At 41.7% G+C, this 72,089-nt stretch overlaps 1 protein-coding gene across 1 annotated transcript; it reads right to left on the reverse strand.

Annotated features, from left to right (window-relative positions):
- Positions 1–1,394: 1,394 nt before the first annotated feature.
- On the reverse strand, positions 1,395–31,124 carry LOC141982258 (carbonic anhydrase 3-like). The gene is made up of 7 exons (XM_074944156.1): positions 30,989–31,124; positions 30,215–30,412; positions 16,283–16,401; positions 13,810–13,902; positions 9,345–9,410; positions 8,433–8,588; positions 1,395–2,583 (listed from the first exon to the last, which is right to left on the reverse strand). The coding sequence occupies exons 1-7, from the start codon at positions 31,029–31,031 to the stop codon at positions 2,464–2,466; spliced, it is 795 nt and encodes a 264-aa protein (XP_074800257.1). The 5' UTR covers positions 31,032–31,124; the 3' UTR covers positions 1,395–2,463.
- Positions 31,125–72,089: the final 40,965 nt, after the last annotated feature.

The raw sequence follows: 72,089 nt of genomic DNA on the forward strand, positions 1-72,089 counted from the left end.
GATCCTTTCTTCACAATATCATGAATTAAATAAAGACAGATTCATGTTATTCCCATGAGACTTTCTTGGCTCATGCTGGCTTGTTCCACCCTAACATTGTTGAATGTTTCCTTGTTATATTGAATTGCACAACTACACAGATGCATAATAGTGCATCTAAATAGATGCTAACAAAGTGAAAATATATCCTGCACTGTTCTATTACCCCTGCAGGTATGGGGTATGAGGTCAGAAAAAGGCATTTTGCATTAGCACTAATAATGGAAGTTCCGGTCCTATTGGTTCCAAGAGACGTAATTAGCACAGACCAACCAGCTTTTCTTCAGGCTCATTGGAATCTATTATCTGACTTGACTTCCACCTCACAGACTACTGAATATCATTCTATGTCCTCAGGACTTCCACTTCACAGGACTACTGAATATCATTCTAAGTCCTCAGGGCAATGTAGCTGCTAATTTCATTCTTAAACTTTCAGGTTATTGTGCTGCAAAGTACAGAGGTGAAGTAATGGATAAGAGGAAATTTCAAAGTGACCCAACTGTACTATGTGTTTCCTTGCAGGAAACTAGAGTTCATGTACATTATTAGAAATGAACCAAATCAGTTCAGAAAAGTTCAGGCAGAATACTTCTTAATATATGAGTTAGGTAGGATCAAGGATAGTACACGTCCAAACGAGAAGTAAATGTTATTAGGAATGAGGATTTTCTTGGAAGCAGAGGCCCCCAAATGATATCAGTGTGGGGCAAGTACCAATTGGTGATCCCCTGATGAAGTACCACATCTTTGAGATGCTATCGGGAGTCATAAAGATACATGTCTGTATCTTCCAGTTCAAGCAAATAGCTAAATGGGTTGGGTACTACAGTCTTCATCCATTTCTAAGTTATACAGAAATGTTGTGAGGGGTTGTACCAGGCTTTTGCTACCCTCTGCTGGAAGCCATGCCCAAAGGAGAAAGTATCCTTTTGGGGAAAATAATGGCAGAGAAGTTAGATCTCCAGGAACTTCTGAGGGAGGCCATCCAGCATCAGCCATGGAGGGAATCAGTGAGAACTGATCCTCCATCAGCTGGAAGGACTGGGAGCAGACAAAAGCCAATCAGGCCTGATGGCACTGTAAACTGGCTTGGCTACTTCATCCAAGAGGCAATTCTGTCTGAAGCTGGAGGAATTATCTTTCCTATCTTAACTCCAAAAGCCAGCTTGTTCAGCCAAAGCCTATTTTTGTTTACTTTGTGGAATGTAAAGCCCAGATGGCCACCTTGAGTTGAATATCAGTTTGACTGATGTAAAGTTACAGAGAGTTTGCTTGTGAGTTGCTCCAGTGGCTCACGTGAACCCATAACAAATGTATTACGGAAGACATTGCCAAGTCTTCCTGTTAAACTTGTGTCTGTTATTTTTCCTGTCACCCAACATTAGAAATAAAACCAAAACCAGGATCTCTTATTTAAGAGTATTTATTAGTGTTGGTTGTCCTAAGACAGAAGTGGTGCTGTTACTTCAACTGCAGTCATGCAGTCCTGTTTCATTGCTTTTGCTACCATAAGATGAGTCCAACAGCAAAGGAGGAGAACATAGCCATCAATTGCTTTTAGATATTCAATTAAGTTCTAGTCTCAGATACTTGCACACAAATGTCAGTGACATCAGGCTCAAATGCATATGTGCATGAGGACAAAATTTGGCCTTGAGACATATAAGTAAAATGTTATAGTATTAAAAATGGAAGTGAAATAACACTTAGGATGCTAAAGGGCTTTCTACAGAATCTATCCAGTTTCGTCCATCAAGAAGGCCCACAAATTCTCTACTCTTAGTTTGATCTAACACCTGGATTTCAATTTTCAAAATAAAACTGTACAATGTTAACCTTTCAGTTTGTTAAAATCTTAACTTGCTTTAATTATCTATGGGAATTTAGTGAGTCTTTGTACTCTCAACAGTTCTATATGAATACAAAGGCCAAAACTCTGCCCTCAGTTACACACAGGAGTTCCCACTGGATTATATTAGTACAACTGATAATAGAATTTGACCATATTGCCCATTTTAAATTCAGATGACATTGTTTCTTAGTTGGAAACTTCTATGGTCTTGAAAAAGGTGAGCACTAAAGAACATAAGGATAGTGGGAAAATGCCTTTTCTAGCCATTGGTAATTATACCGTTTTTCTCCCTTAGAAATATCCATAAAAGTACTACCGCTAAAGCTAACACAGTTGTTATTGAGATCCAAACACAGATTCCACATTTTCACGTTAAGGTTAGAGTTTGCCTCACGTAATTTTTGACCTCTCAAAATTAGATTAATTGATCCACGACATTTCATTATTCAGCATTTCAGAATCAGAAACAGATCTGCCTCCAGAGGAAGAGCAGTAGAGAGCACAAAGCTAACTAGGCTTTGAGATGTAGGAATTTCCTCACTCGAAGACACCCAATTTTAGTACAGATTTTATTGGAAAGAGGCTTTCACCACCCTTCCTTTCACAGGCTGAGGAGGACGCCAGTTATCCACCATGGGGCGAGCAGGTTCTGTCTCAGCATTGATGGAAAGGCTACGGAGCTTTGCCATCTGCAAGAAAGCAAAATTAAAATGTCAACATGGAATCCACTTAGGGGTAAATTCAGGGCGTAAGGCCTAGACCAACAAGCTGGGCCAACCGCTGGGTGTTGGGAGGAATCTCCCTACAAAGTCACAGGAGCCACTGCATGGAGACTACTGCAGCCTAATGGCTGGAATAGCCTCTGGGGATCCTTACACAGTCAGTCTCTATAGCAGAGGATCCTCTGAGCGTGCCTGGCCTCTTTATGCCCCATCTCCACACATCCTCGCACTGAGGAGCTCTGTGGTGCGCAACGGATAGGCAGCCCTTGTGTGCCCCTTGTGCTGTAGAACTGCAATGGAAATTACCCTTCATGATCAGGAAGGCAGAGTAAGAGTATAAAGGATGACAGAAATCATGGTCACAGCTTGCCTGCAGAGTATTTAGTTAATATTTTCAAAAGGCAGTGAAAAGTTCATCAGCTGGATTTTTAATCTGAAACATAATAACAAATGCATCATGGACCTCATGGCTCACTGTATCCTGTGTTCAGAATGTAAGGCTGTCTTTTAAGCTGGCAAAAAAGCAAGAGTGGTTTAACAAGGTTTTGTTCCAATGAAGGAATGTAATTCTATTTTAGAGAACAGAGGCATGTGTTTTGCATTCTATGAGAAATCTGCCCAGCCCAGCCTGTGCCACTTCCCACAGTTCCCATTGGCCAGGAACAGTGAACTGCGGCCACTGAGTACCTGCGGACGCTCAGGTAAACAAAGTGTCTCGTGGCTTGCCAGGGGCTTACCCTGCACTAGCCGCGAACCAAGTTTGGGAACCATTTAATGGGATAAAATAGCCTGGGGACCCATTGCCTAGATACTACAGCAAAACTATATAAATATCGACTGTAGATATATGGACAGACAGACAGATACAGTGGATAAATCCAGTTCCACGTCTGTATTCTCCAGCTCAGTCTTGCCCCCAGGCTCAACGTGATGGGGTGCAGGGAGCACTGGTTTGCAGAGTACTATGACATGCAAGGGGTGTGGACCACCTATGCAGGGGCCCCAAATCCTATCCCCTCCCTTTCAGCACAAGAACTGCACCATTTTGTCCTAGCAATAGAGCTCTCAGCGGTTGCGAGGGATGTGTCAGGATTTGGTCCCTTGTGAGAAGCCCTTAGGGCTGGATTTTCCAACAAATCCTTTGCTTCAATAACAAGCTGAGGCACAGGCTATATTCTGCTGTGGTATAGTAGGAAGACCCGGTACTAGTGGCAGCAATATTGTTAAGCAGGATGCTGCCTCCTGCAATGCTTTGGATGGGTTAGGAGCAGGACCTTCAGTTTGTTTCTTTTCTGCTGAAAAAATTAAAAATCCAGGGTTAACCTCTCTTTCTGTGATGCCACAAGCTGCATTTTCCAAGTGCTCTTCAGGACTTGATAACGTTCTCTTGCTCTGCAGCCAGAGGGCCCTACTTTCAAAGGAACTCGCTCCTGCTGTACCTCCCCTGCCACATTGGAGTGCACCAATGGGTGTTTGGATGTGCATTTTCTGTAAAGTTCCATGCATGCCAAGAGTGTTGTAGAAATAATATAATAACAAAGAGTGGACTGGGTAATGGCTCACAGCCTAATGCGTATGGAGTGAGCACATCTTTCCAGGTGCACCAGTTGCACACTGGACAATTCGGCCCTCAGTGTCCCAGCCATACAGAAGGAGAACAATCTTGGCCACTCTGTCAAAGGGATTAGCACTTACAACATTACTGTCAGCAAGTCTGAATGTTAGCAGGCTTCTAGGATTAGAGATCTTTAAGGGTCTGATCCTGTGAACTTCTCTCAGGTGATGTCACTTATACTGTCAGCTCTTTGGGGCAGGGATTTTCATTTTGTTCAGTGTTTGTACTGCGCCCAGCACAGTGGGGCCTTGGTCCATGACTGGGGCTTCTTGGCATTACTACAAATATTACTACTAATAATTCCGTCTGTAAAACAGCATAACCCCAAATAAGCAACAAAGCATGGCTACAAGTACTAATTATCCACTTTTTGAAATGATCAGACTCTCTGGATGAACCGATCAAGGTGCTCCCTTGCAGGTTACACACAGGCCCTGCTGGCTAGTGGGAGAACAATTAATGCCATGCCTAAAACCTGCTACTGGCACTATTTAGAAAGAAGAGCGTTGTCTGAATACAGCAGTGATCAGAAACACATCAGATGGAGTTGATCAATGATTCAGCACATAGTTGTTGCATTCTAAATGAATTTCACACTAAGATCGACCCTTAAAGTGGGGGAAGAAGAGAAAGTTGATATTTTTATTGCTGATGCAACACTGAGCTGTTCACTAATAGCTATGCCTTCATCGGAGTTCTAAATAAATGTAATGTAAATACCTGAGTCAGTAATGAGGCTCTAACCACACTTGTGTAGTTGAGCCAGGAAAGCTGACCAGAGCCAATTTGCATTTTGCATGCAAGGAGAAGCTTTCAAATATCTAATACCTTTATATTTTGGTATAAATAGGGAAAAATAGGGAAGTGACCTCCAGATCAGCTCTGTATTTGAATGAGCTATGAAAATGCAGCGATGAGCTATGTTAATATAGTCATGCAGGAGCTTGTGTTAGCTTTAACCTTTGGGACTAAGGTTCAAGTCAGCCCCTCAGTTCTCGCAATCTCACTGTACTCCGCTTAGTCCATTTTTCATATAATAAGCAGCCACAAAAGTATCAGGTCAGAATTTGGAAATCAAATTGTTGTGTGATATGCTAATGCCAACCAGAATCTATATGCAGTGTCAAAGATGCCGGCACTGGCTTATTTGTACCATATTAAAAAAGCACCTTGAGATTCTAGGATGAGAAGTTATACGTATGTAAATACATATGTATAATCTAATACGTACCTGTGTAACATGTCACTCACTGACTCCTTGAATTTTCATTTTCCTATTTAGCTAGAGTCTTGAAATTTGGAACACTCATACATTGTGGACTGCTGAGTATAGGAACAATCCTAGATTAGAAAACTGATCTTTAAACGTGAGATCACCAAAATGATCACTGGTCAATTTTATCAGATTTCTACCATTTAAGTGCTGGGGCAGGGGATGGAAATGTACAAATATATTTATTTCTCCTCAAAGACCATCATCTTGGGTATGAAGCTTTCAGCTCAGAGAAATGAAGGTCACCCAAAGTTACCACTTCTATCTACTAAAATTTAGCCAAGAACATTTCCAGAAATGTACTTTTTACATAGAAATTAATGCAAGTTTTGCAATCACCTTTGTTACACACTGCCACCTAGAATGTGTGGGGCAGGTCACTGTTCTTTTGAAATTAGTATTTCAAATAAAATGGATTTTAGGGAAGAATCTTTTGAAATATTAAATAAAAACTAAATTAAAAGAACATTATGGCTGTAAAATGAATCCCCAAGAAATGCCAAACGTAAGGTCGCATTATGATACAGTTTTCAATTAGATGATCATAGGAACCCCTGCTTCATTCAGTGCATACTGCATGAGACATTGGTTGACTATTTATTATTAGTCTCGCTCATCGTGCCTCATTCATTGCACTCCACAGTAATTTTTTTTTTTTACTCAGTCTTCATTCAAGTATAATTGGTGATTTTGCTCAAATTTTCAAAAGGAAAAAAAAATCAATGCGAATAGACATCAGACCTGGGAAATTTTCTGCCTGAAAGATGGAAGTTAGAGGGAGTTATAGAGGTGGGCATTTCATGGAGATATTTTGAAATTTGGTTTAGTTCAAATTTGGAATGAAAACCAAAAATTTAAAAATTCTCTGAGAAAGGGAATGGAGCACAGGCTCTGGGGCTGTCCCTTTGGGATGCTGCCCAGGGGCCACAGATCCTGAGGTGATCTATTTGTTGGGCTGTCCCAGAGCAGGGGACCCTGGGCTTTCAAGGAGCTGTGGGCTGCAAGCCAGGTCTCCCATTATTCCAGGCTCTCAGTTCCCAGTAAGGCCCTCTAGGCAGGCTACTGAGGACCTGGGCTCTCCAGCAGGTAGCCAGGCAGGCTGCCAAAAAGCCAGGCAGGCAATCTGGCTGAAAACCAAGCAGGGTTTGAAACCTGTGAGGCAGGCAGGATTCCATGAGAACCCTGCCTGGGTTCTGTCAAAACTTCATCAAAATCAAACCGTCTCTGCCATTTGTTTAGATTTCAACAAAATGGCAAATTCCAATAAAAAGTTTCATTGCATTTTTTCCAACCAGCTCTAACTGAAAAACCCCTTAGAATTTAAATGGTTTAAACATACATAACTATAACTTTTGTTACATGCATCAAATGTTCCGCTGATTTATCACACCGCAGAAGTATCTAGGTTAGTGGCTTAAATTTTGATAAGCTTGGTGTATGAGCAGCGCAGGTTTTGGTTTTGCAAGGACAGAAGAATCCCATGCACTGCTACAGACTAGGGACCCAGTGGCTAGGCAGCAGTTCCGCAGAAAAGGACCTAGGGGTTACAGTGGACGAGAAGCTGGATATGAGTCAACAGTGTGCCCTTTTTGCCAAGAAGGCTAACGGCATTTTGGGCTGTATAAGTAGGAGCATTGCCAGCAGATCGAGGGATGTGATCATTCCCCTCTATTTGGCATTGGTGAGGCCTCATCTGGAGTACTGTGTCCAGTTTTGGGCCCCACACTACAAGAAGGATGTGGAAAAACTGGAAAGAGTCCAGCGGAGGGTAACAAAAATGATTAGGGGGCTGGACACATGATTTATGAGGAGAGGCTGAGAGGACTGGGATATTTTAGTCTGCAGAAGAGAAGAATGAGGGGGGGAGGGATTTGATAACTGCTTTCAACTACGTGAAAGGGGGTTCCAAAGAGGATGGATCTAGACTGTTCTCAGTGGTAGCAGATGACAGAACAAGGAGTAATGGTCTCAAGTTGCAGTCTGGGAGCTTTAGGTTGGATATTAGGAAAAACTATTTCACTAGGAGGGTGGTGAAGCACTGGAATGCGTTACCTAGGGAGGTGGTGGAATCGCCTTCGTTAGAGGTTTTTAAGGTCAGGCTTGACAAAGCCCTGGCTGGGATGATTTAGTTGGGGATTGGTCCTGCTTTGAGCAGGGGGTTGGACTAGATGACCTCCTGAGTCCCTTCCAACCCTGATATTCTATTCTATGATTCAAAGTTCCTATGTGAAGTAATGTGTGTGTGTCACATCCAGCTCCATCTACTACACTCATGGGTTAAAGTAAGGAGAGAGCAGACAGAGAGGAAAGGGAGAGCTACCACTCCTCCTTGGCCAATGTGGTGAGAACTCCCTTGTACCCTGCCTACAATCAGATCACCTCCACATAGCCCCAAACTCTCACATTCACTTCCTAGTCACCCACTGCCTCCCTGTGAGCACTCCCATCCCCCAGCCTGATTTATGAAACTCCATGGTGTCTGGTGACCTGAACCCTCCCACTGACATGGTGTAGGAAGCCAAAAGGAGGAACAAACAATTTTCCAAATGAGGAAGATAGCTAGGGATTTCAGTCTCTGCTGCCACCTGCTGGCACTAGAATTATATAGAGACTGGGATGTGGGGCTCGTGGGTTGGGTGGCTATATGTGGTGGCAGGCCCAGGGAAACCTGGAGTCCTATGCAGCAATTTTCAGAGTCCCAATGGTGTTCCTAATGAAGCCAACTGAGTAGTTTCTAATAGAAGGGCCCAATCCTGAAATTCAGCTTTCACTCTGTTTTAACTCAGTCTTTATTCATGCAATTTCCCACTGATTCCAGTGGGAGTTTTTCTTATTGAAAGAGTAAGGTCAGGATGATGTGTAAATAAATAATCTCAAATTGTGAAAGAACGATGACAATAGGGAGGTTAATGTCCAGCTGAAGTTTACCTGGTCTGGGCTGACTTCAATAGGCTCCCTCAGAAGAATCCAGGTAATGCACTCTTCACAAGGAGGTGTAGTGAAGGAGCCATGGTAGGTCCAATAGTCCCGAGATTTAGGGAAAAGAATTGATGGATCAAAGTTTGGAAAAGGAGCTTCTTTCCCCTTAAATAAACAAAACAGAAATCTCTTTAATAACACTAATGGAGACACCGAGCTTGCTTAAAAAGAGAGTCGAGTTTCCATGGAAGAATTAATGAAATGTCCAATATCATGTAAGAGGCTGACCTCCTCCTTTCAAACATTTGCCCTGTAACTTACTTTTCTAGAAATGACCTCTAGTCCAAGGCTGAGATTTCCCAAAGAAATAAAATAAGATGCACTTTATCAAAGAGTCCACTGATGTACTTAAGTATTGTAACTTCTCAGAAACTCTTGTCACCATAATGTACTGTTACCTAACAATTGTGACTAACAAGGAGTCTGGTGGCACCTTAAAGATTAACAGATTTATTTGGGCATAAGCTTTCTGATACTGTAATTCTTATGCAAACTAAGATCCCTTCTGTGGGAGTTCTGTCTATATAAGCCCTTAGGTAATTAATTAATTTGAAAAACAGTTTAGGATAGGATTTGCAATGATATTTGTGCTATCAGTGAGGGCTGCCTGGCAACTGTGTATTTAGGGGCTGATGGAAAGCCCATTGAAGTCAATGGGGGACCTTAGAGAAGTGAGAGGAGGAATTATATTTCTCCTTAAAGAAGAGAAGATATTCTGGGCCATAGTCACCAGAATGCTCTGGCTGCTATGTGTTGCTGGAATAATGCAAAGCAGCCAGAGCAGACTAGCAAATCTGGCCTTCTGGTTCTTGCTACTGAAGCTACCCAGTTAACTTAATAAAATAAAAACTATTTTGTTACCTTTGTCTTAATATTATCTATTTCTTCAAGAATTCTCTTCATCTCTGGTTTGGGAGTTTTTCCAACCTGTAATGCAGAAAGCATAAACTGAACAGTAGATATGCCAGCTGAATTTGTTTTCCTTCATATCTCACGACTGCATGAAAAATGCTACTTGACCCATCCCTCTGCCAATTAACATTCTCTGACCATTTTGTACTGAAAAACAACAAAACGTTACTCCTGATGGAGGGAAAAAACACCCAGAATAATATAAGAATAAATTGCTTGATTTTTCATTACCGTAGTGTTTGCTAAAACTACCTACAAAGCTCAGTCATGCTCCAGTTGAAGTGGCTAGTATAATTCCCACTGATTTGAGTGGGGACAGGGTGGGATGCAAAAGAAGAAATTCTGATGATTAGAACTAAATTAGTTTCACATCTCACACAATTTTTACTTATAACAAAGAGAAAATGTATAGTTTCTTTAGCATATATATATATACAAGTTGGTGGTAATTTTCCTACCAAATGCATGCTTTAGCCCTTATGCAGTAGCCTGACTTTAGTAAAGAATAAAACTACATGCTAAACTGAGTACGCAGGGAAAATAGAAGTGGAAAGCTGATATCTTTGCAAAGGATCTGATCTCACGTAAAGAAGTGTAAAGAAATACTACATTATGCCTTCTGATACTTCAGAAGAGGATAGCAGCACAGTCTAACACTAAAGAAGCTTCTCATCTCTGGAAGAATGGGTTATAACATGGTTCATGTCACCAGTGATGTAAATTTGCCCTTCTTAAACTACCTCCTCTTGGGCCTTGTTCTGCAGGCTTCACATAAACCAAACATCCATTGAAGTATAGCATCAGAGAAGACACCATGACTCACTCTACTATCACTAGAACTGAATGAAATATCTTCAGTGAATTGCTAAATAGTTTTGACTGAACTGAAAAACTCAAAATGTTTTGATAGCACCAAAATGAAATACTGAAAAGTGTCTCAGCCTTCTAATATGTGAGCATTGCTGATGGTCGGACTCAAAGCGCATTTCCAGAGACGTGTGGAGAACTGCACGCTGTACTACTACTACCTCTGCTAATAACCAATGCTCATTCTCCTCATGGACACTACAAGCCAAAGGAGAAAGAAAAATCATGACAGATGTAAAATATCTGAGGAATTTTCACTACTCAACTACTATTCAACCCACTAGTTATTTCTAAACTGCAATGTAAGCCCAGTGTTAGCAGAATTCTAGTTAGCAGACCCTGGGATTGTTAACATAGGTCTTGAGCATCTACACTCATTTGTAACCCCAGGACAGGAATTGTTGAACTCTGGGTCCCAACCTGGAGCTCCAGTGTCTACACTGCATTATGTGGATACGAGTCCAACGACACATATTCCAGACTTCCCAGCGCCTTCCCAAAATGTGGCCACTCTGGTCCTTTGTTTGTGGTGCAGTGTGGGAAAACTTGACTGTCCCGAGGACAAAGTCAGCCAGCCATTGGGATTGTGGAATACTTCTGGCAGACTCCCAGAGCACAAGTCCAGTGGGGCTGCATCTACACTGAAAAACAATAGGGCTTGAACTTGGGTCCCACCTTGAATCAGGCTCAGACCCTCCATCCAGGGATCCTGGGTCTGAGCCCTAGGTTGGCACAATTTGCGTGTAGGGGGATTAGGATTCAGCATGAGTTCAGACCCTGGTTTTATACTGCAGTGTAGACATACCAACTGAGTTTTGCCTGCTGAAAGACAGACTTCAGTAAGGACTTTGAGCTTGTGTCTATTAGTATTAGAGAAGTGCCTAAACCAAAATGCTGGATCTAATTCCAGAATTTGAAGATAGTTTGAATCTGGACCAAATCCAACCTTCATGGTGGGATCCCATTTCTGCATTGGGCTGAACTAGTGTTGTGCCAATATTTAAAAAGGATAAACAGGACAACCCAGGTGATGATAGGCCTGTTAGCCTGGCATTGATCCCGAGCAAAATAATGGAACAGCTGATATGGAACTTGATTAATAAAGACTTAAGGAAATTAATATAATTAAGACCATCAACATGGGTTCATGGAAAATAGATCCTGTCAAACTAACTTGATATCTTTTTTGATAATATTACAAGTTTGGCTGGTAAAAGTAATGGAGTTGATGTAACATACTTAGACTTCTGCAAGGCATTGAACTTGGTTCCCCATGGGAATTTGATTAAGATACTAAAATGATACAAAATCAGCATAGCGTATAATAAATGTATTAAAAGCTGGCTAACTGACAGGTCTCAAAATAAAAAGGAGTACTTGTGGCACCTTAGAGACTAACAAATTTATCAGAGCATAAGCTTTCGTGAGCTACAGCTCACTTCATCGGATGCATACAGTGGAAAGTCTCTAAGGTGCCACAAGTACTCTTTTTCTTTTTAACACAGCTGCTACTCTGAAACAGGTCTCAAAATATAACTGTAAACAGAAAATCATCATCAAACAGAAAAGAAGTACTAGTGGCACCTTAGAGACTAACCAATTTATCTGAGCATAAGCTTTCGTGAGCTACAGCTCACTTCATCGGATACATTCAGTGGAAAATACAATGAGGAGATTTATATACACACAGAACATGAAAAAATAGGTGTTATCATACACACTGTAAGGAAAGTGATCACTTAAGATGAGCTATTACCAGCAGGAGAGCGGGGGAGAGAAAACCTTTTGTAGTGATAATCAAGGTGGGCCATTTCCAGCAGTTAACAGGAACGTCCAAGGAGCAGTGGCGGGGGTGGGGGGGGGAAGCATGGGGAAATAGTTTTACTTTGTGTAATGACACATCCATTCCCAGGCTAACACGGCTGCTACTCTGAAACCTATCATCAAACAGGTGTATTTCTAGTGGGGTCCTGCAGGGATTCGTTCTTGGCCCCACACTATTTAAAATTTGTATCAATGACCTGGAAGAAAACATAAAATCATCACTGATAAAATTTAGAGTTTGCACAAACACAGGAAGAGTGGAAAATAAAGAAGAGGACAGGTCACTGATAAAGAGTAATCTGGATCGCTTGCTAAATTGGGCACAAGCAAACAATATCCAAATGTAAAGTCATACATCTAGAAACAAAGAATGTAGGCCATGTTTACAGACCTCTGTCCTGAGAAATATTTGTGGGGCATGGCTGATAATCAGCTAAACAAGAGGGTGACTCTCTGACCAAAAGGGCTAATGCAATCCTTTAATGCATAAACAGAGCGATCTCATGTAGTCAAAGGGAGGTTATATTACCTCTGTATTTAGCACTCGTGAGACTACTGCTAGAATACTGTGTCTGGTATTCACAATTCAAGAAGGTTGTCGATGAATTGAAGAGGGTTCAGAGAAAAGCCACAAGAATGATTAAAGGATTGGAAAACTTGCTTTATAGTGGTAGATCCAAGGAGCTCAATCTATTTAGTTTAACAAACAGAAAATGAAGGGGTGACTTGATTATAGACTACAAGTATCTACATGGGGAACAAATATTTGAGAATGGGATCCTCAGTCTAGCAGACAAAGGCACAACAAGTTTGAATGGTTGGAAGTTGAAGCTAGAGAAAATCAGACTACAAATAATAAGGCATACATTTTTAACAGTGAGGGTGATTAACCATTGAAACAATTTAGCAAAGGTTGTGGCAAATTCTTCATCACAGGCAATTTTAAAATCACGATTAGATTTTTTCCCTAAAATATATGTTCTAGTTCAAACAGGAATTATTTCAGGGAAGTTCTCTGGCCTATGTTACAAAGGAGGCGAGACTACATAATCACAGTGGTCCCTTCTAGGCTTAGAATCTATGACTAAAACTTTGGACCTGAACAGTGAGAAAGTTTTTCTCATGATCCCTATATAAACTTAATGAGAAATCATTGTGTATATTGCTGAGGTAGGATGAAAAGCTCTGTTGATGGGGGTGGCTGTGGGACAGGCTGCCATGAACAGTGGAAGAAGTGACCCTGGTTTCTGTCAGGGTAAGATTAAGGCAGATTCTTTGAGAGAGATCTCTGTCATGGAAATCATTCAGTGAGTAACACTGCACAGCTGATTGCTACTGAGCAGATACCTGCCATTGATACTGCACCCAGAGAGGAGGAGAAAATGCAACCTGGGTTCCCTCACTCCCCATCAAAACATAGTCTCAGTGTTGTGGATGTAGCAACAGGTACAGACTGCAGATAAAATGACTCCTATTCAGGTACATGTATGACACACACTACTGAATGTTAGGGATGGTGCTAAAAGTCTGTTTTATGGGTGTGAGTGCAATAAATTTCTATGGATCCAGGCCCATCCTAATCCCAATGTATGCATCATTCTGAATATTATTCTCTAATGAGATATATGGCTGAGAAGTAAGTACAACAGGAACTTTTTTCCCTGCAATTAGCAGAAGAATACAGGTATGCAACAGTATAAAGAATGAACACTTCCAAACTTACTTTCAGAAAAATGCCCACAACAGCCACGCCATCAGGTTGTTTCAAAGCTCCAGCAAAATTACTATATTTCGGATTCCAGTGTACCATATGAAGCTTGAACCAAAGAAATGTAAATGTTACAAATACTGTTATGCAATAAAATGCCATCACAGGCCAGGTCCTGCATTCCTTGTACATCCTGCTGAAAGAGTTTTGAATGCACAGGGAATGCAGAACTTGGCCTCCAAATGAAAATATGTATAAATATGTCCTATTGCTTCTACGGCTCTTCCACATGCTTGTGTTTTTTGCAACAACTGCTTGTCAATTACTTTGGTTTTAAATGAAGCATAAAAATACAAAACTTGCTTGAAATTAATCAAATAACGTAATAGAGGAGATGCTTACAAATGCATGTAACATGCACACATGCAATGCAGAAGTTATCCATTGATGTGTTTAATCTCAATTGTATTTTCAGGTTAAAGAAATTCTTTTAAAAAATTGAAATGTATTTGTGCTTTATAAACCATGGTTCTGCTGTTCTTGCTCTACTCTCCATCCCACTCCCCTGACCCGGTAGTGAATGGACCAGGTGACCCTGTAGTTCTTTCTCATCTCTACTGTCTACAATACTAAATGTTAAGGACATTTTTCATAATGTTTTATTTATTCTTCCAGAGGACTGCTATCTATTTATTTAGCTTCTAATAACATGGCTATCACCATGGTATCTGAATATATGCAGAATCTGGACATATCTTCATATAATACGAATGTGGTATAACTTCATTCACAATGAGATTATCCAGCAGTTTCATTAAATTTAGCTAATGTACACTCATATTTTAAAAAATAGCACTCTTCCTGAATGCGGCATATAATATATTGCTCTTTATTTACTCCTCTGTTGTTACGCGCATCGTTGTTTAGGATAAAAGCAACATGGCCCACAGCCTCCACTTGTATTCTAGCAAAGCATTATTCACTCCATATATTGTTTCTCCTCTGTATAAAGGCCTAGGGGTTAAATCTTAGTCCCGCAAACAAAGGCAAAGTAAAAAGACTTTTCTTGATGGAACTAAAAAGAGAGGTTTGGGGGACAGAATGCTCCCACTCAATCCACTAGTAGAAACTGGGATACCCATGGAGCTGGACCATGGTAGATGCTACTAGGCAAAGGGAGGAAAGAGGAAAATCACCCACAGCCCCCACACAAAGTTTTGGGCCAGGGCATCTCTGATATGCATCTTGTCTGCCACCATTTCTTCTGGATGGGAGTTGGTGCAAAGCCATGGTATATCTCTGTACAGTAGGTACATGTGACATGTACGGGCTTGCAGAGTTGGGAGGAACACTAGCAGGCTGCTGCACGGCTCCTGATAGAGAGAAAACATGGTGTTTCCATGGTAGTTTGAATTTACATTTCCTCCCATGTAGGATGTGGAAAGAAGGCAGAATTTGTTATTAATTTATTGCTATCAGAGCTTAAGCCCACACCGAATACACACTGGGTCAAACTCAGCCATTAACTACAGAGAGTTTGGCCCATAGTAGTTTGTGCGTTTACATCAAAAAAGCAGCAAATATTTATTTAAAACAATTCTTGACAATACACTGATAGATTTTTAAAAACAGATATTTAAAATCTAGAGCAGTGTTTCCCAAACTTGGGATGCTGCTTGTTCAGCGAAAGCCCCTGGCGAGCCAGGCTGGTTTGTTTACCTGCCACGTCCGCAGGTTCGGCCGATCGCGGCTCCCACTGGCTGCGGTTCACCGCTGCAGGCCAATGGGGGCTGTGGGAAGCGGCATGGGCTGAGGGACGTACCGGCCGGCGTCGCTTCCCGCAGCCCCCATTGGCCTGCAGTGGCAAACCGCAGCCAGTGGGAGCTGCGATCGGCCAAACCTTCGGACGCGGCAGGTAGACAAACTGGCCCGGCCCGCCAAGGGCTTTCCCTGAACAAGCGCTGTCCCAACTTTGGGAAACACTGCTCTAAAGGATATTCTCAAACACAACAGTTTTAAACTAATTGAAATGTCCTTGTTATAACCTTTTTCCCCCCATTGGTAATGCATGTGAAAAAAATAAATCCTGGGACTTTATTTTTATAAATAATTAATTATATACCAAAAACTCCTAATGACCAATAAAACCAGCAAAAATTATATTATAATAAGTTTGAGAAAAAATAAAATACTGCAACCAAAGTTGTGTTTGCTGCAAAAAGATCTCACTGAAAATGGTGAATTTAAGGTTGTGGCATATTTACAAAAATTTACAGTTTTCGAAGGGGGCAGGCAGGGGAGTTGTATTTTTGTTATGAAAAGCTGTGTTCGTTGGCAGAAATGATTCACCCCAGGTCACATTTTTGAATAGTCACAGCAATAACATAGTTCATACAAAATCAATAAATATAAATAAATACTTGAAAAGGAAAGCGGTTAGTGTTGCCCAATTGCCCAGTACGCTAGTATATAGAAAAACTGGTCCCACCTCTGCTGCACATTTCACTCCATCTACAATGTGCTCAGAGCCATGGTCATCAGAAGAACCCCAATGAAAGTGAAACTGCCGCAGCCTGTAGGGTCCTGGGAGTGGTCCACCTCGCAGCACTGCAATTGACAATCCACATTAACATTAGGTACAGACCTTTTCAAAGAAGCTTTGATTCAAAGTATAAGCGTATACAATTACCACAGAGGAGTCCAACATTTTGAAGGTGTTGAGCACCTACAGCAATTCCAGCTGATTTCAGTGGGAGTTGAGGGCACTCAGCACCTTGCATGATTAGGCCTGTATCTACCTATCACTGGGCTATATAGCACTATTTGATTTCAGAGCTATAGAAATTACCATGAATCAGGGTAAAACCACAGAATGGGATGCCAGTTGTAGAACACATCCCATTCCCCTCACGGCAGAATGTAGGACAGTTTGGGGAGGATGGGTGCTCAGGATGGCTCACCATTCGCCAGTGAATGTCCTGTTATGGAATTCACAATTTTATGCTGAGGATTTAATGGGAATCTCTGTGAAACTGGCCTAGAGGGGCCACGCAGTACTGCTACTGGCCTAGAGGTGCCATGCAGTACTACACCTACCCTACTAGTGCCATAAAGTGCTACAAGCCCTGCCTATGATCCAGTACTGTCATTGCTTTTTAAACTATGTTGCAAGCAATGTTTGCAGTGTAGTCTGTTATCTCTAGGGAAAGGTCTATTTCCTGAAGAAAGAGCAGAAGAAAAAGGTAAAAACAGATGAGCTAAAAAGTGGTTACTGAGCATTCAGACAAACCTTATCCTCTGAAAAAGTTCAGTATGTGTAATACCCGTGGCAACGTTGCCACCAGCGGGGCCATAATAATGAGTCATTATTCCAAGCAATAGGAAGGTTTTACATTGTAGACCACCAAGAACAAGGTAAGTGTATTTTATGATAGCATCATGAATTACACACTTTCTGACTATTAGCTTAGGACTGATCCTTGCAGGCTCTGAGCATCCTCAATAGCCATTGACTTTCATGGAAGTTAAAGGTGCTCAAACAGCTTCAGCAAGGGATCCACACATCATGGGATTGGGTCCGTATGGTAAAGGCATACCAGGTAAAGACAATTACATTCCTGGATCTGAAAAGACCAGGAATAAGTCCATGCCCAGCTCTTTTCTGAAATGTCCTAGAAAGAAAGTATCTGAAGGATACAGAAGGAGGCCATCTTCCTTTCACGTGGTCTCTCAGACATGTAATACTGTAGGCAGTTTGTCAGTGGGATCAGTAGCAGCTGTCAAGGTTATCAATTCTCCACTAAAACAGATTTATAAAACCAGTAATCCTGTTTGAAGGTCAATGGGGTACAACCTTGATTTTTTAAGGGCAGGTACTCCACCTCCACCAGTGTATCCTGCCCCGCCAGTATCAACCCCCTATCTCTGCACGTTTCTGTATAAAATGGTGTCCTCCATGTGGCGTGACTTTGCATATACAATGCATGTGAGGTCAAAAGTGTGGGAACACTGTTCACACACTTTTCTGCCCCGCTACCTTACGTTGTTTTCACTTGTGAGTGATCACCAGTCATTGGTAATCCTTTCACCAGGTGAGGCTGTAAAACCTGATGCCAAAAAACTCCTTGCTTCTCTCAACTGTAAATAGGGCTTAACTTGAGCATAACTGATTTTGAACCAGAAAGACTATACTCTCAATGAGGGGAAAGGCTTTTTCTTTTATGTTTGTTTAGAAATATGGTACAAACACACAAAAGCACATAATGAGGGTATAAACAGACTCTTTATTTATAGACGGTCTCTGATGTAAATACCTCTCTTCCATATTCTAATTAGGTAAAAATTGATGAAATCTATAAGACATACCTTTCTCAAACACTTGGTCCAAATTCCAAGGGCTAAAAAATAAAGATGAAGTCCACAGAGGAGATTTGGTTCAAAAGTAATAAAAAATCATCTTTATTTTGTTTCAGCTTATGGACTGGAACAAAATTCTTTGAAACTGTCCTCTTCTTGAAGAGGGAGAAATGAAAGGGGTAAGGTTTACTTTCACTCAGAAAGGATGAGAGGATTAAGTACAATGCATGTGACCAAAGGTTGGGAAAGAAGCATATACACATCTCTCTTGATATAGTATTTGGGGATGTGGGGGAAATGATATGCTACTATTCCCCTCAAACAGAATTTCCTGTTGTTAAAATCAAAGGCAACTTGTTTTTATACATATGGAATAATGCCACATTATTTCAATTTTCTAGTACTTGAGATTCAAAACTGCCAAGCTGAATATGTTCACATATGAAGGTCTCCAGTAATATTTTATAAAGGTTCTGTCATCAAACCAGTGAGCTATGGACAATTCTCTGGAGATGTCACATCCCGACTGCTGCTGATGTTCCTCTCTGTGAGTGGGCCCAAAAGGAGACACAGCGAAGTCTGTGGTTTTCTTGACTAGCTTTGATTGCATTAGACCAAACTGGCTTTCAGGGTCCTGCAACTGTAACAAAAAAGGATGTCTACTCAATCCCTTCTATCCAGAGACTTTCCAATGTACTTCTTTAAGCGGGAGGGGACAGAGACTTCTGAATTCTATCATCCATGATCAGATGAAGCAGAACAGGAGAACAAGCCTTCTGGGTCATAGTTCTCCAAGACTGAAGAAATTCACAGCCTTTGAGATATTGCTTCTTCAAAGGTGCCTTCATTTTTAGGAAATGCAATTCTACCCCTCCGATGGACAAATACAACAGTAGGAGATATGGCAGTTTTGCAGATGAGTTTCTGATATTCCATTAGAATTTGTCCACAGAGGCTAAGCGATTTAGTAAAACATTTGCATCCCCACAATATTTATATTTAAGCTGCATTGATTTGGCTTGGGAGGTCAGCATTCCGAATTCTCTGGTCCTACTTACTTCAGGGAAAACAGAGGCAACAGTACATATTTTGGCAGTGCTAGTAAAGGTCCCTTCTGACTATATCTAGTTAATAAGACAATATCACAAGGGTGTTTTTACCTTCTGTGTTTGATTTTGCCCACAAAACAAAATCCCTATTTTAGGTTATGTCGGTTGCACTTTTCCCACCTGAAAGCAAGAATGTGATGGCATGCACCTGAAATCCTCCGGAATGCAATGATTCCCTGGCAGCAGGTATCTGATCATGGAGAATCCTTAACTTTTTGGAGTACTGGAATGTGGGGGAAACAGGTGGAGAAGTTCTGTGCCTGTCCAAGGAATGGAGAATGCATGCTTCCTGTATTTTTGCATTGGAATCTTCAGAATCTCAAAGTTTTGTGTCTCCCATAGATGAGGAATGTTTCAGGGTCCAATGGTGCTTCCTTCCAAAGACAGGATTTACCACCACATTCTCTGACCCTGGAATATGTTGAGCAGTTAAAGTTTCCAGATTTTATTTCCAGATTTTATGGATGGTGGTCATCCATGCTGATCCAATTTCTACTATTTCTGAGTAATAGACCAGTCATAATATCTCCAATATTACTTTCCAACAAATTCCTGTTACATCCCCTCATATTTCGCATGCTGATTTTGATTGCTGCTACATACTGAGCAGAGGTTTTCATTGCGCTGTCCACAATGATGCCCAGGTTTTAATTTAGAACTCAATAATGTAAATCAATCGACTCATAGACTTTAAAGTCAGAAAGGACCATCATGATCATCTAGTCATATTGCACTTTCCAAGTAAATTTCAACTGCCATCATGCTCTATATTCTTCTAGCTTTATTAGGTCCCTCTGAGGTTTCTCACAGTCTTCTCTAGTCTCTGCTAATTGAAATAGCTTTCTGCAAAATTTTTCACCTCACTGTTCACTCCCTCTTCCCGATTAAATAACCCTGGTCCTAGTACAGAACCTTGGGACACCTCACTGGTAACCTTTTGACATTTTGAAAAATTGACCATTTGTTCTATAGTTGTTTTCCATCTCTTAGCTAGAAAGACCCTTAAGGAGGCTTAACAGATATAGTGTGGGCAAAATATGCCATTTTAAGAACTCTTCTGACTTGCCATATTCAACATATTGTCTAAGGACCAGACTGTGAATAGATCCTATGACATTAATGGGATTATATGTGTGGGGAAAATTATCCCTGAATAAGGTTTGCACAATCTATCTATACATATATATAATCTTCACTCCCAGAGGCCTTGAAAGATGAATAACTAATCCTGACCCCATGGTAAACATGTTCAGAGCAACACATAGACCAAACACCATTACATTTCACTGATACAAAATTGCCAGCAGAGCCTTGAGATTTCCCAGTAGTTTGGATGCATAGGATGAAGACAAGGATTGTATTTAAATCTGTTATTTCATCAAAAATAGCATTTTTAAACCATGAATTTAAAGTCTTTCAGATTGACCACTACTCTGAAACCTGAGAAATAGATGGGCACTCATAAAAAATTGCAAGGACTTTGAATGCAAGATTGAATGATATCTTCTAGAGTTTATCCAGCCACCATGAGAGTTCTCCTTTGGCAGTACTTCTAAGCCCTAAAATACTGGGCTTTCTATAATTTTTTCTACTAAGACTAGGTGTCGCGGGGCAAGTATGCCCTGTCCCTCTTCTGGGGCGGGGCAAGGGTGTCACAGCTCTGCAGTTAAGTCCGTCTGCCTGCCCTTAGCCTCAGGGCAGAATGTCCCAATGGCCAGAGTCAAAGTGGTTGCCCTTATCATCGGGGCAGTATGGCCTATTGGCCAGAGTCAATATGATCACCCTTGACATCAGGGCGATGCAGTCTAATGGCCGGAGTCAATATAATTTCCCTCTCACTCGGGCCATATGGCCTAGTGGCCACAGTCAGTATGGCTGACCTCCTTGGCACAGTTATATGGCCTAGTGGCAAGAGTCAATACACTCACCCTCTCACTCAGGCTGTATGGCCTACTGGCCAGAGTCAATACAATCGTCCTCTCACTCGGACTGTACAGCCTAATGGCCACAATCAGTACAGCTGACCTTCTCAACACAGTTGTGTGGCCTACTAGTCAGAGTCAATAAGACTGCCCTCATTAGCAGGGCTATGCAGGCTAATGGTCAGAGTTGGGGAAGTGGGACACCACCTGGGGCGGGGAGGTTGGCGGCCCGGGTAGGGGGACCCAGACTCTCCCTCTCCACCGGGTCCCAGCCCAGGACCTTGGTAGTGGCAAGTATGCATGCCACTGAGTCAGCAGGGATCTGGCCTAAACACGCTGACTCAAAATCCGGTTCATTGTCCATTGTCAGGTTCCCCATGACTACTTCCTACCATTCTCCCTGATTCTGTGGTCTGGATGTCTTCAAGATCTTTGGGTTCCTCAGCCTGCACTGCTCCCGGTGGCTCGGGGCTCCCATGGGCATCCACAGGTATCTGAGCATCAGCTTGGGTCTCAGCACATCTGGCTCCCGCAGTCTAGGGTTCCATCTGCTCCTGGGCTGCAGCCTGCAAGGTGTGTCATTCTTCTCTGACGGTCAGCCTACAATGAGCTGGGCTGCTCCCTTTTATACGGAAGCAGCAGTTGGAGCATGCCCAGCAAGGGCGAGGAGGCATGGCTTCCTCTGCCCAGAGTGTGGGGTTAACCTCTTCTTTTCCAGTGCAGGGCAAGTACACCCCACCACACTAGAGTAATAGCTCTATGTTTATATATAAAATGGGGTCCCCCTGCACTGGATTAGATCTGAACTATAATTTTAGCCTGCCTGTTGTCTATCACAGCATTAATAGGAGAAGATTGAACCTTTTCCAAGTTCAAACACAAAACCCTAGTATTCCTGCCTTTGATAATGTCTGCTTTGGTTTTTGAAAAGAATCTCTGCAAGTAAATGTAGAGTGGTTGCATTTAAAGGACTCTGCCAGTTTCAATCTCTTATCCTGTAAGTCAGTAAGAAAACTCCGCTTACCTTTCCCAGATCTCACATCTCCCAGTTGGTGAATGGTCTTGCCTTGAGATGGAGCAGATAAGTGAAAGTTGAAAATTCTTTTACAGGCTGGATACTGCATCCTCTTGGTCTTCTTCCTGCTTGTCTTAAGGTTGACTATCCCAGCCAAAGAGCTGACGGTGTCTCCTCTGTTCTTAAACTTCACTATTACTATGCCTTAGGAACACTGAATGGTCCAATTAGGGACCACAAGTGGTTTGGGTGGCACTTTTCCTACCCATGAGATCTCTAATATTTACTCTACATGGGCACTATTAACCCAGCAGTGAGTCTGGCCTGCTAGTTCGGCTAATGTAATGGAGCCTCCTCTTCCAAGAGAATGTCCCACTTTCCCATCGTCTGTGCTAGCTCTGGGCAATGTCATATTGAATGCAAGGACAGCTGGGAACCCACAATATTCCTCTGCACCTCAATGCACATAATGCACACAATTCCTTTGTCCCTAAGCTTTGAATTTATTTTGTCCAAATGGGAAACACTTTTCTGGGAAATTAAAATTGGACAAAAGCCTCAGCTAAACTGAGGGTCTCCGAACAGTCTAGATTGAAATCCCAACAATATCTCTCAGCTTCTTTTAATGGTCTCTGAGCTGGGATTGCAGAAAATGGCAAGCAAAGGCTTAATAATGTAGCTCACAGGCTTTCTCTTGATGTTTCGGCATCCAGCATTTCTGTTGGCGGAGATGTCCACTTCAAGAGTGTCTTGCCCTCTTTAAGCAGCTGAGTGTCTGGCCTTATGTATCAGTTTTGGATTCTGGGAATTTCCCACAGTCCATTCTTCAGGAAGTAACATTTTAGCCACATTGTTTAGCCTCAGGTTTGCTGTTGCTGGGCTCAAGCAACATGGACTAAGCCATTTGGGTGCATCTCTCTAGGGGTGAAACAGCCCAGGAGGGTTCAGTGGGGAAAGTACTCGCAGCATTTTGGTTCTGAGAGGACCCTTGTGAAAACAAGCTCTCATCCCGTTGGCCAGTGACTGGTTCTTACTCTGTGTATTTGTAAACTGCCTAGCACAGTACAGCCCTGATCTTGGATATGGCCTTTGGGCACCACAGGAATAAATATTCAATGAATGAGAGAAGACAGTCCAAGATGCTTCCTGAGATTTAGTGTTTGCAGCACCTATTTAAAAGATGCCTCTGTCACAATGTGGGGCCTGTAACTGGGTGTGCAGAGATAGACGCCTGATAGAGTGGCCTGCACTCCTCATGGTTATCCATCATGGAATTGTTTTCTGACTAGCAAGAGGCTGAGCTTGGATCAAAACAGTGCAGTTTTTCAGTCTTCAGTGAAGTCAGTGAGGCAGGCATAGCCAGTGAAGGTCAATGCTGCGCAGGCGGATGCAACTAAGGTGAGCAGAGACTCCTCCATGTGGCTTGTCTCACTGAGGGTCAGGTGACAAAAATCAGTTTGGCACAGAAGGTCAGCCCTGTTTATAGACATAAGGAGGGTTTGTCCTTGCAAACATGTCTTAAAACACTCACCTGTTGCCTGATCTACAAGGACAGGTGATAACCCACAGGGGAACATAATGGGGCATTATTCCCTGAGATAGAAAATGTTGCTTTACAAGAAAACAAAGAGACAATATCATGAGCAAATGTTACAGCTCATTATGTCAATCATACATTATAAAATCCATAAATAAATAAGCAATTGCTCAACAGAAGATATCAGTATATCCACAGTCATTGTGGCTAATTAAGTCAGGTAAGCACTTTTCTGAAAGGTCTTCAACACATGGTTACATTGTTGACATTTTAAAATGGAATTCTCTATCTAAATAACCATTAAAAGGAGAAGATAACACTCAAAAGAAATAAGGGGTTTATTTGAATGTGAATTTGGTGTTCTTTAGGAACAAATGGCACTGTCTATACAGAAGAATAAAGAGTGGGCCTCTCATACCATTTTCCAGCATACATCAATCCTGACTTACTACACAAATCACCCTAGTCTTTCAATTCTGGGCCTGTTTTGAATGAGACACTGGTATAAAATAAGCTCCCAAATTCATTTTCATGTTTGACCTAAATGAAGAATGCAGCCCATGACTCCAGAGGCAGAAAGCTGATAACCCAAACCACTATCGCAGTTCCAGAAGACCGGGTCTGAAGAGCACTGAAGTTCTGACCTCCAACAATATCATAGAGGTTCAAAGTTAACATTAATACAATTCTTAAATCCTCTTGTACATAAGCAGTGCTGGTTTCAAATTAATGCTAAATACCAGACATGCTGGAATATCTAGGGATAAAAGATGTGCCAAGCACAAAGTGAAAGGCTTAACTTTGCTGTTTGTCTTTAGTTGGCATGTGCCATATCCACTGGCATACATAAGGCAGGCATTGTACTGGGCTTTAGCTGTGTAATTCTTGTAAGTCTTATTGACTTCAGTAATACATAAATAAATCATCATAAATAATTTGCAGTTAGATAAAGCCTTTTATAGAAGAATCTCAAAGTGTTATGCAAAGATAAATAAGTATTTACCTGTAATTACTGTAATTACTAGGAACCCTAGTCATGCACCTGGCTAAGCACTGTACAAACACAGAACAAAAAGACGGTCCCTGCCCCCAAGGAGCTTTCAATCTAAGTATGACAAGAGACAACAGATAGATGCAGACAGATGGGGGAATACAAGGAAACCATGAGACAATATTGGTGATAGACAGTGGTGTCAGCATACCAGCAGACTAACTGGCGTCAAGTTTTTGGTACTCATCACATCAAAGAAGAGTTTGGAGGAGTGTTTTGAAGGTGGATAATGAATTAGCTTTGTGAATGTTTATGGGGAGCGCCTCTTAAGCATGAGGGGCAGCATGGGAGAAAGTATGAAGGTGCTTGTTTAAAAACTAAACAAAAGGGAAATGGAGGCTGGTGTCTCAGCCATTTGGTAGCAAGTATCGACAGCTTGATAGTGAAAGAGAGATAATAGGTGTGGTTAGATGCTGATAGATGTTTGGCTGTGTGTGTGTGTTCCCTCTGTGTGCTGCCCCAGCCCTGCGCAGACAGCTGGCATGGCAGACATTGAGCGAACCTCTCAATGACCACAAGATCCGTTAAGGGATGAAGGCACCCGGCCAGGTTTATTGTCAATGAAGTACAGTACTAATATCCCACAGATTCTACCAAACCACTAATACGTGTATGCCCATAATAATGGACCAGCTCAGTGAATGGCGGGACTTTCCATTCCTCCTTAGGCCAGACAAAGATACTCCCTTTGAGATACATCTTTATATCCCAATACAAACAAGTTAGTACTGTCCCTCTAACATAGTTACTCTAGTTACTGCCCCCTGATGTGACTACTTATCACTTATCACCTTGTACATGTTGGTTTTATCAAAACATCTCTATTACATACTGTCATCCTGACCTTATCAGTGTGTTCCTGTTATCCCTGGGGAATGTTTTTGTACCATACTTGATATTGGGATGTTTTGATACCACTTGATATCCGTATGTGTTTGTGTGAGTACTCTGTGACTAGCACTTCTTAGGAGTGTGTATTTCTGCAATATCAGCCCTGTTCTTGCCAGATTCTGTGAGCAGGTCCTGCCTCATACCAGGCACCTGATACAAGGGTTTATGTCTCAGGCTCTCTTCCTACTACAATAGGTACAGTGGGATTAGGTCATGAAAGGCCTTGAAAGTTAAGACAACAAGATTAAACTTAATGAGATAGAGAAGGGGGAGCCAGTGAAAGGATACAAAGAGAAGGGAGACATGATTAAATCAACAGTCTAGGAAAACAATCTTTGCTGCAGTATTCTGAATGGATATGAGTAGGGCAAGAGTGCATTTGTAAAGGCCAGAGAGAAGAATGTTGAGGTAATCGATACATGAGATGATGAGAGCTTGGATGAGTGTTTTAGCTGTGTGGATGGATAAGAAAGACTGTATCTTAGAGATGTTATGCAGGAAGAACTGGCAAGATTTAGACCTAGCCTGGATGTGAAGACCTAGACAGAGGTCTGAATCAAAGATGAAGCCCAGGTTATGTGTCTGAATGACTGGCAAGATGATGATGTTGTCCACACTGATTGAGAAAGGAGGTAATAGGGAATGGGGGGGGGGGAGGAGATTAGTAGCTCTGTTTTAGCCATGTTGAGTTTGAGCTAATGAATATGAATTCATGAGTTGTTAGAGAGACAGGCCAAGATTTTGGTCTGGTCAGGAGAAGGGAAGAAGATCTGTGAGTCATCGGCATAGAGATGGAAGTTGAATTGATGTTTATTGATGAGATTAACTGTGGATAAGATATAGAAGGAGAAGAGAAGAGGACCAAGGACATAGGCCAGTGGAATACCCACCAAAAATTGGAAAGCAGATGAGAAGGATCCTCTGAAGGACCCCTATTTCACTTTTACCTATGGGGAAACTGAGACAAAGGCTAAATGACTTACCTAAAGTCAGACAGCAAATCAGTGGCAGAGCTGGAAAGTCTTCTAGCACAGTTTCCTAGTTAACAACAGACAATGCTGTCTTCCTGTAATGTGAGGTGTGGGTCTAGAATAGAGTGCAGAACTTAAAAAGAATATTTTTGGATTTTTGGTTCTCTCTAACTTACAGATGGCTTTGTGTAACACTCTAAATTTAAGTAGGATTAGACCAAAATAAAAGCCATGCTTAGGCTAGACATTTTTTCCAGTTAAAAGCAGAGTTTTTAATTATTATTTGTCCTCATTGTTTCTATCTCAGAAGCTAACAAATGAACATTTATTCATCAAAAGTTCATAAATAAAATGTTCTTTGTGAAATGTGTGCATATACAATTTTTAGTTTAAAATTCAGTTATCAGGTTTATGCATGGACTACTTCCAAAGAGAAACATGCCTATGAAAGGCTGTAATGCGGAAGTAGAAGGTCCTGCATGAACACAGGGGAGGCTTGCAGGAAAGTGTGTCTGAACTGTGCAGCTCCATGCTCTTCTCCTGCAGCTGACAGAAAGTCAACAGCAGGAGGGTGGGAGTGCAGATGGCCAGAGAATTTGCACATGAGGAGAGACACTGGTGCCTTCCTGGGATAGCTCCAACCTTGAAAGAATCAGGGTCTATTTCCAAGAAAATGTATATAACCACTGCTGGAATACCATGTCCAGTTCTGGTGTCCACAGTTCAAGAAGGATGTTGATAAATTGGAGAGGGTTCAAAGAAGAGGACTCAGAGAATGATTAAAGGATTAGCAAAAATGCCTTACAATGATAGACTCCAGGAGCTAAATTATTAAGATTAACAAACAGAAGGTTAAGGAGTGACTTGATCACAGTCTGTATGTACCTACATGGGAAACAAATACTTGATAATGGGCTCTTCAATCTAGTAGAGAAAGGTATAACATGATCCAATGGCTGGGAGTTGAAGCTAAACAAATTCAGATTGGAAATAAGGTGTAAATTGTAACAGTGAGGATAATTAACTATTGGAGCAATTTAAGAATGATCCTGGTGGAGTCTCCCTCACTGACAATTTTTAAATCCAGACTGGATGTTTTTCTAAAAGATCTGCTCCAGGAATTATTTTGGGGATGTTCTATAGCCCATGATATACAACATGTAAGACTAGATGATCACAGTGGGCCCTTCTGGCCTAGGAATCTAGTTAATCTATGAGTACTACTGGACACGTATCTTCCACAGCTGCCTGTCTCTAGCAGTTTGGGCTTTTAAGAAGCTGCTCAGAAACTGGAATGTTAGAAGTATTGCTGGCAGAGATGGCATAATGCAGGTGAGGTGCTAAAAGATGCACCATAAATGCACTTTATTACATGTCTCTGCGATGTATTGCATGGTCCTGAAATGTATACCACAGATAGCTCCATCACATACCACTTATGTGTGGCTATAAATGGTCATAGATATAGGCATGGTCATATTTGCTGGAAACTTTAAGAAAATGGAATAATATCTAAATGTTGTTATTTGAATTTATTTATAGTGTAAATATCATATTATTATTTTGGGCATTGTGGTTAGGCATTTCATATTTTACCTAAGGTTATTGTTAATTATTATTAATAGTATTTATTTGTATGACAGTATTGCCTATGGGCTTCAGTAATGGATCAAGGCCTGGCAGTACTAGACCCTGTACAAATACATAAATAAAGAGCCCTGAAGAGTTTGTAATCCAAATATGAAATGAGAGACAATAACAAGTGGATGCAACATATGGATCAGAAGCAAAAGGAAAAATGAGACAAACATGATCAGCATGATCAGCAGTGGTTATGGAGGTCTTTCAATATACTCCAGCTACAGCTCTTTAATGATGTAACTTGATGTGGTTTATCAAGAATAGAATTCCAATGCAAATGCCACCAAAATTAATCTAATGCAAATAAATAAATAACATATTAGAAAGAAATGCTAAGTGATCTTAGGGAAGTAGATTTGTTTTCTATTTTGCGAGAGAACGAATCAAAATCCGGCAACTATTCCCAGTCTTTTGTGTGTTTCTGTTTTTTTTTATTATTATTTTATTTTATTGGATAACTCAGCTTGTACATATTTTGACTTTGGATTTGTTTGCATTAACCCATCAAAAATGAATGAAAATCAAAATTAAGATGCACACACTTAAATATTTAAGAACATTGAGTCTATTAGCAAAATTACTCTTACAAATTATGATTATCCCTACTAACAATGCAGCAGTAGTAGTTGAAGTTTCCTGTGTAGTTTAGAAATAACACCATATGTTGTGTTTTTTGACTGGTCTTTCACTACATAAAATGTACACATTTGTTTTTCCTTGCTGTAGCTTGGCACTGCACATATTACAAATATATGCCAAAATCCTGCAGACCTTACACACAAGTACAAAGACTGTAGCCTTGGGTCCAAATATTGTATATCTTTTCCAAAGCTGCTTGAGGCATCTGGGCAATTATTGCTAGTCTGCATTCAGGATTATGCACTAAAAGCTTTGCAAAGATGGAAGCAAGTTTAGAATCATTTGATTTCTAGAGATGCAAGCATTAGAGTTGCAATATTATTCATCTGATTTCCTTTTTAATGCAGTAGTGAAGAAATTTCACAGCTTCTTGCCAGTTACTTTTTCCTAGGAAGTGCAGCCTATAGTATCAGTATGAAATTTCAGTGGTTAAGTCAACAGATGCTAAATACTTCTAGCACTTGCTAAGCAGCATCGGTATATTTAGTCAAAATGTCTGGCCATTCTAACCCTTAAGAGCCACATAGTAAATATGCAGCATAGTGCATGCATTTGTGAAGCGTAGGTGGACAGGTTAATAAGAGTAATGATAAAAGAGTTAATGTTTGCTTTAAAGAAGCTCATTTTAAGCTGAAATTTCTCCGCCTTTTGTACCTGAGGTCTCATTTAGCAGAAATATTAGAGGCCTAATCCTAGTCCTAACAGGCAAAAATCTCATTAATGTCAATGGGAGCTTTGTTTGAGCAAGGACAGCAGGATTTGGGGTTTATCTATATAGCTACATTGCTTTATCCAAAATAGTATGATTACACTATTCAGAAATGATACCTTGGTTTTACATAGGCATTCTAGCTGTGTACCTCAAAGCCTTTTGGGTAAAATTCACTCCTCTCACAGAAAGCCTGAGGAATTGGACTCCATGTAGGTGGAGTGCAGTGTGACTGGGGAGGTGAAATCCACCCTCCAGCCCAGGGCCAAGATTGCATGTCTGCTGCAGCCCCTCCCTCCATCACTCCCCCTCCCCCACCATGTGAGACTGCACCTGGGGGCTGCTATAGCAGTCACAGTCTCCCTGCGAGAGCTGTGTTGAGTACTGGGGCAACTGGATCCTCTCAAATGCAGATCATGGTCTATCCCCATTCCATCCCTAATGTGGCCTTCTGTGCTGGTGTGTGCAGGGCCAAATCCTTCAGCAGTAATAAATAAAGCAGAGCATAGGTTGTCTTCCAAGCACTTTCCAACCATTAACTAATTCAGAATAACTTATTAAGATAAAACTAAAACTAACCTGATCTATCAAAGGTGTCATCAAACACAACTCTGCAGGTTCTCCCATTGTTCAGTATGGTCTTCGCTGCACCGGGATCATAACCAACAAACCAAGGGGGTAAAGAGGGGTCATGCTGGACCTCTTTGGAATTGATTTCAATAGGTGACTGGTGGTCTCCTTTGGCAATAGGGTAATATTTGTGCCAGTGCTCAGGTCCTAGGAAGAAATGCAAAGGAATGACATGAAAATCTCTTCCATTTAAGTATAAAGTTGGCATCTGTTTAATACAAATACAATCAATGTTACACTTTATTCATACATCGCCTCACAGCTGTGCCCTTCACTGTGGATCTTTCCCCTCCTTTTGGTTTTCAGACAGAGGCATTTGAACCATTGGGCGTGACTCCTTTTAAGAAACTGTTTTTGCAGGTGAATATGCCGCCGAGCCACAGGCCCGCCCCGCCCCGCCCAGCCGGGGAGCTGGAGTCAGCCGCCTGGATCGCCGCGCTCCAGGAGCTGTCCAAGATCCACTTTCCGGGTGAGGGTGGAGATTGGACGGGGAACGTGGGTTGACCTGGCGGTAAAGTTGTGCCCAGACTTATTATCATGGCAGCAGAAGTTGCAGGAGCCAGGAGCCAGCCGCCACCCAGCCCGCCCCAGTCTCAGCCCTTGCAGCGTCTGCCAGAGCGGCGGTGCCGGACAGATGCGCTGACAGCGGAGCCCGGGCTGGCCGCGAGCGCCGCAGGCTCCCGCCCCAGGGGAGGCTGCGGGGCTCGCCCTGCCGCCACTCACCGTTGTCACTGTCATAGCCCCACTGACAGGATTGCTGGGCCATGCTCTCGGCGCGGGGTCTCCGCACTCTGTGCCCGGGCTGCTCCGGCCGGCTCCTGCAGGACGGTGGCGCCGGCTCCGCCAGGGGCTTTTATAGGCTCCCGCCAACTCCGAGCCCCCGTTGAGGCCGGTCGGGGGGGAGAGGGACAGAGGGGGCGGGGGCGCCTGGCTGGCGCGCAGGGGGCGGAGAGAGCGATCCCCTGGACTCCCCTCTGCCCCCCCCCGCGCGCCCTCCGCCGCCTCTGCCCCGCTCCCCTGCCCGTCTGCTTCGCCCCTGGCAGGCTGGCCCCCGCAGAGCTAGTCCCCTGCCTGCGCCGCTTCCCGCGGCGTCCGCCCCGGCTCGGGGCTGCAGCCCCCGGCATCGTTAGTTTGTATTTGTAATTGAACGAGGAGTTTCTGTGATCCTGTCCCCACTCGCGGGGGGGGTCTGGGGACGGGGGGCAGGTACAGCGGATGCTCAGCGGCGGGTCACATTCTAACCAGACACTCTTCGTGCTGCCCTGTGCTGAGACATCAAAGGACCCCATCTGGCCGCTGAGCAGACTCCTGTGATCGATTTTTCACTTGGAATTGTGCCTGTGCCCCACAAAGGGTGGGCTGGTAGCCCGGGCCAGGAATGGCGGGCTCAGCGTGCTGGCGGTACCGCGCCTCGCACCCCTTGCTGGGTCCCTGCCTGGGACCAAGATTTCTCTTCACGGCGTGTTAAACTTGTGACTTCGGGGCGTTACACAAATCATTGCACAGGGCTGTGGGTGTGGGAAGAGAGACTAACTTATATTGAACCATGTATCTTATACCACTCCTTTGCAGTAGAAGGTGGTCACAAAATTGTCCATAGTGGCGGTGGTTTTTGTTTTTTCAAGTTATTTAAATGTGAAGTGCATTGCAAACAGGGGGACTGGGCTGGAATCTCTGTGGCATTTATTTACATTTCAAAAGTACAGCACTCCTCCTTTGTACCCTAGTGATTCCAATCAATTTAAACCCATACTACAAATAAATTAAAATCTCAGTAAATGCACCAGGGGCAGTGCAGAGCCCCCATAATTCATTAGACGGGTTTTAACTGATACTCTCTATTTCATTGTTCTTAGTCAATGTTTCACATTTCACCATTAATTATTAAATGTTGTGCTCATTTTTTTAAAAAGCAATCAGTTTCCAAAATTGTTTTAAAATTCATCAGGTGAGAATAGTTTGTTAGAATCAGGGACAATCTAAATTTGTTCCTTATAGTGATCTTGTGGAAAAAATTCCAGAGGGAATTTGAGAAAGGAAACAGACTTCTTAACAAAGCTACTGTCTCCTCCTTCCGCTGTCTCTGCATGCATGTGACATGGTAGAAATCATTTTCATTACTGAAGGATTTAAAAATATATGTGGGAAGCACAAACTGATTGGTTTCCATTCTTGAAAAAAAAAACTTGATTCCCACCCCTACCCCTGCTGTCAAGGTGAATTGGTCAAATTCTTTGGCCAGGTTGAAAAAATGCAGATTATTGATATGTCACATTGAGTAGACACTGTCACAGCACTGCAGCTGTCTGCTGTGCAGGCTGACATATAGAAGCTGCTCCATGCTAATAACTTCTTCATAGCATAAAACTTAGGGTGCCACTGCTCATGTTTTATCATATTTGACAGCTGCTCCCGTTCCTCTCTGGGTTCCGATAGCCGGAGAAAATATGGATATATGCAGTATGAAGATGGCTCCTGGAGAGCCAGTTTGCAACATTAGGAGGGCCCAGACAGGAATAGTATCTCAGGGAGACACAGTTTCAGCAACATTTTTTCCCCACATTGTGTTCAACTTAATTCTGGATTTGGAGTTCCGCCAAGGATGAGTTTGCTTTAATCCCTGCATAAACTCTACAGCATCCCATTGGCTTCACAAACAGCCTAACTGCACAAAGGCAACATTGGGAGTGAATATCCACTTTCTTAGATTATTTTAAAGGAGCTACTTCCTATAAAGAGGAATCCTATTAAGCTGCAAAATCATTATGCTATACGAAGGTAGTCTCCAAGAACTCCAAATAAGAAAATCCTTGCTCTCAAATCAAATGCAGATTTGGTTTTGTTCATTTTGACTTCACTAAGCAGGGAGTAATTGTATATTATATTAAAGGAAGGTAATATAATTAATGTCAATTAACCTGGGTTTATAGAAAATAGATCTTGTCAAAGTAACTTGATATCATTTTGAGGAGATTACAACTTTGATTACAATTAGTGTTGATGTGATGTACATAGACTTCTGTAAGGCATTTGATTTGGCACTGCACAACATGTTGATTAAGCAACTGGAACAATACAAAATCACTATGGTAAGCATTAGATGGATTAAAAAGTGGTCATGGTGGATAATCAGCTGAACATGAGCTCTCAGTATGACACTGCAGCCAGAAGGCCTAATGCGATCCTTGGATGTGTAAACAGGGAAATATTGAATAGGAGTAGGGAGGTTATATGAACTCTGTATTTGGCACTGGTATGACCGCTACCAGAATACTGTGTCCGGTACTGTTTCCACAGTTCAAGGAAGATGTTGATAAATTGGAGAGGGTTCAGAGAAGAGTCATGAGAATGATGAAAGGACTGGAAAACATCCCTTATAGTGAGAGATTCAAGGAGCTCAATCTGTTTAGTTTAACCAAAGGAAGATTAAGGGGCTATCTGATCACAATCTATAAGTGTTTATATGAGGAGCAGAAATTTAATAATAGAGGGATCTTTAGTCTAGCAGGCAAAGGAATAACAAGACCCAATGGCTGGAAGTTGAAGCTATACAAATTCAGACTAAAACTAAGATGTAAATTTTTAAGAGTGAGAGTTAACCACTGGAACAATTTACCAGGAATTGTAGTGGATTCTCCATCTCTGAAAATTTTTAAATCAAGATTGGATGTTTGAATTTAAACAGGAATTAATTCATGGAAGCCTGTGATATACAGGAGGTCAGACTACATAATCACAATAATCCCTTCTGTCTTTAATTAAAATATTAATTTATTCTCCAAGCGGGGCCCTTGACTTTGGAATTAATTTCCTCCACCATTCACAGCCTAAAAGAGTCCAAATCTGTTGGCCTTGAGGGCACATTGCAAAACCTGTTTTCTCAGGGATTTGGAGCATGGGCGGACAAATGAAGAAGGGACTCTGATATGGGATGAGTGGATTTGTTTGTTCAGTTGCTCCAACTGGCTGATTTATTTATTTCTGAGGCTGGGCTGATTGTACTGGCTTCTTGTATGTTTTGCATTTGAAATAGGTTTTATATGGTGTAATACCTACTGCTGTTTGGCAGGTGCTCTGTATTGGTACTGACAAATAAAAATAAATACTTTAAAAAAAAATCCCAGATAACATTACAGCAGATGCTATGTTTATTCATGAGAGTCCTTTTGAAAACCCTACTAAGCTATTTGCCTGAGTAACATTGTGTAGAAGCAAATTTCACAATTTATATATACGTATATTAAAAAGGATTCCCTTCTAGTTTCAATATGTTGCCTCTTACTTTCAAGGGCCGTATTGTTCTTATATAATGAACTCATTAGCAGTGGATCACCATAAAAGGCAATAGGTCTGATAGTGGGGATTGGAAAGGTGTCTCATAAATCATACTGCACATATGCTCTTCATTTATGGATGATTTTTCTTTTGGAGAAAGTACCTCTCAGAATTAGTAAGATTAAGCATTTTTTTTTCAAAAAGAAAATATGCCTAATAGAGAATTTATTAATACTACCTATACAGCAGTGTGTATGTCCACAGTGCTTTACAACTGCTTGATGCTACACAATGACAGAACCTTTTCTCAAATATTTTCCAGTCTAAAAGTACAAATGCAACAGTGGAAAAACAGAAAGAGGTGGATGGTCTTTACAGCCACAGTGCTTCACAGTACAGGTTAATTTTCCCAAATTTGTTGAAGGAGAGGAAGAGAACATGACATGCACTACTTAGAAAGCTGCCCCAAGCATAAGAGTAGCAAGAAATAATGTACAGAATTAGGAATAACAAAAAGAGACAAAGGCTTTATTTTCAAAAGCATTTAAGTGACTTAGAAGCTTAAATCTCATTTTTAAAAGTGACTTGGGCACTTAGGTTCTACGAGTACATCTACACGGGCTGGCATGGGTCAGCTGACTTGGGGTCGCTGGGCTCAGGCTGTGGGGCTAAAAATTGCTGTTTAGATGTTTGGGCTTGGGCAGGATCCTGACCTCTGGGACCCTCCACTCATGCAGGGTCTCAGAGCTCAAGCTTCAATCCAAGCCCGAATGTCTACACAGGGCTTTTTCAGCCCTGGAGCCTGAGCCCTGTGAGCCCAAGTCAGCTGACTTTGGACAACCACAGATTGTTTACCCATGTGTAGACATACCCTAAGTCGTGAGTGGCATGTATAAGAGGCTTGGGGAGGCTTAGCCTCCCCATAAAAGGCTGGCCATGCAGGAGGCAAGAAATGCCAGATGCGGGCATGGGTTACCGCCTTATGGAGGCATGCCAGCCCACTGCCTTTGGAACCCCGCTGCTGGAAGCTCCCTAGAAGTGGGAAGGCCACTGGGGCCCAAACTGTGGCCCTACCTGTGCTCTGCCTCAAGGCCCCTCCTATGCTCCGCCTCTTCCCCTGAGGCTCATTGCTTGCTCCTCTCCACCCCCTCCCCCTCCTATCGCTTGCCCTTAAGTCAGGAAAAAAATGGGATAGCATTTAAAAGTGGGATAGCCATGCCCTCCCCTGTTCTGGCACCCCTTAGCTGAGTGTCTCTGGCATCAGCACGCACAGCAGGAAAAGGAGTCCCACAGCTGGGCCAGCCAGTGAAATGCTGTGCAGGCTGATGCCAGAGCAACTCAGCTAAGGGGTACCAGAATGGCGGGGGGGGGGGGGCAAGGCCCCCCCCACTTTTAAAAGTGGGAGGACTATGCCCTCCCCCTTTTTTCCTGTCTTAAGGGTGAGTGACTGGGAGATAAGGGATGGAGAGGAGCGAGCGGTGGGCAGGGGGCCTCTGGGGAAGAGGCAGATTGAGGGTGGGGCTTCGGGGGAATAGGTGAAGTTAGGGTGGGGCCTTGGGGAAGAGGCCGGGTGGGGACAGGGCCTCAGGGGAAGAGGCCGGGTGGGGATGGGACCACAGTCCAGATGTTGGTGTCCCCCCTACTTCTAGGGGGCTTCCAGCACTCACGCAAGCCTCCCCACATAAAAGAGTCATGCACTGGATATGCCCTAAGTCTCACTGAAAGTCAAAGTCAATGGGACTTAGGTTCCTAAGTCACTTTTGAAATCAGGACACAGGCACCTAAATCACTTAGGGATAGATCAAACGTATCTAGGCTCCTAAAGATGCAGATAGGCATCTTGTGAGATATTGAAAAAGCACTTAAATATTGAAATTAATGGGATTTAGGTGCCTAACCTGCATATATGCTTTTGAATATCTCATGAGGTGCTGATCTGCATTTTTAAGTGCCTAAATATCTTTGACTATCTGGCCTTTAAGTATTTTTGAAAATGTCACCCAAAGGGAGCAATCAGGAGAGATGGTGGGATGGACCACATGGAGTGGAAAGTGGTTTAGAAGAAAACAAGAGTGGAAAAGTAGGCAGGGCCTAAGTTATAGAGTGCTTTGAAAGTTAAGAAGAAGGAAGAAGACATAGAACAATAGGAGACCAATATAAGCTTGCCAGAAGCATAAATGACTCAGAAGAAAGACAGATGAGAGAGAGCGTGAAGCTGGAGAATGCAGTAGTTGAGGCAGGATGTTATACTGATGGCACATACCTAGACAAATGTTCATAAAAGTTGACCCTTTAACTATTGTTTGGGATAATACTAAGGTATCAATAGTGTTAAAAAGCCCACCAAGAATCAATTAAGCCTGTTCATTGCTAAATATTAAACAATGTCTGAAAAGGGGTATTTTTTAATAAAATAAGTACAAAGGTAAAATGAAAAACAATCTGGAAAGAAACACACATCAGAAAAGAAAATCCCAGTATCTTATGGATATCAATAGTTACTAAGGATCAGATTCTGCCACGTGTAACACCTAGGGCATGATACAAAGCCCACTGAAGTCAACAGAAAGATTCCCTGGGATTTTAATGAGTTTTGGATCAAGCCCATAAATAACATGGCAATGGGGCTCTATAAATATTGATAAATTAGATTAGATAGATGCATCCCTTCTGGCCTTCAAGTCTATCAGTCTATGCACACATTACAAAGTTTTTGGCATTGAGCTCAACACAAGTCACTGCATAGATAGTTTCCCCTCAGTGTTGCAATTTTGTTGCAATTTCAGTGAGACAAATATTCAGCTGTGTATCTTTCCTGTGGAGTCTGGATCCCTATATCAAAGATGAAGTTAAAAAAACATTACAGGTCATTTCTGTCCTTTAAAACAACCACATAGGAATTCAACACATTGCACCCCATAATTTCTCTAACTAGTTGACTACTATATTTTTGCAACAGGCATTCACTGACATGGCACGCACACTGAAATCCAAGTCTCAATACAAGAATGAAAATGTGAGCTGAGCTATCTGCTTTTATAAACTCTGGCACAGTTTGACTCAGAATAATCCAGGAATGAAAATCTGATCTAAGCTGTTTGCTTTTATAAACTTTGGATGTGTCTGCTCTTAAATTCCAGCATACTGGCAGCTCTTCTCTGCAAAGGTAGAGCTTTGTGTCTCACGTTGACCTTGAATTGTACAGTTTAAGGTGAGTATTCAGTCAACTGGGAACAGATAAAACTGAAGGGTATCAGAACAGTTTGGAATAAAGTGCAGCTGACTACAGGGAAAGCCAGTATTTTTCCCTAGCCATCAGTCCTAATTGCCTTGCCAGAAATATTAAGGTGAGTACCAAAATACACATGCACAAAAGCTAAAACAACAAGGAGTCCTTGTGGCACCTTAGAGACTAACAAATTTGTTTGGGCATAAGCTTTTGTGGGCTAAAACCCACTTCATCAGATGCATGGAGTGAAAAATACAGTAAGCAGTATATATATTACAGCACATGAAAAGATGGGAGTTGCCTTACCAAGTCAGGTGTCAGTGCTAATGAGGTCAATTCAATCAAGGTTGGGCTCGTTAGCAGTGACCTGTCACTTGGTAAGGCAACTTCCATCTTTTCATGTGCTGTAATATATATACTGCTTACTGTATTTTTCACTCCATGCATCTGATGAAGTGGGTTTTAGCCCACAAAAGCTTATGCCCAAATAAATTTGTTAGTCTCTAAGGTGCCACAAGGACTCCTCGTTGTTTTTGCTGATACAGACTACTATGGCTACCACTCTGAAACCATACATAAAAGCTGAAACTAATGGAGAAATCTCCCTACATAAACCATAACAATGGTCCCAACTCCCAATCTATTTGTATCTCTTACAATGTTCATACTTCCTTTTGAGGTGAGCTCACTTGATCATGTTGGGCATGGTCTTTATTAGAAGGTACCTTGGGAATAGATATTTACATGCAAATAAACTGTTCATCTGCGTGCTTTCAGATCTATGAGACATATCCTGCTCCTTCTTGTGCAGCCACACAAGGACCACAAAGTATTAGAACTGACTGCCATGGGGAGTGATGGGGCAGGCTGTGAAGAGGCTTCACAGAAGGAATTCACAGCCCTTACATGTTCATAAGAAGTGCTCAACAGAGGCACCCTCCATAGCAGTGCACAGGACAGTCTGAGTATGGGGGTGTGGCAGGAGATTGGATCTACAGCTATGAAGATCCACTGACCAAAACCCCTGTCATGTTGGTGGTGATGGGGTCAGTGGGTACAGAGACTGCTTATGTTTCACAGACCACCACCAGACAGCAGAGGAGGATTCCATTCATATCAGCCCTCACATAGCACCTCTGCAAAAATCCTTTTATTTGCACTTTGCTCAGGGGACACAAAATTAGTTCTGTCATTGATTAATTAGCAGAATATCATTTCTGTATGTTGCCTCTCTTCTTCATTATTTAAAGTACACCGTAAATATACACCTCCCTGTACAGACACATGAAAGACAAGATCCCTAATCCAGGAGCCAGCGGTCTAATTTGGACAAGTACACTAACAATTCCAATGCAAGTGACCAAGGGATATTGCTGGCTAAGAGATCAAAGTTGGAAGGGTGTATTTCCTTCTCACACATGTGCTGTTTAGACTCTATTGTTGTGGATAGATATTTTTCTCAGTAATGCTAATCAATGTTAGAATGAGGACTGTGACAGAACCATGAAAAAGAGCCAGAAAGCTCATACCAGATTGGCCAGTGAGAAAAAGACACAGAGTAGGCACAAATGGCTAGATTCACAAAGACTGAGTTAGGCGCCTAGGCTCCCGGTGTAATGAATGGGGAGAGACTCACAAAAACCAGCAAGCCAAGTGGCTTTCTGCCTAAGTTAGCCCGTGGGCTATGCCAAAGCCAGGGGTATGTCCTAAGACCTGCCCATCTCAGGCATTTCAGTGCCCAAGTCTGGGTTGCAGGGAGGCACCTCTCTCTGCCTGAGATTCTCAGCTGCAAACCCTCTCTTGGCATTAGGTGACTACACTGTTTCTGAAAAAAGCTGGGGAAATGAGGAGGAGGCCAGAGTGAGCGAGCATGCGAATGACTCTATCATTAGAGCATGCATGTGGGTAGGGTGACCAGACAGCAAATGTGAAAAATCGGGACAGGCAGTGGGGGGGGGGGGGGAGGTAATAGGAGTCTATATAAGAAAAAGACCCAGAAATTAGGACAGTCCAAATAAAATCGGGACATCTGGTCACCCTACATGTGGGAAACCTGGGATCCAGTTCCCCTGCTCCAATGACTCTTTCATTATTTAGTCACAGGGGAAGAACTTTAACAGAGTAGCCTGATATCAGACTATCCCACAGCCTACTGGTTAGGGCACTCACCTGAGAGCTGGCAGTAGCTCTCAGCACACCTAGTGGATTTGGCCTTGCAGGGTGAGTTAGGAATGCCTATCTTCCCCCAGTTTGCATATCACCTGCGGGTTCTGGCTTCCAGACATGTAGACTAAGGCTAAAGCGTGCATCAGCGGAAGCAGAAACATAGGTGCCTAGGGAACTTTTATTGCAAAAATGTAGATACTTTTAGTTTAAGCACCAACAAGGTATGGCAACAGCTAAGTGAGGGTCTTGTGAATCCCAGTGGGACCTGATTCTGGGATTCAGGCACATAAAGTATCAATTAGGCACCTAAGTGAAGCAAGCCCAAAAATGCCTAAGTAGAAAGCCATATATTTTCCTAGGTATATGAGGATTATATTTAGCAGTAGCAAAGACATGGAAACCCTGTTCACAGCCAGATCTTCACCCACCTGGCTGCCAAAACAAACAAAGGAGTACGTGTAAGTTATGTTGCCCTTATAGAGTGCAAAGATTCACGTAATATTCCAAGTTACTCACTTTTTTTTCCACAGAGATCAGAAATGAGCCCAACAAAACAGCTGCTCAGACCCTTTCATCTCTGGCCTCAGAATTTTCCCACTACTATGTTTGATTGAGAACATGAGTAAGAGGCTATCAAAGCATTGTTCAGCCAGGTTGGAGGGTCAAATTGCAGCCTGTAAAGAGTTTTAACATGGGATCATGTGGCTATATAAATTCATCCCAATTCCTGACTCAGACTGTGCATGAGCATTAACCTAGGAGTCCTCACATTACTTTTATTAATTAGTAAAGGATAGTTGTCCTGATATAAATGTATTATTACCTTCACTTCATACATTTCACATTGATGGGATTTGGTCCTCTGCTAACAATTTATACTGCTTTGGTGATTCCTATTATGAAAATGTCACAGGAGAAGCATCAACTCCTGGTACTATTGAGCTAGAAAGATCAGATCATTGTAGGAGTGGCCTCTAAAGAATCTCATTCTTTGTGTGTTCCTTTAACAGTACAAGATTCAGCAAAATATATGGCAATGATTTGAAAATTCAGTATTGAAAAAGAGAAATACATGTTTTCAGTTTCACAAAGGAATCGCTGGTATAATCTTACCCTTTATTACATGCCATCAGTTAATGTTGTTTTTAGCACATGCATATAAAACTGACCCCTATTGCAATTTTAATTCATAAATCTTAGCACAGGCGTTAATCCCTCAGAAATGGTTTCTTCCTCACCTACTGAGAGACAGAAACATTTATGAGATCATCAAATTCCATTTGGAGCAGCTCATAGTTGTTTGGTCATTATAAACAGGTGGCTTTAGCAGTCTTGCTGAGAGGCACATTTAATCTACTTCACACAGAAAAAGAACACATAATAGAGCCATTTATGGAAATAAGGGATACATTTTTACTACAAAAAGAAGAGTCACACCAACTCTTTTTCTGAATTGTTTTCTTCCATTTCATTTAAAAAAAAAAAAAGAGCAATCACTTCCATTAAGAATTCCTACAAACCACAGGAAAACCTTCACAATTAGAGCTTTCTAGTGAACTCTACCTGATTCCATTGAACAAACAAAATAAATTCACTGTGAACTACAGAAGACTGTAATATTTCAGCACAGGTTAGTTACAAATGTAGCATCAGTAAAAAAAAAGTTATGTGGAATCAGTCACAACTGGTAAGCTGTCTCACATTGTATAGTTTTGACTTATTTTTGTCACCCTTTTGCCTTTGCATTGCATCATGAAACAAATTGGGCAAACTAGAGAATGTGACACCTTTAGTTGGCTCAACAAATAGTCATACTAACATGTTTTTGGCCCTCTCTCCAAATATCCCTTCTTTGGATATTGGCAACAAAGGACCTTTTTGGTTCACAAACTTGTCATGGATTATTTGTCAACTCAAGATCCATCTTGTCCCCTTCCCCTTTTTCTTGCGGGCAAACATTTTCTGCAAGTCATGAAATAAAGATATTCCAGCAGCCATCATTGTTTGGTTAAGAAATGACCAGCCTTGAAAGCTTAAGCAAAAGATAAATACCTAATGAATTTACAACTGCGTGCAGCAAATATTTATTCTGTTAAACCGCTCCAGTGCTTACATCAATGCACTATCCAACAGGGCAGTTTCCAGAAGAAATAAAATATCAATGGTCAGCAAAACAAGCTTAAATCACTGCCAAGTGACTTAAGAACCTGTAACTATGTAGGTATATGAAAACCACCTCACACTCCTAAATCACTGAAGTATCTGGGCATATCACAACCATTAGTAAATGGACCATTTTACGGATGGGGAAATAAGACACAGAAAGGTTAAAGGTGGGATTTTTAAAAATGCCTAATGAGATTTGTGTAGCTAAATACCTAAATCACTTAGGTGCTTTTGAAAATATGAATTTGCCCATGGTTACACAGGAAGTCTGTGGAAGAGCAGGTTACCAAACGCAGATCTCCTGAGTCCCAGTCCAGTGCCTTAATTAGAAAGCCATGTTTACTCCTAGAGAACATATGTGCATACAGTAATGCTGAATGATAGCACTGTAACAGATGGACTTTGGTCACAGATAAACTTCTGTTTCACCAGAAAGATCAAATTTGCTACAATGACAAAATGGGATAGGAAGCAGGAAAGTGGAAGTAGGAGAGGAAAACTGTGGAAGTAATTAAATAGAGCCAAGACTACTACATATTTCAGCAGTATTACTACTGATGTGGTTTAAAGAATGTTGGCAAGGTTGTTATCTATGATTTTACTTGCTGAGAGGAGAATGCTCTACTTATTTCTATTTTGTTTTTAAAATAAGAAACAAACAGGGTACCAGATAAATTGTAGGATGAATAAATGCTAAATATAGAATATATAGCTTCTTATAACCCATCTTTACATAATTACTGCAAAACACAGTCAGTACAATGATGATAAAATATAAATATGAGTTAACAAGTCGATAAATCTGCTCTCCATTTTTAGTTGAAAGACTTAATTCAATAAAACATTCCAAATACAGGTGACATGACATGAAAACTGATATTTTTAAAAAGAAAGCTAATTATGTACTGTCTCTGAGAAGATTATTGACAGATGGCTCAATTCTGCTCTCATATCTGTACATGTAAACCTAAATAGGTAGAATAATCTGGGTACATTATTAGATGCTAACACAAGCCTTCGTGCTAAACTGCTTCTCTGCTACAATATTACAGTCACCCATAAAGTGTGATACAGTAGGTCAGACAAATACACACATCATCCACTCCTGTGTTTCAGGAAAAACAAGATGGGGTATAGTTTGGCCAAAGTGGAGAGGTTTTAGCTACATTCTAGTTATATATACACTTATGGCTCAATATGAGGAATCCATTTCAGGACTGCACTATATTTCAAGAGCTTATTGGAATAAATAACACATGGTAGCCTCCTCACACTCCTAGTCAAAAAGGGATTTTGCACAACTGTCATCTAAGTGAAAAATCCAAACAGAAGAGCCAGCACTAGTTAACAGTGCATGGATGTGAAACACTTGCTGGTGGATTTTGAATCAACATGCAACTTTCTCCTCTAGGAGAGATGCAATAGGCAAAATCCTGCTCACCTTTCTCATGCAAGTAGCCCAACTGAGGACAGTGGGGCTTTTCACTTGAGCAAAATGAACAGGATTTGACACAATATGGATATTGGCCCTGATTCTTGGCTACACCCAAAAAGAACACAGTGCAACTAGAGGAGAGGGGATGTGCAAAGGTGGCTTTAACACTCCACCAATCATGAGCCAATTGCATGCTGCGCCAGTCCCTGGGCATAAATTAAAACAGAAGAAAGGCTGCTCGGATCAAATTTATGTCAATTGCCAACAGCTTCCAGGGGCCAACATGGCAGCTGAGGATGGTTGATTTACAGAGAAGTCTTGGCTACACCCCTTGTAGCAGCAAGGAGAGGGGAGCATAAGAGTTACTACACTGCCTGTATACCATTTGAGGATCCCTTTACACTGGTGTGAGCTTGCCTTGCATGATCAGCCATACTAGTTTTAAGGCTATTTTGCACCATGAACTGGTGCAAAGTGACTGTACTACAGTGCAGATGATAGCCCAATATTCTTATAAAATAATCTGGGCATAATTATTCAAAACACATTGCAAATATAAAATATCCTTTTTATATAACAGCTTTTGTGAGAGAAAAGAATACAACAGAATGGAAAATGATTACGCAAAATAGGAGTGGGACTGCGACAGTTCGTGGCATGTTGCACACAGCATGCCTGGCAGTTTGAGAAAGGCATGTTACATTGCGTTTTTGATTGAGGAATGCCATAGTTAGGAGGCATGTCACAGCCAAGGAGCGAGATTGTCACCGTCTTTCACTTCACTGAGATGCATGCCTGGATATGGAAAGCATGGTAGGCGTGGATGGAAATCCCATTAACAATCAGATCCTTGTAGGAAGAGCTGCCAAACCAAAAAGGGCAGTATATGGGGATAGGTTCTGCCGCCTTCATAACACACAGAGATTTGCCAGCTTATTTACATGTTTTGACAAACAGCAGAATCTACCACACATAGACAAAGCTTAGACAGACCTTTTCTACCCCTTTTTATTTCAGTAGGCATATAGTGATATACTGTCAACCCAGTACACAGCAGCGGACATGCCAAATCCCATCATAGTTATGCTATAGTTCAGTAACCAGTCCATCACCTACGTTAATTTGTACTCAATGAAATGTAAACTAGCATGAAAAAAATAAACTGCAGAGTTTATTTAGCATGAGCAACTAGGAGGCAAAATAAGAGAGTCTTCCTGGTGAAATTTGATTAAATGAGCATATAATAACGAGAACATCAGAATCAATGTATACATCTAATCAATGAATCAGTTAATACATATGGGACTTCTACAGCATAACATTTTTATCCATTTAAGGCACAGCTTCCAGATTTGATACACTGAACAGCATAATCTCTGTAAGTAGGTGACTATTATACATTTGTCATTGGGATTTGCCTGCATGACACGCACACTGAAATCCAAATCTCTGTTCAAGAATGAAAATCCGAGCTGAGCTATCTACTTTTATACACTCTGGCACAGTCTGACTCCAAATAATCCAAGAATGAAAATCTGACCTTTTATAAGCTCCAGGCGTCTGCTCTGAAATTCCAGCAGACTGGCAACTCTTCTCTCGCAAGGTACAACTTTATGTCTCTTATTGACCTTGAACACTACAGTCTGACAAGAACATTCAAATAAGTGAGAACAGTTCAACTCAAATCACAGAAACATTCAACTAAGGCCAGAAAGACTAATAAAATATGGAGACAGAGCTGTCAAAACACACTGATGACATTATCCATGTGGAAATATAGGGAAAAAATCTTACTTTGCAGCATATCTACTGATACAGCAGATTAGAAACTTTTGCCTTTGCCAACCACCTCAATAAGGGGATGTAAATGAAAAGGGAGTACCTCAATAAAGGGAAGGTTGTACAAAGTGTATCACAACAAAATCCAAACGAGATACATGTGAGGTGAAGCAAACCGCAGCTTCTGCTCTAGCTAAAATATATATGGGGAGGCTGATGGTGGCTGGCTGTCACCATGCTCTCTAGAGAGAACAATATTATGGTTGGAAGGTAGTTGTGGTCCCCTAAAATCTCCTTCTAGGAGACACACTTCCTATACATTCTCCCTGGGAGACAAATGCTCCTCAATGAGTAACCTTTAAGAGATTCACACTCCGTACATGCTCCCTATTTATGGGACACCCCTTTCCCATGAAATGCCTGACACCCCACACATGCACATGAGATATTTTCCCTTAACCGATATCCACAAATGTCTGTCTCCAGATTCAGCTGGAGACCAGTGCATCTCTAATCACTTCTTCACCATGTCCTTTAGAGGATACTCCTCATTCCCCCTCTAACTTTCTGTGCGGGCTGCACATGGCTCTGTCCTTGGTCATGTTTTCTTTCCCCCTCTACACTTTATCTCTGGGTAATCTCATCCGCAAACACAAATTCAACTCTATGCTGACAACTCGCATCTCTCTCTCTCTCACTCTCCTCCAGACGTGTCTCTTTCTGTCCAGACTAAATCTCTGCTTATCTCTGACACATTCCCATGGATGACCTATGGATGTCTCAAGCTCAACATGGTTAATTCAGAGTTCTTAATCTTCACCCTTCTCCCCCCTCCCCCACCTCTTAAAGCATCCTCCCAGCCTCCTTTCTTGATTACTGTGGACAAAATCTCCAATCCTGCTGCTCACCCAGCCCCATAATCTGGGCATCATCTTTACTTCATACTTTTCTCAAAATCCTCATATTCAGGCTATGTCTAAATGTAATCTTGCTCCTCTGATATCCATTCATAATGCTGTTGCAAAGATCATTCTCCTAGTTTCTCCAGAGTTTACATTTGTGTAAATACACTGATGTCAAAGGAATTACTACCAATTTATTCCAATGTAACTGAGAGCAGGATTAGGTTGTGGATTTTAGGGCATATCTGCATTATATATGTAGCCATGTCTAATGTAACTGTCTTATTACATGCCACTGGAATAACAATTAACATGGTTTGACTTGTCAAGCACAGCCGTTTTTGCTGTCTGTTCTCTCCCTCATCTCTATCCTCCTAGGTTTTTTTTCTTCTATCCACATTTCTTCTATCCACTTCTCCTTTCTGCACATTTTATCCTCTTGTTCTGTGAAGGACACCATTTTGTCATCCTTCCAGCCCCTCCTTTTATATCGATTATCCTGGAAAAACTCCTTCCATCTTGAGTTTTTCTTTCCCTAAAGATTATTTAGAGCATCATACACACAAACACACAAAGGATTGGGGCTTGGCACTTGCTCCTGGCTACCAGCTGCGAATGCAGGTTTGTCTTAGGTACCTACCAGCCTATCAGTGCATTTCTCTTTCTGTGAAGGTTGCAGAATTTTGGGTGGAGCAAGATAACAATATGCAACACATGTTCAACGGAAGTTTGCAACACACCAAAAACAGGGCAGCCCTACTAATTTGTCTGAGAAGGGGAAAAGTCTATCAACATTGTCTTTGACCTTTATCTAACCTCAGATGTGACCCTGTGATATCAGACACAAGAGGCAGACACCTACATTCAATCATTTTCATACATGTTTATTTCCCTGTCACCTCTCTGGGCAGCAAGCTTCAGTGGACACCTGTCATTCAAACACAGTCTGTCACTGTAAATATTGCAATTTCAATGGGACTACCCACATGCTTAAAGTGAAGGGTGTGAAGTACTTTGGGGAGTGGACCAAAATACTCAGAACCTTACAGGATTGAGCCCAGAAGGCATAAGGATACTGATTAACTTTTTGACACTTTAGTGATTTTAAATTTGTTGGATTTGGATGCCATCATAGTTGTTCCAGACAACGGGAAGTGAGTATTTTCTGAGTACATCACCACACTTCCTAATTGCAGGTTGCTTCACCATAAGAACAAACAGTATGGATGGTCTTGATGTGCTGAATCAATGTGGAGCTAGGAAATTTGTGCTAGATACTATAGCTGGGGGCAGGGACTGGTGTTACTCTTTGTGCTGCATTTGTACAGAGTTACAGGAATAGGAAAATTAGAATAGGCAGCAGCATGCCAAGGAATGACATCAACACACTCCCTCTGTTATTAGCTGATGCTTCTACTTGTGCAATGGCAACAGTGGCAGGACTTAGAGTTTGGATGTGGTAGTGCAATATTAATGAGCAATGAATATGTCAGACTAGGTACTTACGTTGTTGTCCTGTGAGTGCCTCTATCGATAGTCCCAAGAGCTATCACGAACCCCAAACTTCAGCACTCCACACCCCAGTTCCTATACCTCCCCACTCACAGCCATAATAAACATCATGATATCTGTTATGGCTGTGGACACCTTTTCTTCCTCCCAATCGTCATCATCATCCCCCTTATCAGAGGAGAAGGGGAACAAAACCCTTGACAGTGTAAAGAGTGTCAGAGGTAAATCTGGTGCAGAGGATCCTGCTCAGTTCTTCATAAAAGGGGCAAATGGTCCCTGGCTGAACCCTTGGCTGTGGTCTTTCACTCAGTGATACTGAACTTGAATTATGTTGATTTTTATGAGGCATTGGTTGATACTTTAGTTAAAGTCACTTTTGGTGACAGAAATCTGCTGCTGATTTCACTTTGTGGAGCTCAGATCTGCTTGTTACTCTCCTTGATCTGGAAAGCAAGCAATACTATCGTGATACTATCAGACTTGGTGTACACTGATGGCTTAGACATTTTTAGACAGGTGGTTCCAGATAGTTGCTAGCACAACAGTTTATCTACCAGCAAAAATGGATGCTCAGGTGCTCCCTGTGCCTTGCTATGGCTGTCAGAAACAAGTTGTTGGCATTTTGAATCAACACCCCACTTCCTTGTTACATAGGCAGTATTATGCTGTGGGATAGTTGGGAGGAGTTAGAGTTTTAGAAGGACCTGAATACAGATTACTTTGTACAGCTGATGACACAATACACTTTCTGATGACCTGCCAGAGAGATCTGGGAAGCAGGAGGACTGGCTCACACAGTTACGTGAACATGGCTAGACACCACTTTCTACACAGTAAAATACCCATTCTAGACTGCTTCTGACAATCATGCCCTGCTCTACAGTAAGATCAGCTACACTGTTATGGATGGGAATTTTGAGGACATGAGTTATGCATTGAGTTGACCATTTTAAAACTAGTTAGAAACTGAATAAAATGTAATCTAGACAAGGCCTTACTGATTCTTGTTTCACTACTTTAAAAATGTGCTAAATTGGAATGGAGAAATAGAAAAAAAACACATACAAATAAATTAAGAATCCTGAAGGAGGAAAAACCTGTAAAAAATCTTAAAGCAATCAAAGCTAATACCTTTAGACTACTGCAGAATATATTACTCACACTTCAGCAACACCCCATGCAGATGTCAATGATTTCCCCCAGTACATCATAATTATACAGAAAGGAACAAGCTAGTGATTTGGGCATGAACAGAAAACCAGCACCCCTCACTTTTAATCCCAGTGGTCATTACACAAAGTAAAAACTATTTCCCCATGCTATTTTTCCCCTACTGTTACTCACACCTTCTTGTCAACTGTTTGAAATGGGCCATCCTAATTATCACTACTACAGTTTTTTTTCTCCTGATGATAATAACTCATCTTAATTGATTAGTCTCGTTATAGTTGTTCATGAACATTTGTTCATGTTCTCTGTGTATATATATCTTCCTACTGTATTTTCCACTGCATGTATCCGATGAAGTGGATTTTAGCCCACGAAAGCTTATGCCCAAATAAATTTGTTAGTCTCTAAGGTGCCACAAGTACTCCTAGTTCCAACACTGACATCTTCTGAGGATTTCGGCAAATCACTCAATCTCTTTTGTGCCTCAGATCCTCTACCTGTAGAAGGAAGATAATAATTTTTCACCTATTTCACAGGACCATTGTGAATTAATTAGATAACAGCTGTAAAACTGCTTTACACATGACAGGAGATGCATAAGTGCCAAGTATCAATTATTTAGTACTGGAACACCCATATGGCAGGACTTAAAGTTGATCAACTATAAAAATCTACAAGGTTCAGTAACTCTCAAATAGCTCATTGTTTTCTTGTGGTGCAATGGTCTACAGATCATGTGCTGGGTTGTAGTTAAAGGTAGCTATTTCATTACATTGGCAGGAACCTGAAATATATACTGGTACTTCTGTGTTGACAAGTCTCAGTCTTTGATTTTGCATAACCATCTTCACTAATAATTTTTCATCTGTGCACTTCTAACTGGCCATTTTCTAAACCCTCAATTTCATATGCAATAGGCTTTAGCTGCATGACTTTTTTATATAGCTACTTAGCAGAAAGTACAGCAAAGTATTCCATGACATTAGGCATAGAAGGCATTCTTTCTGATCTTACACCACTGTACCTTTTACTACAGCTGCCATGAAATCAGTGTTTCAATTATAGATCTTACACACATTGTTGGGCAACAAGTCAGCAACTTTCCTTTGTTTTTTCCAGGGCCAGTAGCATTTGTTTAGCTATAAATTTAGAGATGCTGTAGATGCATATAGCCATGTTGAGCTCCGCTGAGACTGAGGAAAATATTTGCTTTCTTGATACTCTCTCATTGGAGAGACAGGAAACTTCACAGAATAAAAGCTTATAACGTTTGGGATTTACATGTGGAAGCCAGGACCGTTAAAAAGAAAACAACACTTGGGCTATGAAAGAAGAGAGGACCCCAGCTGGACCATCCTTCAGGCTCTAGCAACATAAATTTGCACACCCAAAAGCCACTTGGGCACCTGCAGACAAGTGTGTGAGGAAAATATAGTTCTTTCTGCATGCAAATGGATATAAGACTTGTGTTCAAACAAAACATTAAATCTGAGGATCTTAGATATCAAGTGTAAAATTAGATACAACCCCTACAAACAAATGTTGCATTACAGTTGAGCTTTTCTGGCAGCAAGGGAAGCTGAGGCCACTTTTAGTCTGGCCCCATGGTGGCTTATGGTGGCTAGGAGAAGCTGCTGACCCACAGTTCTGCTTAATGCAAATGCTTGCAGATGGGATGTGGGCAGGTGCGACAGGGCTGCTTAATGTATGAGTCTCACACCAGATGCGCAATACTTGCCAGCCCTGCAGACAATATCACAACTGCTGGTGAGTATTCTTCTCTGCAGCTTTGGGCATCTGAACAACTTTTGTGTATATCTCTGCCTCAAAGCTCCATCTTTCAAATATGAAGGCTACTTACCTGTGACCAGAGTCCTTCCAGATGACTCTGCATAATCACACTTATGGGTAATGCACCGACCAGTGCTGACTAACAAAGGAACTTTCTCCAAGCAGTGCCCATTGGGGAGCGCACTCCAGCCCCTCAGTATTCATAAATGCTCTGATGGCAAGGTAATATAAGGGGGTGCTGTGCCTTCTGCTGCCTCAGTTCCTTTCAAAGCTGACCCATAGGACTCTGAGAAAGAGGGGAGAGCGGGTGGGTGCGAATATGCAGTGTCACCTTGAAGAACTCCAGCTATAAGTAAGTAACCTGCATTTTGTCTTCAAGTGGCTTTACATATTCCAATATACGGCCAGTTTGGCAAGCAGTTCTGAAAAACTCAGGAGTTGGGAACAGGCTCCTAATCAAACAGTGACTTAAACACAACTCTACCAAACCTAGCATCCCCTCTAGAAGCCAAATCCAAAGCATATGTTTAGTAAACATAAAGGGACTTCCAAGCAGCCTTTCAGATTTCCCCAGTAGGAATATGTTTAAGACAAGTCAAAGACACTGACACTGCCCTAAAGGAATGAGATCTTAAGCCAGAAGGTACAGGAACTGCTGCTAATTTATAACATTCAAGGATACATTGTTTTACCCATCTGTAAATAACATGAGCAGGTACATTATACCCCATATGATTCTTAGTCTAACAAACAAATAACCTTGGAGACTTCCTAAAATCTTTAGTTCGATTTGAATAATATGCTAAAACCCTTCTAGCAAATAAAGTATGGAAAGCAGATTCCCCTTTATTAGCATGTGACTTTGGAAAGAACACTGGTAAAGTTATTGTTTGGCTGATGTGAAACACAGACACTATTTTGAGTAAAAACCTGGGATTAGGTCTGAGAACCCCCTTATTTTTTGAAAAAAATAGCAAAAGGCAGGTCTTCCATAAATGCATACAAATCACTCAGTCTTCTGGCTATCTGATGACTACAATAATCAAAGTCTTAATAGATTATTAAAATAAAGTATGCTATGCCAATGATTCAAAAGGTGGCTTCATAAACACAGATAAAACCAAATTAAGATCACTCACTGGAACTGGATCTCTTAAGCAGGGGAGAATGTATGTTAGATCAGTAGTTCTCAACCAGGGGTCCAGGGCCCGCTAGGGGGCCACAAGCAGGTTTCAGGGGGTCCAGCAAGCAGGACTCACTGGGGCCCAGGGCAGAAAGCCAAAGCCCCACCCCCTGGGGTTAAAGCCAAAGCCTGAACAATGTAGCTTTGTGGGGGCCCCTGTCACATGGGGCCCCAGGCAACTGCTTGCTATCCCCAGTGCTGGCCCTGGCTCTTGTGTGCAGAAAAGCAGTTGTTGTGGCACAGGGGGCTGTGGATTTTTATTGCATGTGTGGGGAGGGATGACGGTGTCCCCCCAAAAGACTTTATGGAAATATACTTATGAATGTATATACGACATAACTAGAATGTGTTTTATGCTACATATGCCATGTAACATATCTCTGTAAAGGTTATGATCTACTGAATCTATTAATCCTATTTGTATGCATGTATCATTTTTGTATTCGAAGTTACGAATATTGGCTGCATACTTGTTAGATTCTGAGTAGGTTTTAGTGAAGCAGTTGGTCAGCTTCCTGAGAAAAGACTATTCTCAGTAAGTGCCCAATCAAGAAGCCCTTAAGCCAACAATGAACTTGGAGATGCCAATCCACATCTGGGCTTTCCCAGGAATGTGGTTTGGCTGGTAAGGAGCTCAGTCATGCGTGGACATGTGACTTGTCCAGATGACTCCAAAACTCCATTTTGTAGCTCGACTTTGCATAGGAGAGAGGAGGGGGTCTCCACCCACAAGATAAAGTCTATTTAAACCCCTGGGAGACCCCCTCCGTTTTGTCTTCAGCTGGCTAAAGAGAGAGCGTCTCACCCCCTAAAGATACCTGAAAGAAACTGGAACAAAGGACAGTAACTACAGGGGGTGTGAGTGATTGCTGGACCCAGACTGGAAGGAGACTAGTCTGTAAAAGAGAATCATAGAATCATAGAATCATAGAATATCAGGGTTGGAAGGGACCTCAGGAGGTCATCTAGTCCAAACCCCTGCTCAAAGCAGGACCAATCCCCAATTAAATCATTCCAGCCAGGGCTTTGTCAAGCCTGACCTTAAAAACTTCTAAGGAAGGAGATTCTACCACTTACTGTAGAACTTACTGTAACTGGTGAGGTTTTATCTGTATTCAGTTTGATTAGATATAGACTTGCATGTTTTATTTTATTTTGCTTGGTAATTCACTTTGTTCTGTCTGTTACTTCCTGGAACCACTTAAATCCTACCTTCTGTATTTAATAAAATCACTTTTTACTTATTAATTAACCCAGAGTATGTATTAATAACTGGGTTGGGGGGGGCGTAAACAGCTGTGCATATCTCTCTATCAGTGTTATAGAGGGTGAACAATTTATGAGTTTATAAAACTTCTACAAGGTAAAATAGATTTATTTAGGGTTTGGACCCCACTGGGAGTTGGGCATTTGAGTGTTAAAGGCAGGAACACTTCTTAAATTGCTTTCAGTTAATCCTGCAACTGTTAGGTGATGTGGTTCAGACCCGGGTCTGGGTTTGCAGCAGGCTGGCGGGTCTGGCTCAAACCAGGCAGGGCACTGAAGTCCTAAGCTGCAAGGGCAGGAAAGCAGGAGCAAAAGTAGTCTTGGCACATCAGGTGGCAGCTCCCATGAGATTTCTGTGATCCAACCCATCACGGGGTGGGGGGGGGGGGAAGGGGTGGCGGGAGAGCCTCAGAACGAAAAAGGTTAAGAACCCCTGTGTTAGATAGTGCATGGAGTGAACAGGTGAGCATGTATGGTGATCACTTGGAGGCCAATTAGTTCCCCAGAGAAAGCTGATTGAGGTAATTAGATAATCAGGCTGTTGGGTTTGGTGGAATAAAGAATCAATTAGCTATCAACCTAAATCTGATATGGGGGTACAGGAAGGAAGTTGTCATGGGAGAGAGACAGACAGAAAAAAAGAAACAGGGCTAGTTGAATCCGGTCACACAGGGAAGGGAGATCTGTGTTCCCCTCAGGTCCTGATGAGAGGGCCAAAAGCACAGAAGATATTATAAATAGACTGTTGCATGGGGACTGCAGTGATATTGATGGAGGGAACTCAAAATAAATGATGTGAATGCACAACGAGCAGAATCTGTGCAGTTTCTGCAGGAAAAGAAAACAGGAGCAAAGGTGCACCCCCATTACATCCTTCAGAAAGCTTCTAACCATGAGATGCACAAATAATGATCTGCCATCAGTCAAAACGAAATAAGCTGAGAGAGTTGTCAGAGAGGAATTATATAACCCCTCAGACTTTAGATACATCAAATATTCCAAAACACAAGGAATAGAAGCTGTATCTTGTGACTCAGATTTTCCCAGAATCCAAAAATGTAGTCATTGTTAACATTTCCTTGTAATGTTTTCTAGAGTTAAGCCGTATATTCTGAACCAACAAAGAACAGAACTATTCAATGTTAGTCAGAGTCCGATAGCCCAGACTGTCAGATGAAGAGAGTGGGGATCTGGATGAAGAATTCTGTCATGTTGCTAAGGCAACAGGTCCAGAGACAAGGGAAGCAGTTTGTACATCCCCTCTGACAGCTGAAGCAGGTCCATATACCATTGCTTTCTCACCAGGCTGGTGCAACCAGAATCAGCCTCACCTTGTCCTGTCTTATCTTCCTCACCACCTTCAAATTAATGGTAATGGATGGAAAGTATATAGAAGGCCCTCTCACTAATGCATTAGATCAGTGGTTCTCAAAGCCAATCTGCCACTTGTTCAGGGAAAGCCCCTGGCATGCTGGACCGGTTTGTTTACCTGCCGTGTCCTCAGGTTCGGCCGATCGCGGCTCCCACTGGCCGCAGTTCACCGCTCCAGGCCAATGGGGGCTGCTGGAAGTGGCGCAGGCCAAAGGACATGCTGGCCGCCCTTCCCGCAGCCCCCATTGGCCTGGAGCAGCAAACCGCGGCCAGCGGGAGCCGTGATCAGCCGAAGCCTGCGGATGCGGCAGGTAAACAAACCCGTCCGGCGTGCCAGGGGCTTTCCCTGAACAAGCGGTGAACTGGCTTTGAGAACGACTGCATTAGATAGTGTCCAAGATGGACTGACTTTCCTAATCTTGAACTGTCAGAGACCCCAAGTGAGTTCCCCATCTACTGTCTGATGCATCTGAGGTTATCGTGACCAACTCCAAGGGAGGACAGACCAGAACTTTCTTTAGGTGATATCTACATGATATTTTCTGTCCTATTGCCTATCTCTTTCTTAATTATTCCCAGCATTCTGTTCACTTTTTTGACTGTCGCTGCATATTGAGTGGATGTTTTCAGAGAACAATCCACAATGACTCCAAGATCTCTTTCCTGAGTGGTAACAGCTAATTTAGACCCCATCTTTGTATATGTATAGTTGGGATTATGCTTTCCAATGTGCATTACTTTGCATTTATCAATATTTAATTTCATCTGCCATTTTGTTGCCCAATCACACAGTTTTGAGAAATCCTTTTGTAGCTCTTTGCAGTCTGCCTGGGTCTTAACTATCTTAGTTATTTTGTATCATCTGCAAAATTTGCCACCTCACTGTTTACCCTTTTTTCCAGATCATTTTATGAATATATTGAATAGTACTGGGCCCAGTACAGTCCCCTGGGGGACACCACTATTTACCTCTCTCCATTCTGAAAACTGACCATTTATACCTACCCTTTGTTTCCTATCTTTTAACCAGTTACCAATCCATGAGAGCACCTTCCCTCTTATCCTGTGGCAGCTTACTCTGCTTAAGGTCCTTTGGTGATGGACCTTGTTTAAGGCTTTCTGAAAATCTAAGTACACTATATCCACTAAAAGAAAAGGAGTACTTGTGGCACCTTAAAGACTAACCAATTTATTTGAGCATAAGCTTTCATGAGCTCACGAAAGCTTATGTTCAAATAAATTGGTTAGTCTCTAAGGTGCCACAAGTACTCCTTTTCTTTTTGCGAATACAGACTAACACGGCTGTTACTCTGAAACTATATCCACTGGATCCCCTTGGTCCACATACTTGCTGACCCCCTCAAAGAATTCTAGTAGATTGGTAAGGCATGATTTCCCTTTACTAAAACCATGTTGACTCTTCCCCAACAAATTATGTTCATCTATGGGTCTGACAATATAGTTCTTTATTATAGTTTCAACCAGTATGTCCAGTACTGAAGTCAGGCTTACAGGCCTGTAATTGCCGGGATCACCTCTGGAGCTCTTTTTAAAAATTGGCATCACATTAGCTATCCTCCAGTCATCTGGTACAGAAGCTGATTTAAATGATAGGTTACAGACGACAGTTAGTAGTTCTGCCATTCCACATTTGAGTTCCTTCAGAACTCTTGGGTGAATACCATCTGGTCCTGGTGACTTATTGCTGTTTAATTTATCAATTTGTTCCAAAACCTCTTCTAATGATACCTCAGTCTGGGACAGTTCCTCAGATCTGTCATCTAAAAAGAATGGCTCAGGTTTGGGAATCTCCGTCACATCCTCAGCCATGAAGACCGATGCAAAGAATTCATTTGGTTTCTCTGCAATGGCCTTAAGTGCTCCTTTAACACCTCAATCATCCACTGGCTCCACTGGTTGTTTAGCAGGCTTTCTGCTTCTGATGTACTTAAAAAAAAATTGCTACCACTTTTTGAGTCTTTGGCTAACTGTTCCTCAAATTCTTTTTTTGGCCTTCCTAATTGTATTTTTATACTTCATTTGCCAGTGTTTATACTCCTTTCTATTTTCCTCACTAGGATTTAACTTCCACTTTTTAAAGGATGCCTTTTTGCCTCTCACTGCTTCTTTTACTTTGTTGTTTAGCCATGGTGGCTCTTTTTTGGTTCTCTTACTATTTTTTTTAATTTGGGGTGTACATTTTAAGCTGAGTCTCTATTATGGTGCTAAACATTTCCACACAACTTGCAGAGATTTAACTTTTGGCACTGTACCCTTCAATTTCTGTTTAACTAACCTCCTCATTGTTGTGTAGTTCCCCTTTCTGAAATTAAATGCTACATTGTTGGGCTGCTGTGGTTGTTTTTCCTGCCACAGGGATATTAAATTTAATTATATTATGGTCACTATTACCAAGAGGTCCAGCTATATTCACCTCTTGGACCAGATCCTGTGCTCCACTTAGGACTAAATCAAGAATTGCCTCTCCTCTGGTGGATTCCAGGACCAGCTGCTCCAAGAAGCAATCATCTAAAGTGCCAAGAAACTTTATCTCTGCATCCCCTCCTAAGGTGACATGTATCCAGTCAATATGGGGATAATTGAAATCCCCCATTACTATTATTAAGTTTTTATTTTAATAGCCTCTCTAATTTCCCTGAGCATTTCACAGTCAATATCACCATCCTGGTCAGGTGGTCGGTAATATATCCCTACCACTATATTCTTATTATTAGAGCATGGAATTTCTATCCATAGAGATTCTATGGTACAGTTTGATTCATTTACGATTTTTACTTCATTTGATTCTATACTTTCTTTCACATATAATGCCACTCCCCCACCAGCACGACCTGTTTTGTCCTTCCGATATATTTGGTACCCTGGTATTACTGTATCCCTTTGATTATCCTCATTCCACCAAGTTTCTGTGATGCCTATTATATCAATATCCTCATTTAATATGAGGCACTCTAGTTCACCCATTTTATTATTTAGACTTCTAGCATTGGTATATAAACACTTTGAAAACTTGTCTCCTTTTAGCTGTCTGCCATTACATGATATAACTGAATGGGATTCTTTTTTATTTGACTGTTTCTGATCAGACCCTGCCTGTATTTTATCATTTTCCATCCTCTTGTCCTCACTAGGACATAGAGATTCTCTATTAATAGATCCTCCTCTAAGGGATGTCGAAACCATGTGGTCTTCTGCACCTGTTGGCTTCCCCCAGCCCTTAGTTTAAAAACTGCTCTACGACCTTTTTAATGTTAAGTGCCAGCAATTTGTTTCCATTTAGGTTTAGGTGGAGCCCATCCTTCCTGTATAGGCTCCCCCTTTCCCAAAAGTTTCCCCAGTTCCTAATAAATCTAAAACCCTCCTCCCTGCACCATCATCTCATCCACGCATTGAGACCCTGCAGTTCTGCCAGTCTAACTGGCCCTGTGCATGGAACGGGGAGCATCTCAGAGAATGCTACCATGGAGGTCCTGGACTTCAATCTCTTACCTAGCAGCCTAAATTTGCCCTCCAGGACCCTTCTCATATCCTTCCCTATGTCATTGGTAACTACAAGTACCATGACCACCGGCTTCTTCCCAGCACTACACATAAGTCTAGCTAGATGTCTCGAGAGATCCACAATCTTCGCACCAGGCAGGCAAGTCACCATGCAGCTCTCCCAGTCATTTCAAACCCAGCTATCTATGTTTCTAATGATCAAATCACCGGTTACTAATCATAGAATCATATAATATCAGGGTTGCAAGGGACCTCAGGAGGTCATCTAGTCCAACCCCCTGCACAAAGCAGGACCAGTCCCCCACTAAATCATCCCAGCCAGGGCTTTGTCAAGCCTGACCTTAAAAACTTCTAGGAAAGGTGATTCCATCACCTTCCTAGATAACGCATTCCAGTGTTTCACCACCCTCCTAGTGAAAAAGTTTTTCCTAATATTCAACCTAAACCTCCCCCACTGCAACTTGAGACCATTACTCCTTGTTCTGTTATCTGCTACCACTGAAAACAGTCTAGATCCATCCTCTTTGGAACCCCCTTTCAGGTAGTTGAAAGCAGCTATCAAATCCCCCCTAATTCTTCTCTTCTGCAGACTAAATAATCCCAGTTCCCTCAGCCTCTCCTCATAAATCATGTGCTCCAGCCCCCTAATCATTTTTGTTGTCCTCCGCTGGACTCTTTCCAATTTTTCCACATCCTTTTTGTAGTGTGGGGCCCAAAACTGGACACAGTACTCCAGATGAGGCCTCACCAATGCCGAATAGAGGGGAATGATCACATCCCTTGATCTGCTGGCAATGCTCCTACTTATACAGCGCAAAATGCCGTTAGCCTTCTTGGCAACAAGGGCACACAATTAACTCATATCTATCTTCTTGTCCACTGTAACTCCTAGGTCCTTTTCTGCAGAACTGCTGCCTAGCCACTCGGTCCCTAGTCTGTAGCCGTGCATGGGATTCTTCCATCCTAAGTGCAGGACTCTGCACTTGTCCTTGTTCAACCTCATCAGATTTCTTTTGGCCCAATCCTCTAATTTGTCTAGGTCCCTCTGTATCCTATCCCTACCCTCCAGCGTATCTACCTCTCCTCCCAGTTTAGTGTCATCTGGAAACTTGCTGAGGGTGCAATCCACACCATCCTCCAGATGAAGGTATTGAACAAAATCGGCCCCAGGACCAACCCTTGGGGCACTCCACTTGATACTGGCTGCCAACTAGACATGGAACCATTGATCACTACACTTTGAGCCTGATGATATAGCCAGCTTTCTATCTACCTTATAGTCCATTCATCCAGTCCATAGTTCTTTAACTTGCTGGCAAGAATACTGGGGGAGACCGTATCAAAAGCTTTGCTTTGCTAAAGTCTCCTCATCCACAGAGCCAGTTATCTCATCATAGAAGGATATTTGGTTAGTCAGGCATGACTTGCCCTTGGTGAATCCATGCTGACTGTTCCTGATCATTTTCCTCTCCTCTAAGTGCTTCAAAATTGATTCCTTGAGGACCTGCTCCATGATTTTTCCAGGGACTGAAGGACTAATAGCTATGTCTTTGTAATAACTGGAATTCCCTCCCCTGGAGAGGTATCCTCAGTACAAGAGGATACCTCAACATCATCTGGAAAGAGGGTCCCAACTGTGGGATCATTTCCTTCTGCTCCAGTTGGATGTTTTCCTTCCCTGGGACTTTCATCCTCCTCAACAGCACAGAGGCTGTCAGACCGGGGGTGGGACCATTCTACTGTGTCCTGGAAAGTCCCATCTATGTACCTCTCTGTCTCCCTCAGCTTCTCCAGTTCAGCCACTCTGGTCTCCAAAGCCCGTACACAGTCTCTGAGAGCCAGGAGCTCCTTGCACCAAATGCACACATATGCCACCTGCCCACCGGTCAGGTAATCATACATGCTGCATTGGGTGCAATAAACTGGGTAGCCCCCACTGTGTTGCTGGACTTCTGCCTGCATTCTCTTTTTACTCCTGCAGCTGGTTCTTTTGTTGTTGTTTTGTTTATATCAAGGGGGTGTTTTTGGCTTTTAAGTTTAAAGAATGTTGAGTTCTGACCCCTGCTCACACTCTCCCCTGGAGAATTCCCTCGCAAAACTCCCCTATTAGCCGCTCCTGTTCACTAGCTCCACTTGGCTTCTGTTGTAGAAGTGAGTAGCCATCAAATGGAAAGGAAAGGGTGAAATACATGTAAATATAAAGCACATATAAATACAGGTGAAACTTTCAAGGCTGCCTAATCACAGGATGCCTGGAAAGCTACTTCTAGGACAAGTCAATTATTGTACTAATTTCAAGACATGTCAGTTCAAAGCTTTAGCCTTTTTACAAAACACAGTTAAGGTCCAGTCTACACTACAAATAAGAATCATGTCTGTAATCAAGTTAGAGGGCAACTGAGTTCTAGACAAGTCCTTGGCCATTATTGTATTTGCAGCTTAGACGGGCCTCAAAATATATTGTTAGCCAAAAAAAGTCCCAGAATCCTTTACAACATTTGAAATGGCTACCAGTGTATCCCTCTCAAATACAGTACTGATGCCCTTTATTCATCTACTTGTGCCCTAGAGGATAAAGAACATCTCACCCAGACCCTCCAGACAATCCCTCTAGCTGTACTCTACCTCCCAGAAGGCAAAATCTCCTCTCTGATCCAAAAAGGAGATCCTGACTCTGATAGACTCTGTTCTGCACATGAAGGAAGTGCAGAACATTGGAGTTCATATCAGCCATCAGAATCTGAAAGGAGAATTTTATCTTTAGTTCTTATTGTCATACTCAGTGGCCTACAAATACTATATAATTTTCTCTCTTATCAAAGTCCTGCTTTTTTGGCCCCCCTTTTCAGTTCTATTTAAGGTTTCCCAGCTTCTTCTTTAAAAGAAGAAAGACTGAAAATATTTGAACAGTACTAAGCTAGTTGTAAATGGCTGGATCAATCACTGTGTTAATGATTCCTGTGTAATCATGTCCCTCAACATACTGTACCAACAATATTTTTGCTTTGTTTACTGAATAGAAAGTTAAATTACAAGATTATGAAGAAAATCATTTGGTGCAAAAAATTATTTCCTGAGAATCCATCCTGGTCCATCCTAAGCTAACACTCTTCACTCCATACATACCTCATGACCGGCTATCCTAGTTTTCTGTGATTAAAAAAAAATAAAATTCTCCGATAAAAAAGACAAAAATCTGCATTTTTCTGTGATTAAAATGAAACACTGAACTTTAGTTTCCCAAGGCATAATATATATATATAGTAATCAGTTGAACACAATGTTTTATTGATAAATTTACAATTTTTAAGCAAGTTCAAAGTCTACCAGTGTTAAGCACTTTTCATGTATTCTACAACTGTCTATCTTCAAAAGTAATCGACAGCCTTGCTGCATATGGTACAGAACAGCACATTACCATCAATGCGAAATTTGTCCTTGGCAAAATCAGTGACACAGTCTTTAGGGGTGATTTTTAAAGTTGTCGGCATCTTTTCATAACTTTAATCGCTCACAACTAACTGGAGGCTGAAGTGAAATTTAAGATGCATTAAAACACGAATCCCTATACACCATTTAGTAACCTTTATACGCCAGAAGCAGTTTATAGGAGTATGTTTAGCTATGTAAATTTAAAGTGCATTCAAAAATTAACCACAAGAAGGGGCAGTTGCGCACATTGAATAAGTGACACTGTAAAATTTAATTAATAGCTAATATGTGTTTTTATTTTTTCACAAAATGTAAAAACTAAAGATTCTCTGTAAAAACATAAATTCCATGTTTTTCCATTGCAAAAGGATTTCTAGGATCCCTGCTCATAGCTAATTGCTCCCTCTATATTCTTCTTCCACTTTCATATTGGTGAATTCTTTCATGCTGTCCTTGACAGCTGGAACAAGCTCCCTATCCTTGTTTGGCAGGCATCTATCTGATCTTCTGTAATACCTCATTATGAATATCAGTACTTCTTCTGTGAGGCCTCTCAGGGTTAATCCACCATTCAGAGAAATGCCTGTCAGTTGCCACACCACAAGCCTGCTGGACCTTTATGTAATGAATCCAACCCACCCTTTGTTCACAATGTCAGTTGTTTGTCTGTTTAGATTGGAAGCTCCTTGGGGACAGGGATGATGTCTCTCCCGTGATCTCTGCAGCGCCAAGTACACTGCCAGCCGCCATCAAATAGAAAATAATAATTATGATAAATAATAAATAGTAAATAATAATGCAACAGAAAGAGACCATCTCTGAGAGGGCTGATAAATCTCTTTTTTAAATAAAAGAGTCAGAGAACTGTCTTCTTGAGCAATCACTGTACTTTCAGATTAAGCTGTTTTTAGTAACTCACCATACAGGCTGAAACATTTAATAAAAAAGTATCGTCTGCAAACATGTATATAAAAGTAATATAAGCAGAAAACAAACATTTCCGTGCCAAGTCATTATTCTATTCCAAGTGCAGAGGTAAACAATCCCGCATAAATCAAGGCATTGTTAAAAGAAGATTCTTTGTTTCAGTCAATCAACAAAAATGCCAATCTAAAATAACACCAGAGCACATTGTTTGGTTTTAAGTTTTATATCCTTATTTGTACTAATATAAATTACATGACATAAGAGCTCACTCTGGTGTTGGACTGAGGAATGGAATAAAGTAACAATATGATTGTGCTTTGTAGGAAGCATCAGCTGATTACAGCCTACAAAGTCCCTCTCAATTCAAAATTAGCCCTATTTTGTAAATATTTGAGATTTCCCTTTGTTCTGTGAAATCTAATATATTTACTTCTTGGATTCCCTGTTTTGGTTACATCTATAGTCCTCAATACCACTCATTACTCTTAAAAGCAAAGACATAAATTCTGGACCATTTGCGGTTTTATTTTATTTATTGACTCTACCATGGACAGTTGTTCAGAAAGTAGCCTTAGAAAATGCAACCATCCTCACAATCTGTGCATGTAAGCTTTAATTAAAATCTTGCAAAATCTGCTAGCTATCCTGCAACAACGTCCAAAGCTCCACAGATGGTGCCTATGGCTTTGAATCATATATCTGAATTTGTCAACTTTTATGCCTGGTTACAGAAAACAAATACAAATAAGAAGTACAGGAAATAAGCAACTATGGAATATTGGTGAACTGAAATCTAGATACTTTTGGGATCCCAAAATAATTCTTACCTAGAATTAATATTTTTCTTGATGACAAGGAAAGGAATAGTAAAATTTTAGACAAAACTTCCAATCTATGGACCAGATCTGTAACATGACTCACACAATAAAAGGAACTGAATTAATGACAAATGGGAAGAGCAAAGGAGAAAAGTGAGAGATTCTTTTCTTAGAAGCTGTTCTCAAAATATAATTCTTAGTGCTGAGTGCTAGAGAGTCAGAGATAAGGGAAGTGATGTAATCAGTGTCTTCAAGTTGGGCCTGAAAATCTTGCTTCTGTCTGAGGATCATCTTTCTGTTTTTAGCCTAACTTGTGTGTCTGGTGAAATTTCTCCTCTTGCTTTCAAAGGAGTTGTGGTTCACTGATGCTGAAGCAGGTATTAGAGGTGTGAGAACGAGACACATCTAACTTCAGTCCTTCCAGAATTAAGTTGGGTTTTAGATCCAGTACTTTCATGTACCTTAGTCCATGCCCATGAAATGTCAATGAACAAAGGTGGAGGTTATTCATATGGGCCCCAATTCAGGAAAGCACATATGTAAATGTTTAAGTCCATCCCAATTTAGGACAACATTTAAGTACATGCTTAAGTCCCACTAAGGTCCATGAACGCTGAGCATGTAGTTCAAAAGGGATGATTTCCTATATCAGGGAACTAGCCAAGAAGTCAGCAGGTCTCCCTCCTCATACCTGATCTTCCTCAATCTCTTCACCTCCATTGGGCTCATCCTCAAAACAGGCCTTTAGATGCCCCTGTGAGGGCATCTGAGGTCATATTTTCAAAGACATTTCAACCCAGCCTCTATTTCTCTGTGATTAGCACATAAAAATGGTTTTATGTCTGTAAAGTGTATTGAACACAAGCACAAACTAAACTGAAGTGTTCAATTAGCAATGTCTTCATGAATGAATCCATTCTGGCTTCTCCCCAGTTTTTGGTACACATTTAGGGAGAATATGAGGAGTTGTGACTTGAGGAGCACTGGTTGGAATAAATAAATTCATTCTCTCTATATTTGGCCACTTAAAGAGAGAATATACTGGCTAAATAGACTATTCCTGCAGATTCTGAAGATTAAATGCCTACTGTCCATAGGGCAATGACAATATAGAAAGCCTTCCAATATATTGAGGTCCAGGAAGTGACCAGCTCCAGTTCATGACCTTAAAACAAAATCAACCTGAGGTAACAGAGAAAAGGTTGAGGGAAAAGAAAACCTCTGAAACTGGGAGCACCAGACTGGACAAAACCAGCATCTCCGGCAGGAATTCAAAAAGCCAGATCAGGCTTTAACACAAATGCAACAGCTGGACACCTCAATCCTGCAGACTCCTAAATAGTCCATCTTGTGCAGAAGAGGGAGGGCAGAAACTTGCAGACTGCTGTGGTGAGCTGAGAGGTAGCAGGTAATACTAGGTAAGTACAGAGACAAGGAAGAACTAGGGCCCCACACTCTCTCCATTAGTATTTGATTTCTAGCAATTATTCTGTATTACTATCAATTACTTACAGACAGGCGTGTTCATTTACTACCACTAAGAAATTAAATTGCTAATTGCAAACGAGTAAAAAATTATTTCCATTTATATCTATAACTGAGATACATAAACTGTGCAACACTGAGGGCCACGTTAGGCAATTTGTCAAGACCCCACTATAAACGTCTCCCCCTTACTCTCACAGATATTATGGAGCACACAGCAAGCAGCAATAACAATAGGAATATTGGTTGCGCTGAGGTCTTACCTAGTCAGCAAACAGCCCCAGCAAGCTTTTAAACGTCCAAAGGCACATTCTACCACCATTCTGCACTTCCTTAGCCTATAGTTGAACTGCTCCTTACTATTGTCCAGGCTGCCTGTGTACGGCTTCATGAGCCATGGGAGCAAGGGGTAGGCTGGGTCCCCAAGGATAACTATTGGCATTTCAACATCCCCAACAGTAATTTTCTGGTCTGGGAAGTGAGTCCCTTCTTGCAGCTGCTCAAACAGCCTGGAGTTCCTAAAGATGCGAGCGTCATGCACCTTTCCCAGCCATCCCATGTTGATGTCGGGGAAATGTCCCTTGTGATCCACCAGTGCTTGCAGCACCATTGAGAAGTACCCCGTGCGGTTTATGTACTGGTTGGAAGGGTGGTCCGGTGCCAAGATAGGGATATGCATTCCGTCTATCGCCTCACCACAGTTAGGGAAACCCATTGCAGCAAAGTCATCCACTATGACCTGCACATTTCCCAGAGTCACTACCCTTGATAACAGAATGTCAATGTTTGCATTGGCTACTTGGATCACAGCAGTCCCCACAGTAGACTTTCCCACTCCAAATTGATTCCCAACTGACCAATAGCAGTCAGGCGTTGCAAGCTTCCACAGGACTATCGCCACTCGCTTCTCAACTGTCAGGGCAGCTCTCATCTTGGTATTCCTGCACTTCAGGGTATGGGAAAGCAACTCACAGAGTTCCAGGAAAGCGGCCTTAAGCATGCAAAAGTTTTGCAGCCACTGGGAATTATCCCAAACCTGCAAGCCTATGAGGTCCCACCAGTCTGTGCTTGTTTGCCGGGCCCAGAATCGGCGTTCCACTATATGAACCAGCCCCACTGCCGCCATGATGTCCCAATTGACACATCCCATGCTTTCAGGAATGTCCGTGTCCACGTCTTCCTCACAATCGTCCTCGGGCTGCTGTCTCTTAGCCAGGTTCTGCACATACTGCAGTATAATGCGCGAGGTGTTTACAATGCTTGCAACAGCACCGGTGGGCTCCATGCTTGCCGTGCTATGGCATCTGCACAGGTAACCCAGGAAAAAAGGCGTGAAATGATTGTCTGCAGTTGCTTTCATGGAGGGAGGGAGGAAGGGAGAGAAGAAGGGGAGACTGATGACATGTACCCAGAACTACCCGTGACAACGTTTTTGCCACATCAGGCATTGGGAGCTTAACCCAGAATTCCAATGGGCAGCGGAGACTGCGGGAACTGTGGGATAGCTTCCCACAGTGCACCGCTCTGTGAGTCGATGCTAGCCACAGTAGTGAGGACGCACTCCACCGACTTAATGCGCTTAGTGGGGACATACACAATCGACTGTATAAAATAGCTTTCTAAAGATTGACTTCTATAAAATCGACCTAATTTCATAGTGTAGACATACTCATAGTCTCCTGATCAATTACCAAACCACAGAGCACAGGAGGTTGAGCTCTTTACTGAGGGTATTGTGTGGCTTCTATCCTTTTGGGAGTAATGGGAATTAGGAGCCCTCTATCTAATAAAATTCCAGGAATATCACTGCAGGGTCATTGTGAAGCAATGGAAACAGCTACGAGCTTGGCTGAGGGCTCTTCTTGTCAGAATATCAGCAGTTTGAATCACCACTGGGATTCACAGTCTGTTACCATCCAATTTTTATATTCTCAGTCATTTTGACTTTATGAATTACACCTGTGCAGAGTACAGCTGCAGTAAGACATGTACCCATGCCATGCCAAGTGTTCTAGACCACTGTGATATCAAAGGTAACTCAACTAATCACCACTCTTACTCTACAGCTAATTTGCATGCAACTATTTCGCTGGTTGTATGAGGGAAACTGCACAGACAATGTGAAATTGGGATAAAATGCAGAGAAACACCCAACATCTGGATTCTTGTGAGACCTGATAGCTCTGCTGTGTCAGGGTCCCACATTGGGCCGCTTCTCACAGCTGCAGGTTGGCTGTCGTGTGCAAATTGCTGCGGGATGGTTGGGGAGTGTGTCCCTTGCTTTAAGGTGAACGAATCCCCTTTGGTTCTGAAAGTGGGGATGCCTCCCTAGCTGGAGGAGGAGGTTAGGCAGGGGAAAGGGATCTCCCCAGGGTGTTAGGATAAGGGTAGAAACTGGGCTTCAATCTCCCTCCCATAAAAGCTCTTCAGCTTCTAGCTGGGACCGGGCAGGGAGAGAGGCAAGCATAGCAGAAGCAACTGCCTGGCTCCTCCTCAGTGCAACAGCAGCTTGGCAGCACATCTGGTCCTCATTTCTGTGCCCCACTGGCACGGTGGTCAGGTGCAGCGAGAGGCTGCCCACTGCATTCCTGTTGTGTTACCACTGGTGGTTACAGGTGGGCAGTGCAGGAAGGATGTTCATCTTGCAGCAACTGCTGTGGCCACAACAATAGTGGGCACAAACCTGCATCTTAGTAGCTGTGTGAGTTTGAGGCAGCTGGCTCAGGCCCAGCCTTAGAGAGGTCTGAAAATGTTAGCAGAGCTGACATTTTGGAACTGGCCTTCAAAATAATCCCACCCTACCACAAACAGCACTGATTCCTATCCAGCATCATTACCCCGTTAGGCACAAGGGTAGTCTGAGGTTTTGGGGGAGGCCTAGAGAGATGATATTTCCAGACACACCTCAAAGTTAACTGACTTATTTTACACTAAAAGGAAGAGGGGAGTAGGATCTTTCATCTCTCCCCGGGCCGATACATACACCCTGGCTCCTACTGCTGAAGTTTGAAGTCTGTAGTTTGCTCCTTTCGTCCCTTTACATCATTTCAAGGCTATCTACACAAGGAAAAGGGCTGAAAACTTACAAGATTCTGTGATCCCCTGCCAGCTCCTCTGAGTTGATTTCTTTTAAGTCTGTGAGCAAAGCAGCATAACTTGGTGGCACAAAATGCGATTTCAAGATGGGAAGGCTTCATACCATTTTCAATTTCTGGTAACTGCAACACTCTGGGGAAGACAAGTAGTCTTCATTTCTGGCATGATCTGGCTGACATACCGGCTTGGGCATATCCAGATTGCCAGAACTCCACCAGACCAACTGTTGCCATGAGAAAGCAACAGATGCAGTGATTTAAAAGATTAAAAATTGCTGTATCTCTTATATGCAATGTTTAGCCCTTGGTTTGCTATGCATTAATTACAGGGCCTTCCATTATCTACCTCCAATGGTGGAGACAATTCTTAAACTGAGAGAGAACCAATGAATGCCTTCATTTCCTTCCAACTATTTGTATTGCATTAATTCCTAATAGTTCATCACATTCCTGCATATTGGTATGCACACAGCAGTAAGCTGTCTATCAGTGCCATATTTGCAAAAACAGTAAATAGAACTACATTTTGGTCAGACACAAATAGAGCTGGATGGGGTATCTTCTGCAAATGGCAGAGATGATTTAGTGCTGGCGCTGTCCTCATGAACTGCTTTGAATTCCAGCAGCTATTTTTGTTTATTAACTAATGGTGATTCTTAGATTACTGTTGCCATGTTCCAAATTAATAGATTTTGAATGAGCGCCAGCATAAGAGGAACAGTACTGCCAGACTGCCTGGTTTGTGCCCTTCACCAACACACCCTTCATACATACAATCAGATGTGCACAGTGGATGCACTTTAATAGTTCATTACGCGTGTAGAGATATTACAAGTTTCAGAGATTCCCGTATTTGAAACGGAGAACATCACTAGGATTGATAATCTCTCTACAGATGGTATGAATTTAATCTGCCCAATGCACACACATGTGCGTGCATATATGCAGGCACTTGCACTGTGCAGTTGTAACACAAAACATACACTCTATGTTGATTTATTTTTTCAGTACTACGCCAGTATAAAAAGAAAAATTGACCTCTAACATAGCAATGCTATAGTTAAGGTTGAAATAACACTCTCATTCTAAACCTCATTTACAACAGATCTTTCTGCAGGGAAATACTTTTGGGGGCTTTTTTGTAGAAGTTTGAAAAATTTAAGACAGTTTACAGTAGGAATCTCTATTGCTCCATCTCTAACACACAAACAGACACTGTACTTGGTGAATGAAACTAATATGGGCAATGTAATTAAAAGGTACAGCAAATAAATATTAAAGGCAAAGTGGCCTGACTGAAATGGTATTTCTAGGTCTAGCTTGAGACAAGGCTTAAGCAGGCATTCATGAAATAATGGCCCAGAAAAGCACACATACACACAGATTTCCTTCTAAATACCATCGGTATATATATCTTTGTTCCCACTGTTGTTTGATGCAATGGATTCACTTTTGGGATTATCTCACAGACAGCACACAATTTCCAGTCCTCTCACTGACAAAAAACTTTCAAAATTGTTCTTGCTGATCTGTAGGCTAAACCAAAAAGGATCCCCCCCACTAAAAAAGTAATACGACTTTGGTGACCAATCACAACAAACAGATATAGCTTAAAATGTGAAAAAGAAACATGAAAACATGCTGTGAAATTTTTGCAGACATCATAATATCAATATTTTTCCATGTAAAATTATACCCCAAAATAATATTAGAAATGTCATAGGATTGCTTCCATTTCACAGATGTTTCAGGGACTTGAAAACAGATACATACAACATTTTATTGCCAGTATTTCACACAATTCAAGCAAGCAGCAGGGGGCAGAGTTTGCTGCTGAAAAACTTTAAAGCACCAATTTTCAGAATCTGCCTCATAATGTGGCAAACTAACATAGGATTTGCCATACTGGATGTCTCCATTTGTCCTTCAAGACAGATGTCCTGCCTCAAGCTGTGGTCAATGCCGGAGGCTTCTGAAGAAGATTAAAACACCTGTGACCTGACTAATTATCTGGCACTGTATATGAGGGGCAATATCCTTCCTGGCACATGCAGCAATCTGCTTACACATTAAAGCTTCCTTAATTACAAGTGTTATTCTTAGTCATAAAAGTAATTATTTATATAAACTCCTTTAGCACTGACTTTCATATAGGCTGTATACATTCTGTTGGCCAAATCATGCTTAATTTACCACGCATGTTACCCCTCACTGAAGTCTCATGAAGAAGTGCAAATAATATTTGGCCTGGTGTGAGTATTTCCTTTTTACTTGTTATAAATTTAACACCCACTAATTCTATAGAAAGGCCCCATGCTCTCATATTAAGGGACACTGGAAAGGAAGAATCATCCTATGCATTCTAATGTGGATGCTTTAATGTCACATCGGTGTAGTTATTTGCACTGAATGAAATAAAACATATGTATTGACTCCTATGCCATGTGTGTCATATTAGGTTGTTTTCTTCTATATGAAACCTGCTGTAGCATTTAAATATGTTCAGGTTAAATTCAATAAATTCCATGAAAGAGATAAGAGGTGCACATTATATCATGTTGCTGTTTGCTAGAAAATAAATGGAATACCATGTGGCCAGTAAAAAATCTAGTCAGACAAATGAATGAATGCTTACTATTTTTACACATCATTTATTTTCCTTTGCTTCAAATTCTGGCTGTCCAGTGAGGGACACACCAACAGAACAGGGAATCATGGGTGGTTCAATATTCTCTATGTGTCCCACTAAATAAAAATGAAGAGAGTCAATAACTTGCTGAGCTCTTGCAGTTAAATGCCCAGATAATAAGGGTCTAATGCTGCTGTCCTTACACAAGCAAAGCTCCCTAGTAAAGTCAGTAGGTTTCCTTTCGGAAAGAGGTGCAGGATTTGACTCTATACATATTTTCCTTGTGGCTTGTTTTATTATTCATAGATACATTTTATTTTTTAACAGGGTGCCTCTCTTTCCCCACAGCATTGGGTTCAATACTGAAATATGCTGAGTGCCCTTAACTCCCACCAAAGTCTGGCCCAGAGAGTCAGTGAAAGGTGGGGATATGCAGCACTTTGCAGGGGGCACTTAGTGCTTTGCAGGATCAGGTAGTGTCAGATGCTTTAACAGGGCCTGATCCAGCTTCAGTGAAAGTTAACTTCCATTGACACTAATGGGGTAGGAGCATGTGCCACATTACGGAAGGGGATCTAAAGTTTCTGCCACCTTGCCATTCTAGAGTTGCTCTAAAGGAAGGATCATCTGACGTCACCTATGTATTTTGATCAGAACACTACAAATAATAATAAAGTGTTATCATATTGTAAATATAAACAAAAATTAAACTTAATACAAGAGCTGGTCAAGACTTTTTGTAATTTCAATGAAGATTTTTTTGTGGCAATTTCTCACAAAAAATATTTGGTGTTTTTTTTTAACCAGTACATGAAGGGGCCGCTCCACTTAGTACTATACTGTTTTAAACTAATTTTTATGCTACTAAGTCCCACCCCTACAAGCACATATGCACATGTCTAATTTTATGTATGTGAATGTCCCATCAAAGTCAATCATACAGATATACTGTAGTTAAACACGTGCATAATTGTTTGCAGGATCAAGGTCTTAGCCATTAAGACCTTGTCCACACTCGTCTGGGTAGCATGGGTCTGCTTCTGCTGCTATCAATGGGTTTTTTGCCAAGATGTCATATTTCTTAAATCATAGTTTGCTGGAAAGGTGCTAACAGGTTCCCTGGACAGTAGAAATAGGCCCAAATGTTGAGGTATTAATTTGTGTGGAGGGAATCTAAGCTTGTGTTCTAGAAAGCTCCCTAGGAATAGTGGTTCTTAGCTTTTTGTGCCCCATACCTTTTTCAAAGATTGCCTTTAAACACCTGACGACTTGTCTGCATTAAGAGAGAGAACCATTTTCACAAATGCTATTTTTTCTATTATATTTTCTTCTTGTCCTACTGCTGGCTATTTTTCCTAGTGGAATTGTGAGTGGCTTTCAGTTGCTCCATAAATTATCATTATTATCAGGTTATAAAAACAATAGACAAAATCCTGCAGATCTGACCCAGTCCTCATTGAAGTTACCATAGATTCTATACTTTGAAAGAAGTTACAAAATTGAATGCACTTTTCACTATTTATGCTGCTTGTACTCTTTGTAGTTCTCCATTTATTTGTAACCAGTTTCTTCTCAATTTCTTTTTCTGATTTTCATGTAATAGTACAATACTGCAACATTTGGACAGCGAACACTGCAGGATAACATGTGAAAACACAAAACAGCTTCTTT

This window comes from Natator depressus, chromosome 2, assembly GCF_965152275.1.
Source record: "Natator depressus isolate rNatDep1 chromosome 2, rNatDep2.hap1, whole genome shotgun sequence".
Classification (NCBI taxonomy): domain Eukaryota; kingdom Metazoa; phylum Chordata; order Testudines; family Cheloniidae; genus Natator; species Natator depressus.

Coding starts and splice junctions, on each gene's coding strand:
- LOC141982258 (XM_074944156.1), bottom strand. CDS start 31,031: ATGGCCCAGCAATCCTGTCAGTGGGGCTATGACAGTGACAACG. Junction 30,413..30,988: donor GGGCTATGACAGTGACAACG/GTGAGTGGCGGC, acceptor ATTTCTTCCTAG/GACCTGAGCACTGGCACAAA. Junction 13,903..16,282: donor GAGTGAAATGTGCAGCAGAG/GTGGGACCAGTT, acceptor CTTTGGTTCAAG/CTTCATATGGTACACTGGAA.